Raw genomic sequence first — 72,089 nt, 5'->3', positions numbered from 1 at the left:
GGAAATTAATTTCTAAAAATATTTAATTAAGTTCAATCGTATTCACAAATAAGGACCTTGAGATCAAATCGGCGAATGATCTCTTAAGGAGACAAAATTGCTATTTGCATGTTAAACACTTCAATGCTACTTTGTAGGCAGTTTTCATGAGCGAATTTCAGTGGATTCTTTGCATAAATAGGTAATACAAATACTTCAAAGTCTTTGTGTACATTTGTCCGTCATTTGTAGAATTTTTATATTATATACTCCTTTACTCTCATATCTCAAATGTGAACTTTGTTTTGGTTTAATTTCTTTACTAGTAATAAATTAACGAAGTTTTTAAAATTGGAATTGAATTCAGCATGGAAAAGTAATGAATTTTTGAAATATTATTACAACTCACTTTTTTATTGAAAATATAACGCGTGGAATTGACGCTGATGGAATGTCTATTTTATAGAAAATTTATTATGACAACATATGCTTTCATTCCATCCTAAAAATAGAAGAATCAAGTAGCCAGCAGAGGATTAGAATTTTTATTAGACAATTAAACTGAGCATATCTTCCAAAGGTATTTTTACCAATATCTCCATGGATGAAACTCAAAGAGAACTGTTCCATAACTTCGACCTATGCGGATGATTAACCTTTAGAAGAAGATTACCTAAAATTACCTAAACTACTCCCACGACACTCGTTTGGTTTTACAAGGTAAAGTCATATGACCGAGACAAAGAGTTGCATATTAAACTTCACAAGGATACTGTTTTGCAGTAAAAGTAACCTCGCGACACACACCTTCTTCAGGGACAGATAACGAGAGTTAAGAGGAGACGGTTGAATCCACTCGGAATCTACAGAGTCGAAGGTGGAGGGAAAATGGATATTTCAAGGCAATTAAAGATAGGACACCCAGAAGAATTCATAATACTTTTGTGTCATTTAGAATGCACACATAAAACAAGGGATTAAGAGCGGATCATTAAGATATAACACGAAAACGGTTCCCCGTAGAGTGGAAGAAAAATATGCAAAAGCAACAGTTAAGCAACAGTTAGTGTGGACATTTTAATTAAAATTCGCCGAATTGAGTCTTCCCTTGATATTTACTTAATAACTAAATGATAATTCTACAAATTCCTCATCCTCCCAAGCATATAAATTAAGGAGAAAAACATTTCTCCTTCTTCAATGAAGTTAACCAAGACCTGAATCACAGGACGGAGGGCAAAAAGAATTGGATTTCAAAAACTTTAATTAATGTTGTGAGAAACATACTTACGAGTGGTGATAACACTTGCAGCTTTTACAAGAACTTGAAGTAATATATTTTTTTATGCATTAAAGATTTTTTATAAATGTATTGATAGGCTATGGTCAATACTCGTTTTAAAAAAATGAAATGAAAGCATAGAGTGGAAATGAAGGGAAAAACTTTTTGCTTTCATTGCTCATTAGCGCAAATGAATTTCAATGCCTGAATTCTAAAAATGACCTGAAATGTAGGTGACCGGCGAGAAATTCATCATTTTATCCACAGCTGAAGTTAACTTCATTTTATGTCTAGGTATCCTTTCAAATACTTCTCACTGCAATCATTAATCTCAATCATCAATCAATATCACTCCGCCGCGCAATGACTTCACCTTCCTGTCTACTGTTCAAGGCTTGATTTTTTCCCGCTTGACCTCTTTCGTCTTCCTCCCATTCGCATTGCGCCATCTCATTCCTAAATATATTTTAATCCACTGTATGTCATCTAACCACTGCCCTCCTGTCTCTCACTTCGAATGATACTGTTAAGAGTAAAGGTTTTTTGATAAAAGTTTCATAAAGAAATGGATCACCTCAGAAATTTTTATAGAAAATTATCACCACAACTAGTATTTCTTCTAAAGATTATCGTTAAATGCATATGCTTATTACTATTCAAATTATATCTCAGAATTTTTAGACTTTTGAAAAAACGTTTCTACAATAATATAGGCTCTGTACTGAAGACATAGATTTTGAAAGTCTTACTCTGATGACAATATGGATGGTCAGATAGTCATTACTTTAATATCTCCCAACTTGTATTTATTTATACTCTTGATTTTGTTATCTCTTTGTTAGGTTGGAGATACATGAGAGATAAACGTAGGCATCTTCCAAATTAAAGACAAGAGACTTCTTTTTGAGACTTCTTTTATAATGAAAACCTAACCTTGTTTCATAAATTAGGTCGTTTCATTATTTCATGAATGAGACCAGCCTAACTCTCTTCCCCCTCTTCGGATGGGATCTCAAAATGGCTCCCAACTCCGTATCGCTTTCTCAATTCCGTTACGCCAAATATAAAATCAACCCCACACCCATCACGCTCTCTGCATGATGAAAATTTGAACTCGTAATTAACTTCCCATCCGGTTATCGAAAATCAACACGGTTTCTTGGGTCATCCAGGGATCTTTCGACCCCTAAGCCCACGGCATGAAATAATAAAATCGCGCGCACGTCTATCCCTATCTCCTATTTCATTTTCAGACCACTTTCATCAACACTCCGACCCATCCATCTCGGGGGGAAACTTAGGAGCGCCATCATCAACCCCCGCTCTTGGCCCCCACTTCACAACCTTCGACAAGCCACTCCCTCCCGCCAACGCTTGCCTTCCCTCCCTCATCATTCGAAAAATGAATCCAACACCCCTCAGCTCCTGCTTGTTTCTCCACTACCTCTTCCCGTTAATACACCGTTATCCTTTAAATCACTGCATTATTATCATTAGCATTTTACCGCTCAAGGTAGACTTTGGATGGAGAGAGACTATACAACGGTGCAAAAATTCATTTACTAGCCTCTCCTTACAAAACAAAAACTGACATCTAATACTGCATCAAGCTCCTCTTCAGTTCCGTTTACTTCCTCCCCCCTTCCATTCCGTCCAACATGTCTATCCTATACCTACCCCATCCTCCCTTGCCCAACTTTCTCCACTCTAGCACAGTCTTCAACATCTTATCGCCAATATAATACTCTGGATCCATCATTCCAGCCCCCTTTAGATTTCTTCCAACAGTCCCCTCTCCTCCCCTACAATGCCTATCACTTCCTTCTTTATGGTTCTTTCTATCCATTTCACATTAAAATTATTTTCTACGCCATAATTTCAAAAAACTCCAACCTACTCCTATCTTACTCCGACGACTATGATTCTGCGCCGAACAAAACCACGCTCCATGCTAAGTTTTAACGAGCCTTTTTTTTAACATCCTTATGTAATTTTCCGCAATTTAATGTATGTAATATAAAGGTTAGGTGGAAGAAGGGACTATTAGTCTCAACCTCGCCCAATTAAATTGATAAATAAATGAATAAGTATGCAACCCCGGGTGTTATCCCTATTATCAATTTCCCCTTTTGGAACGCTTCTCTACCTAATGCATTTATTTACCTTACGAACTAACTACTCTGACCGTCTTGGTCCGAACTAATTCTGAGTTTCTTTTACACATGCTCTAGTTTATGAATCAAAACTCAAATACTATTTAATGTATTCAAAAATGTAGTACGATTTCTCGTATTTAGCTTAGCTATCCTCTTTCTCTAAAACTTCATAACCTTCGTTTTCTACACATTTATCCTCGTCGATATCCTTATTCCATCGCAATGACCTTCAAATATACTCAGTAATGTTGGCAAAATATTGGATGACTGGTAAGCATACGAAATCATTTTGGACCCATTAAACTGCTGTTTCAGATAGTTAAAATAAACAACAGAAATATCGCAGTGTTTTTCATTACGGAATTTTACTTTATTTTGCAAAATTAGAGGGCTTGGTACTTTTCGATATATGGGTGGTAAAATATTGAACGCTAACCGAAATGGTGAGGAGTCTTAATTCTTAATGTGTAAGAATTATCTGAAATTGTCCACCTTTATCTTCCATGCTGTCCTAACGAAAGAAACGGAAAGAGACGAAACCTAATCTCTACATACTTGTCTTGCTATCGAAGAGCTATTCACTCTTCCTTCTCTTTCCAACTCCTGACACCCGTTTAGTAAAAGTAAAAATATCGTAATATTTTTAAGGATTGCATTTCTCACTTCAGCGAAATGCTAATACGTAAAAATATGCAGAGGAAATAAAATGACCTTGGCGCATCACATTTCCATTTTTGTCGCAAAAAACGCTTATATTTTCATAATTCTCTCTAGCTGTATTGTCATGTATTTTCACCACCACCTTCCCGCATCTTAATTGCAACCTACCGTTTAATATTGTCTTTTACACTCTACCGAAGCTATTGTGTTGCCGTTTATATAATGTTGGCTAATTATCAACATTTAATTGAAGCGCAAAATTTTTATGAAAAACCGCTCTATTTTAAATGTGAAACCATTCTCATATAGCTTTCTATTAGGCATAGTGTTACTCATACTTTCATTTCTTTATTTTTCCATCGTCACAATATCGTTGTTATCATATTTCCCAGAATAGATTTAACGATATAATTAATATCACCTTTTGCAAGGAGAAAATAAACATGTGATCACTAAAATCAATAAAATATATTTTCTGTGACATTTGAACCGAAGAATTAAAAATCTATTATCCCAATTTCCTAAACGGGTTTTGACACTGTCATTCATAAAATAATTTTGTATAAGCAGCCTTAATACATCGTTGAAGAAGTCTTAGAACCAACAGTCTTTTGTTTTACTAGCCAAGGTCTATGTTTTGCTGTCATGGCATAGTGGCTTTCAGTTAGACAAAATAAACACGTCCTTCAATACCTTCATTGGAATACCTCTCATCTAAAATATTTACATTGCTAATAAGCCTTCAAAGATCAAAGTAACCTGATTTCTGCGTGAAAGTTCAGTCAATATCATTGTTACTGCACTTAGTTAACTATTCGTGTTGACTTGGGTAGTCTAAGTATTACATGGTGATGCTCGACCCATTTTCGGTAGGGAAGAATATTTCCAGTCTTTTTAGTTTTTGATTTAACGACTTACTTTAGAATAGAACAAACATTTTACCAATCAAAAATAGCTTAAAGCGTCCACGTAGCAATTTCTTCAATGATGTCAACTTTCTTTATAAAAGCGATCATACGAGGGTCATCCGGAAAGTAGTACCCGTTCGTGCCGCATGAAGTGCTGACGACGCGAGTAGCCGCTGGACGAGGTCAGATAGCTTCAGTGGCTTGTCTGCCTTCTCTGAGCCTAGTTGCGTGACGCTAGCATTGCCTGTGTTGTTTCTGTGATTGTTTACAATGTTTAAAAAAATTGAGAACGCCGCCAGTTGTGAAGTGAGGGCAGTGATTAAATTCCTCAATGCAAGAAACGTTCGCCCATGTGATATTCATCGCCAATTAAAGGAGGTGTATGGAGACAATGTAATGGACGAGTCGTCTGTTCGGCGGTGGTGTCGCAACTTCAACATGGGGAGGGGGAACACACACGACGATGAGCGTTCGGGTCTGTCATTACAGACCAACTGGTGAGCTCAGTTGACGAATTCGTGAGGAACGATCGGCGCGTCACAATTGATGACATCTGTGAGCATTTTCCCAATGTTTCTCGAACAATTGTTCATGAAATTGTTAAACACCATCTGCATTATGCAAAAATTTGTGCAAGATGGGTCCCTCGCGTATCTCAATGAGCTGGCGGCGAAGGACTATGCAGCAGGAATACAGAAACTTGTCACACGTTATGACAAATGCCTTAATTTGCTTGGAGATTATGTTGAGAAGTAGTTTAAAGTATCCTCTTTCAAATAAAATTTTTTATGTTTGTTAATATTTACTTTTGTGTCTTTATTTCACGAACGGGTACTACTTTCCGGATGACCCTCGTAGAAATGCATTATGGAATTTTTTTTGGAGGCTATGAAGAAAATGGATGATAAAAATGGCCTGGCGAGATACTAAAAAGTAATTCTAGAATTTTTTGACCCCAATGCTATAGATCACATAATCCTACAAAAAGTAACATAATCTTTCCCATCAACTATGCTCAACCAGCCGCTTGTTTAACCATTATAATTCAATATATATAAAAAACAATACTGCTCCAGGAAATGAATTTATTGACAGAAAAATTGAGTTTATTGAAATTGCAATGAATGAGCTGAATGCGGCAACAATTTTTTTTCCAAACGCACCATTGCTTCCAAAATGCTGGCGACGAAACTCTTTCATAAAAAAAATTAGCAGTAAACATTGCTTTCAGGGGAATATTCCATAAGATGACTGAGCCATGGATGGCCAGTGGATAAGTACCCCTCCGTTCTTTCACGTTCCCTTACTCCCCATGTCCCAAAGCAATCCTACTGCACGCTGACGATTGATTTCTTCCCTGGGGAAGCCGCAATTCCGCTCTTCCTTTTCCTTGTTGCTGAGCGAGTTGCTGTTTAAAAGAGACATCAGCGAATACGATCACCGTTTTCCTCACTCCGCCACTACCGATTCTAGTTCCCAACTTCAATATCTTTGGTTGGATAAACATATTTTTTTATTTGCCTATCGGATAACCTAGGACCCCTCTTTAACCTCTCTTGCTCCACGAGCTCGCAAGTACTTCAGAATCTCAAAATAAAATAAAAATATATTGTAGTCCAAATTTCTGCAGCACAACGTAAAAATATTTTTTTCGAATTTTCACTGTGAAATATTAGTTGGAAATGTCAATACCACTTACAGTCGTTATGCGGGTACGTTCATTGGCCGTAGCTACAACATTCATTATGCTCCGTTGAAATGAAAATATCTCAGAAAAAATAGATTTAGTAAAATCAATTCGTTTATTTAGTCCGTGGTGCAAAGAGAAAATTATCATATAATTTTTAGAATTAAACTTCCAAATATATTTGGGTTCATAATTACATTAAATTAATTTTGAATAATGGCACTAGGCCTTTGTATGGTTAATGTCAGTCTATAAATAATTTAGTCAGAGGAAGTTCATTGTAAAAACAACCACACCCTTTCTTCATGCGTACATAAAAACGGGCCTGTAGAAGTGTGAGCGAAATGGTTCAAACATCGGCAGACGTTTACACCATATGACTTCAGGTGATCCGTTCTTAAATCAAGGATATATTCTGTGTACCCCTACAGAGCACTCTTTATTACATTAGGTACTGATAACAGATATTAATTTTTGATTACTGACACTCCATCTGGTTTCGATCCCTAAACATCCACACTAGCTCATATTTTCAAAATATATCATTCTTTTATTTCCTACCATTATATTTTAACCTTAAGTGTTCCAAACTTTCAATCTATCCTAAGTCTTCCATTGTATTTAATGTCATGCCATCTATTCTGTTATCCATACAAGTAGTAGTAGCTTTTTTACAAGTAACTAATACTTAGTAGTAGTTAATTGCAGCTCCTTTTATTTTCTGCATCATTTAGCATTTATTCACTTCTATGTACTGCATTAAGTCTGAGGCATTTTCAGCTTTTACCATGATAATTTTTAATGGCATTGTTAACACACATGCAATTTTTACAATTAACTTACGAATTTTTTTAAATCCAAAAATGTCATTTGATAAAAGCGGTCGAAATAAGCAAATGAAATATTAACTTCCACAAATTGATAAACAGTACTATTATCATCAATAGATTCGTATTTTTAAGTGGAGGTATACGTAACATGGACGAAAATAGAAATAATTCATGGAAAACACTGATTTCTCTTTTCGTCCATGTAAATGTAATTTAGCTCTTAATGATGTCACTATCGTGTTTATAGTAATAATAAAATTTCACGATGTCGCTTCTTCGCGTAATTGCAAGACCTCTGCAAACTTCAACATCAGCGTGATTGCATTATAGGACAGAGTAGCGAAAAATAAATTTAAATTCATTAAGATATTCTCAAATATGGTGCTACTTCTATAATGACTCAGAAAAATAACAGAAACCGAAAATCATCAGTCATTGGACAATTTCACGCGGAATGGTCCTCATAGACTTCATAGACTTTTATTTTACCCGCACGCACTTTGCATGCTATTCCTTTGTTTTTCCCCTCCATTCAGTCTCTCCGCACTTTCCCTCATCCTACTAATTTGGTCCATTGCTATTGATTGCGTTCCGTCATTTTTCTTGCTATCCCGTTTCATTCTGTACTGGGTCATTCCCTTCTATCCTCCCGACACAACCGACCCTCTTCTGCCCTTTCACCATTCACTCGACCACCCTGGCGCACGGTAAAATCCGACCGGCGCCCACGCATTAGAGAGTATTGAAAGAGTCCTCTTCCCGCCGTTCTATCCTTCCTACCTGCCTTCCCGATCGTCGTCCCCCCTCCCACAAAATCTCCTCTAGTGCCTCACTCAATCTCTGCCGAAGATGAGCGTGGGCGTGGGAAAGAAGGGGTTCACTCTTTCTCCTCATCTTCGTCTCCTTCCTACACTAGCGTTCGCCGCCTCCCTCGTTCGCTCTTACAGTAGGGGCTGAATGGAATAAAATAACTCGATTGGGAAGAGGGAGGGGAGATAAGAGCTTCTTCTGCCACCCTTAACGCCCACGTCCCGTTCTTTTAACGCTTGCGGTCTCGGTAATAACGTCATGGTAGAATCACTCCTTCCGAAGTTTTTTTTATATTCAATAAAAGCAAGCACCTACAGGGTTAGGGGATAAGCCCTGTACGCGTATTATCATCCTTGTTCATTAAAGCCTCCCCATCCTCTTTCTCCCTCCACCCCCTTGGGTCTAATTTCTTCTTGTTGCCTTCCTCTTTCCCATGATGTCAACAAATTTGAAATACCTAACTAATTATGAGACATTACTATGCCTCGGACGACGGCATATTTGCATAGGCTGCCTGAGCTAAACAGAATCGTTATGTAAACTTAAAGCATGGCTGCGGAATTTTCAACTGTTTTTCTTTAAACGCATCCGCCCACACGAATTCGCTATTCGATTTATGGGTGGCATTAAGTCCGTCCTCTCTTGAAGAGCCTTTGCACACCACACCCGTAATGGTCGTTGTACTTCCTTTAGCTGCCCTCCCTATTCCGCGTAAATGGCGCAAGACGCTTGCTCGAATTTTCTTTAATACCTCCTTTTCCTCCGAGAATTACCACTTATAAAAACCGCGGTAAATAATTCCTTGGTCATCGCCTGAAGAGGCAACAGCTTTTGTACGTGTCGGGTGTTGACCTGAGAAGTGGTGGGTGCAAGTGACTGTGACCCCAGTGATGCCAATGACCTAAGCGTGCTGGACGCCGTTGATAAGTTTGAATTCCTTAATAGTACATCATGGATTCCATTACTAGTTCAAATCCGTTAGGCAACAGAGCCATCGAAAACATTTTAAGTTTTGTTGATCCGAAAATCAGTAATTTATAGGGTTTGTTCATTGCCGTTTGAGGTATTTCATAAATGCGCACGGAAGGAAATGGGCGCTTGGTTTACGAATGCTGCATCAAGAAATTGCAAACAGTTATACGAACACGTAAAGCGAGCAGAACAGCTTTATATGCACCGAAAATTTGGAAGAAAATCCACATATTCACGGTTTCATTTCCTTGTATTTCACCGAATTCAATTAATTATCATATTATTTCCTCACTTTTCACTCTATGGTTGGAGTTTTGCATCGTTCCTTTCATCCCCATCTTTAGAACTTCTCTCCTTTTCCCCGAAATTCGCTTCATCACCCTTCATTCCCAGTGGACCCTCTTCTCAAAGTCACTTAAACTTTCTTTCATCATTCCTTTCGCCTCCACATCAAGGTCTCGTCATCTTCACTTTCTTTACCCTTCCATTTCCCGAAGTTGGTAGGCTGAGGTGTTAAAATTTATTACAAGGCAGAGTACAGAATGAAAGAATTGATGCGTCTAAGACATCCATTTTATTGTTCTCCCATTTCAGGTGTTCCATAAGGAAGCCTATTTATATTAGCACCTTCAAGGTTTACGAACTGAGAGAAAAAGGAATTATTAAATGCCTTTTGTAAAAACTCTATATTTTAAATGATATTATTCGTGGTCAAAGGATATTTTAAATTACTGAGGTACTACTCAGCGTTTCTTACCCACTTGGGGGCTGAGGCATTAAGGGTATGATGCTTTTAGCAAGTTTACCTGTAATGGTAAATGTTGGATGGGCCAGGGGACGACGCACTGCTACACCTCTAAGCTCTAACTAGCAGGACCAGCTGATCCTTCATTAATATAATTGACAACCATAACACGTATACCCTGTTGGATATGACCATATAGAGACGTTTTATATAGACAATTTTATAAGAAATATCAGGAGAAATTACCCAAACCAATAAAATTAAATAATTTATTTCAATGCGAGATGATATGAGAGATGATAATATTTCGCATCAATCCTAATCTGCTCTGTGTATTGTAATATATTATGGTTTTAGCGGAGGTGATTTCACATGAAACCCTCATCACGAATGAAATATAAATAATATTTTTTTCAAATAACATAGAAAAAGACCGACAGAACAGAATCCTCTAATTAGTACATTCAAATGAAGAGAGAATCGAGAAAATATTAACTGAAATTTTCCTTCGATAGATATATCGTATCGGATGCAGCGTAAATTCGTAGGAGATTATGGCGGAAATGAAAGTAATGAGAAGGCGTTTCTTTCCCGTAGAACGGAACTCTGCGCTGGAGCGACCTTCCACGCGTGCATATTGGATATTCGCAAGGGACTTTCAAACAATACTTTAATGCGGAGGAGCGACATGAATGAGGCATTACGTTCATCCAATACATTCACAATGAAAGAAAGCTTCACGAAGAAATGGACGGGAGCATTTGCTTCAATGGAAAAATAAAAAGACCAGGACCCAGGACGAACCCTGGGGAATCTCTCGACCCTCGCAGAGGAAGTAGGCACGTGAGGAATATGGTGCCCCCATGTGATGTGCCCTCTCCGAATGTCAATGAAGACCACTTTCACCTCGCTGCCACTCTTAAATTTCCCACCTGGCCTACATCTTTCCTTCTATTCTTCCTTCGAACTCTCTCATGATCCTTCTCTTTCTCTCTCTCCGTCATGCGGAATAACCTTTGCCCTCCCCTTCCAACCCATCACGTTTCGTACTTAATGATGGCGGTAAAATATATTTATACCCCCTAACCAAATCTACAAAATCTCTTCAAATGTTTCTCACCTGCGAAAAAAGTAAACAATTCCGCTTAGATTATTAAAAAGTCAACCCGGATATCAAAAAAACTTTGAATTCTACAGGTCTTCAAAACATGCACATGCAGAGATCGCACCCTTCCTTCAATGTAACTCCATTATCTCACGCCGAAAAATTTTGGGAAATATTTTAAGGAGAGAAAACTATACTCATCAAAAAGATCTCACGCAATCGAAAATAAAATTGTATTCATTTCCATTCGTAGAGGAGCGCTTCACAGCGAGAACATTGCAACCCCTCCTCCATTAATCCTTTCTTATTAATTTCTCTCCCACATCGTACTTCAATGACTGATGACGCAATTTGTGATCGAGTTCTATGGCTCATTCTGAAGCAGTCAATTTTTTCCTCTTCTCACAATCCTCATCTCCCTTTTCGGGATTATGGAAGTTTGATCTTGGGTAGGAGGATATTCCTCGCCTTTTAAAGAATCCATCGGCATTGGTTTCGTCGCACTAAAGAAGATTATTTCAATACCCCTTCCAGAATTGCCTGTGAGGACATCAACACAGATCAATGCAAGCCTCCATAAGCTTGATTGAAATTGAATGTTTCCCGCAGGAGTGATTGAGTGGTCTGTTCTCTTTAAGCTCCGCATTTTCCTTCTTCATTGCTGCTACATCCTTAATAAATTCTTTCCAACACTTTGTGACACGAACATAAACCTAAATTATAAGGCGCATTAGCAGTGAAATCTATGGAATTAATTTTTTCAAAATAAGGATTCCAAAATATCAGTCTTTACAGCTTCGATCACAAACCTAAAATGGGCTATCCAAAATATGGAGTAGATTCATAGATAAATAATTATTTTTAGATATTATTTCTATTTCCCAAAAACAAAAAATAATAATGACTAAATACGCAAATGAATCGTGAATTCTACCAAAGAAATCAATGGAAGTGTGCTGGTTCCCTATTATATATTTTTTTCAAGATTCCACAACGACCCTACCAAAATATTTTTTGAAACTTAACCAGTCAAAGATTTTTTTCATAAATATACCGCACTCAATTAATTGAGGTGAATCACATTAAAGTTACAAATTTGGTTCACCAAAGTGCATCAATTTTTTAATTCACATTTTTTACATTTTTTATTCGAACTCTCGCCATGCGGAAGATTTTCAAAATGGAATACGGCAACTTGGGAACGTCGAGTCACCGTGAATTAATATCGCACGGAACACCTGAAATTTAATAAATCAATCCACCCGATACAATTTTCGTCATTTTTTGGTTAAATATCTTTCCTAATTTTGTGCGGAGTAAAGAAAATCCGGGAGGTTGGGAAAAAACATTTGTTTTTCAGAGCGGCTTAGCTCTCTTTTAATACAAGACAACACGGTAAATGAGATAAATCCCTGATTTGAACAAAATAAATTTTATTCACTACATTCTTTTTTCACCACGAATATAGAAAAATGAATTCAGTGGAACATCTGTAACTTTTAATTATTGTGTTGTTTGCCGGGTAATACTAAATTATTTACGCATGACTAATATAAGTCACTATGGTTAATATACTCATATTTATTTGTTGTATTGGAAGTCAATGTCGAGTTTCTTAAGTTGTCAGCGGATCAATTTTCATCTCGATAATTAATTTCTATGTATACTTTCCTTAATACATATGCATATAATCTCCCACATTTTATGTTGTACTAAAGTGCTCCTCGTCTCGTTTTTGCATCCCCTCTAGACTTAGTTGACGGAATGATGATACTTTCAAAATGTTTTCTGATGCGAAACGTTGTGATTCCGAAACGTCTTTAACTAAATATTTTAGTTCCCCATGTATTCATTACGACATTTGTTGCAGGTAATATTCAGATGAAGACTAAAAACTCTCGCTGTGCTAGTGAACTCCGGAAAAAAATCACCATACTCTTTATACACAAATGGCAAAATAGTGTACTTTTCATTCGGAGACGCGTTGAGCTCTTATCTTGTGATATATAGTACATACCAAGGGATGATTTCGAATCTTGACAACTTTTCCGTCAATGGGCGGTGTCCAACTCTTTGCGAAATCTTACAAGTCACGGATGACACAGATAATATGGCATATATGATAGGTGACTTGATTTAATTTTAGGTGAAGAACAGAACGAAAACTTGGAACGGAACCACCATGAATATAGGAAGGAAAATTAAGATGAAATAAAAAGAGTACAGAACTTACATCAAAGGGGAGTTATATAAGTAGTAGTATAGAAGAGATATTAGTAACTTATACTACAGGATTACTAGTTCTGTAAGAATGAATAGTGATGTTGCAAGCAGAATAGTGCATACAAATTAATGTTCTTATTATTTCGTATAACCCCACGTAAGTGGAGAATATTCATGAAGGTACACTTCCCATACTTTCCGTTGGTTGAACACAGGACGAAACGGTTTCATCCTCATAAGGTATTTCCTGGAAACTTTTTAAACCCTACATAAAAGTATATAATGCGGCAAATATTGAGTTAGAAAGGTTTTATGAGGATTATCTTTATCCTGAGTATATGCATCGCAAAAACCTGTGATTTGAAAGCTTATTTCGATAAAATCGGTAGAAGTATCTGCTTAAAAAACCAGGGAAAAGCAATAACCCTCTATTTCAATGGACATGAATAATAAACTCTTTGAGAAGAAAAACAACCCCAGGACCGGAAAACGCTGGACATGAGGCACCGTTTCAGAAAAACTAATAAACGGAGTTTGCTCTTCTGCACCTTATAGAGCCGGACAGAGTTAAGAGAAGAAGATTAGGAGCGATGGAAAACTTGTTATTACGGAAGAATGATGAAAATAAAATACATTTATCAAATGTCTAGTGAAATGTTTCCAAAAATGGGTTATGATTCATTTCAATTAAAACAATGAAAAATCAAAATACAACTAATTGTACGCATTTAAGACAAGAGACGACCATCATTAAAGAAAAATATTGAAAAAAAATCCTGGAAAAAGTAAAAGTAGAACACTCTTTATAGAAATTTACTAAACTTAAAACGATTAAATGAACATACTTTTCGATGAATATTCATTGGATTTTTTCGCATTACATTGATCACTATCTTTATGAAGGTAACGAATGACAAATCAATCTATTGAATATGACATATCCAGATAGTGTGGCACGATTTTAATAGTTCATTACATGAATCCGATTCACTGCCTGCCAGACATCGTCTTCAACGCTGGTAACAAGTCTCTCTTGCGATGCGCCCCCGTGGGTGTTGTTAGGTGATTAGTCTAGGATGTGCCTCTGCAATGGATTAATATAAACGACCTTATTTAATATTTCTAATGATTTTTTGCTATAAATTCTTTCATAGTTTGATCTCATACTGCACTTATTATTAGGTAAATTTAACTGCCTATCAGTACTTTTATCCGCATCTACGATATTTTAACGAGCCGCATCTACGTGAGAACGAGTTTATACGATTTATCCTGTTGGAATGGCCCCTTTCAAATACTTCTTTCTGTCGACTAAGTGGGTTAAAAGTATGTCTGTCGTGTAAGAGCCATTCATGACACGTCTTATTAATTTTTCGGCGGGAAGCGGGAAAATGGGTGTGGTTGTGAAGAAGACTACGAGTGGAGGGAGGAGATGTGCTTGATGGCTTGGGCGACCGGTAGAAGGTCACAAGGTGTCAAGATAATGAGGCGGGGAGTGGACGTTTTGGGGTGGCGCTTAGGCCGGAGGTGGAAAGTCGTCATCCGTCCTAACACGGACGTTTCCGGGGGACATGGGGTCGGGAAGAGGAAAAAGAGAGATTGAGAGTAGGAAGGAGTAGTTGGGTACGGAGTGAGATGAACATTCCAGGGAAAAGAAGATTAGGAATGAAAGCCAAAAAGAAAGGATTAGGAGGGAAGCATTTCTGAGAATGGAGAGAGACTTTAAAAGGGAGGTTGAAGATTTATTTTATTCTCCAAGGGAGCAGCTTAAAGGAGGAAGGAATTAGATTGAATGGAGCCTCTATCTTTAGGATAGGCGCTGAGATTAATATATGACGGTTCAAAAAGAACAGATAACTACCTACCCTTATTTCTTTTTGCGGACGCGCAGGTCCCTTAGTCAACGGAGTTTGCGAGGGAAAGCGAAAGTTTGGAACTGCAGCAGGAAAAATAAGTAAATGGAAATAAAGGTGCAGGTAAAAAGGGAGATATAGAGAAAACACGAGAAATGGTTGTAAATGAGTATACGGAAGAAAAATGAGAGATTCGAAGAACCGAATGAAACTGGAGTAGTAGTTTCTATGGGAGGTGACCGACAGCTAAGGTCAATTGCGCCATTAGGGATTAGTGGGAAAGAATGAAGGGTTGAGGGAAACCCGGCGTCGGCATTAGCCTACTCTTACAACAGAAGCAAGGGGTTCACAGTTTAACATCCCATTCGACGTACTTCAAAATCACTCAAAGGGCTCTCCACGAAGCACCTAAAGTAAGGATCGGGATACCACCGAAAAATAAATGGCGTATCCAGGATTCGAACCCGCGTCCTCTCGGTTGGTTTAAACTGAACCGCAGTAGACAATAGGCAGTGAAACTCTCACCTGGAGTGAAGGAGGAGAGAAACGATGCTCAACTGGAAGTTTTAGGAGTATAAAGGGCAAAAGAAATCAGAACTTCGAACAGACTATCGAGAAATTCAGCTTCTAAACTCGCTCGAGGCTAATAATTTATTCTTCTTTAATTCTGAAATTCTGATAGTCTGAGTGAGAAGAGCGCTTGACTACTGATCGGCGGGTGCGGGTTTGATTCATGGTGATGCATATCATCACCCTCAGCTTCACCCAAGCTGAGTTTTCGGGTATAGTATTTCTTGGGTAACCATAGGTGGCATAGATAAAAGTACTTGCTCAGTTAACTTGATGTGTGAATTTCACATGCCGTTGCGCTTAGAATTAGATAAGCTCTATTCCGATCAATTAAACCAACCTTCGGGTTGATTGCTGTATTTTTTATCGTTATAATTTATTAGGCATCGATTAGAAGACACCTTCAAGACCATTGGCATATAAATTCACCACGAGAAAACCTAACGAGATTGCAAACAATTTTGGTTGTATTGTGAGGCAAAATCATCGTATACCCGTATTAGAACAATTCAAACAGCCAAAGGGTAGGGAATTAGGCCTTGGGGTTCACTAAGAAGAACTAATCAAACTCAAATAATGAGATTGGAAGCCTATCAATTTTTAGTTTTGTGTGTTTATTGCTAGCAACGCAAAGCTTAAAAAAGTTTCGAAGGTTTTTATGAGTACTATTTCAAACATCAAGGATGCATTCGAACATCTACTACATCTTTAATCTGTGACTTTCTGGTTATATAAAAATAAAATCCTTACGCATTTTTAATGACTCACTTATTTATCTTTTGGCTACTTCACTGTTTCTTATTACTTCTTGTAACAGTGTCTATTTTCTTAGCCATTTTCTTGATTCATTAAAAGTTTATTATGATTTAGGAGTGTCGTAAAATTGCTTGGAACGTTGTTTCAAATGGGCATTTTTTCCCTAGAAAATGAGAGATAGTGCTTATACTAACCGATCATAATCACTGTGTCGTTCACTTTCCATAGTTGATATAATAAGCAATCAGTTCACTTGGTAACTCTATGTCCAGCTAACATGTTGGAATTATTGTCAAAAGAGATATGTCTGTGGTAAAGATCTTCCAAATTATAGACGAAAAACTCCTTGAAACATTCATTAAAAACACCATAAACACATTCATCAACCTAAAGGTCGGTTTGGTAGGTGATGGTAGAGATCACCCAGTGCTAAGCCCGGCGGTGTGTGAAATTTACACATAGGGTAGGGGGGGAATTCTTTTCCCTGTACCGATTATGGTTTCCCAGAAGATCTGGTACCCATCCATTCATTCCAACGAAAATAATCAAAAGCATCACAAATAATTTTTTTTGATTTTATTAAAGCTGATGAAAAATAACGCGATTAAATTGAAAAATAATCGAATTTTCAATTTTCTTGGACGGGACATCCGTTTCCTCAATTCCCTCACATTAGAGAAAAAATCAACCCCACACCCACCACATCCCCTTAATGCTGAAAGTGTGAACTATTAATCACCTTCATATCCATTCATCGAAAATTATGACGTTCCTGAGGCCAATCTCAATAGATCTTTGCAAATATCCACCCAGTTATGAAATAAAAAGGCCTCTCTTGAATGATCTCGTATCCACCTTGTGTTCAATTTATTCTTATGAAACCTTCTTGTAGGTCACTGACGATGCAAGAGCCCATTTCTTATTAATAACCCTTGATCATGATGAGTTTCACAAATTATTTATTGTTTTCAAAAATTTTAGCGTATTACATAATTTTCAATGATACATTTCCCATAAAGGGGTCGCGGTAGTCCAGGGATAGAGCGTTGACCGGAGGGCCCGGGTTCGATTCCCGGGTAAGCATTTCTGGGCGCCTGCAGCTTCACCCAAGCTATGTGATTTTTCGGGTACCAGATCTTCCTGAGAAATCATAGCCGGCACAGGGAAAGGCACTGCCCCCCTACCCTAATGTGTGAATTTCACGCGGGTTTAATACTGGGTGAACTCTACCATCATTTCCCAAACCGACCTTCGGGTTGATTACTTTGTTTACGGTTTTATGTCCTATAAAAGGGTAGCAAACATAATGATGTAAATACCTTTTCCACAATATATTAACCATTTCTTTGAACTTAAAAACCATTGCGTCAAAAACTTGGGTCAATTTTAATCCTAGGCACTCGAAATAATTCCTACGATACAGTTAGGCAAGTGAGGAAAGGGCGAGAGTAGACTAGGCATGTTGATTAGAATGAAGGGAGGAAGGAAGTAAGAAGAGTTGAAGAGGGGCCTATTTTAAGGGTGGATGTGGGATTGTGTTGATTGTCGTACCGTTCGGTAGCTTGTGCTCATCAAAAACCTGCCTTAAGCGGTAGATTACCGATAGTAATAACGTGTTTTATATACAAAGATATTTCAATTCCCTTAGTGCCTATCCTCTTTTAGCATCAAGTAAGTCTGGACCTAAGCCATCCTACTCTACTTCATATTCTCTGATTATATCTAAGCATGCTGGCTTAATGCCTTTACTATATAGTTCCTGTATATATTTTTTCCGCCTCCCTTGATTTTTCCTGGCTTAACTAAATTTTTTCTGACTTATTTTTGATTTTTTGCAACGATTTTCCCTATTTACTTCTTGAGAGTGCTTTCACCTTCCTGTGCAGCTCATGAATTTCACCCTTTCTCAATAAACTTTCCGTATTTTATTACTGTTCCTTCTACTCTATTCCTTCCGCAGCTTAGTTTATAATTTAAACTTTCGTACTATATTCTAACAAATTCTGTGTCTATATTCTTCCATTTCCTTTTCCCGACTACCTTATTCATCATCTCATCCGTAACCCAAGGTTTCCTCTTTCTTCCTCCATATAATATTTCTATAATATTTTGCAGATTTCGCCTTTGTTTACGTATTTTTCCTCTTTAGTACTCTGGTCCATTTCCGCACTCATGGGTTTCTCAATGGTCTGCTGATACTCCTCCCTTTTCAATCCATTTAGTACTCCTAAAATCCATTTCCCTACACCGTCTGTTAAACCGGGAGATAAAACCTGTTTTATCAATTTTCCAATCCAAATCTTTCCTACACTTCATAATTACTAGATTGCAATCCCAGTCCGCATCCTCTCCAAGAAAGCTGTGCAAATTGATTTTGATGTTCCTAAATTTGTGCCTAACCATTACATGTATATACACTTGTATATAGTCTAACGGATTCCCCGACATATACCTACGCCTCTTGTGGTGTCTAAACCAAATTTAAGTGATGAGTAACCCCTGTCTCCTGTAGAACTCTATTCCTTCCTCCCCACGATCATCACTTATTCATAAATCGTGGTCCCCAAACTCACTACCATCTCTTCCTTCGCCTTGCGTTGCGATCCCCCATCGCTATCAAATGTTTCCCTGCCGGAACACCAGCGATTATGATCTATTACTGATCGCATACCATATCTAACTCATCCTCCCTCTGGTTACTTGGAGACATGAATATACCTGAACGATGGCCGGGTTCGTTGGTTCAGCCTTAACTTTTACGAATAATATTCTATCAGTCGCTAACTCTATGCATACCACGCTTCTTCTTACCTTTTTGTTTTTATTATTGCCACATCTCGATGAATTTCTTCCCCTACGCTGTATATTGCTCTATAACTATCATTCCAGTAATCCACGCTATCCTTCCAGCTCACCTCGCACAACCCTGAAACATTAAAATATCCTCTTTCCATTTTACGCTATATATTCTCTAACTTCCCTGCCCTCATCATTATTCTATCATTCTAAGTCCATATTCAAACTAATTCGGTCCTCTTCTGCGTATAATGCATATTGTGGCTGTCGCTTTCTCTTTGAAAGGATTTCATGAGATGACGACCGCGGAAACCTTGCCCCTCCCTCTGCCGGGGCACGACACATGGTCGATTGGGCCAAGTCCCGTAGTTCCTAGAAATTATTTTCATCAAAGTATCAAACTAAAACCTTTAGATAAACAACTAAGGTTGTTTCCCATTGTATTCTTCAATAACGTTTTTAATGTGAAAATATTCTTTAATAGCCGCCCCAATGGAATCAAACGCCCTTGAATCTGTCTCACCTAGAAACATCCACTGCGCGGACTACCTTTGGTCTGACTCCTAACCTTCGAGACCTATCTGCCATGGGTGGCCGAACAAGGAGAAAATATCGTTGCTCCTGTCAGCATAGCTCGAAGGGCCATCAGAACGCACAAGACTTTCCACTACATCAAGGATGTAGTCCACAGGTAAGGATATACAGGTATATACATATGTATATGTATATATGTACTATATACGTGTATGTATATATATATATATATATATATATATATATATATAAATATATATATATATATATATATATATATATATATATATATGTACATAATTATTTGAAAACTAGCTATAATAATATATAAAACTTTTCTCTAGCAAACCTCGTCCTCTAGATAGCCCTACAATCCATTCGTCTAATATTCGCATTAGGTTCGTTGTCTCACGAGAAAGTTTATTATCGGTGAGATCATAATGGACTGGCTAGTCCGTAGGATTCTGTCAGCTTGTCCTGATCAATTCCGACCTCGCAGTTCTATGGTTCGATATTGGACACGAGGTCACCAGAACTCGACAGAAAGAAAGAAAAAGCGATTGAAAGGTAAAGGTCCCGAAAGACAGAGAATTTGGGATGAAAAATTGAGGACCTTTGAGACTTTTCCCGGTAGTTGGGGAAAACCCAAGCAGTGGAAAGAATTCCTCTGCCACACTCCTGCACTCCACCCAAATCACTCACCCTGTCCCCCCGGGGGATGAAAAGAAGGGCGGAGCTTATGTGTTACTGAGGGGTGAAAAGTTACTTATTTAATCAAAAGTGCACGCTCGTGGTACAACCTTCGCCAATGTCGAGTGAATAGGTAAGCAAGGTCTGAGGGAAGTGGTTGTCTCTATGGGCGGTATAGAAATATCCGGAACTGTGCCATTGAAACCATGACGGTCACTACTTGCGCGAAACACGTATCTATGTGCCCATTAAACGAGAAAAGGATCAAGGTAGGGATTGATTACATTTCGAAGAGTAGACGGTGGCTAAAGAAGGGAGTTTCAAGCTGTTCATACGAAGTAGTAACCGATATAGGCATTTGTTTTAATCCAATAGCATTAACAGCGGGTGACTTTCCTTTATTTTTGCAATAATTTGGAAATAACTTTAATTAATTCTTGATTAAATTTCCTTTTAGTTTAGCTGATTTTTTCTCTCGCATTGAGGCATTTTCCAATAAAACTACACGGAAGCTAAGTAGAGTCATAATTTAATTAATGCTTGAGTATTTCAAACATATTATGTCAACGAATTTGTAAATGTTATTCCTCTCTTATCAATTTTATAGTGGTTTTTGTTATATTTACTTAGCAGAAATTAAAATCTATGTCAAATTTGAAATATCAAAGAGATTTCTGGAATTATTGCAAATATATGCAAAAAGTCGATTGACTTTTTATTATAATCACATAGCTATTGTATTTTACATTAAAACTTTTGGTATCATACCGTGAATATCACATGAAAACTGGTTTGTGATTGATTAAACCTGGACAAAGAGGATAATAATTGAATATTAGTTCGATAGTTAAGAATTTTCAATCCAAATATTAACCTAGGGATATTAGGTTGAAGAAAAATGGAGGGGTAGATTATTTCTACAGGTATTTCTTCAGTGGTAGAATGACTACAGGAATTAATTCTCCCCAAGAGCATGTGAGGTTTTGTACCCTTCAAAATTCTATGTATTTCGCTCAAGATTCCTTAATATCCAATCACTGATAACTCTAAAAGCGACCGAGATTCTGTCAAGGTCTTTCAACCTTTGCCGCTCTTTCTCTAACTGCTCCCAAGTATGATAGCCTTACCCTTACGAACGATGTTCACGAACCACGGTGGTGCGGAATATTATCTTCTGCCTTTGACGTCCTTTAATCCATGGCATTAAGGCCTTATCACAAAGAAACAAGACGCCCAAAAATAGAATACATGATATTAATTTATTTACTTATATTTATGATTTAAGTAATGGTTTTATTGTGACGCGACTATCCATGCCAGTAAGGTAAAACCGGTCGGGAAATGTGACGGGGGGTCGGCCCTTTCAACGCAGTTTGTTACTAGTTTACTCCAAGCAATCTTAGCGGAAAGACGTGCCTCCACGTGGAGTGTGTTTTTTGACTAAGTATCACGGCACTATGGAGCACCCAGCCCCACGTCCTTCATCGTTACCAACTTGCTGGGCCGATGGTCCCCAAGCCCCCTTGCAGTCCCGACTTGTCTCCGTACGACCTTTTTTCCCTGACTAACGAGAGAGCTGGAAGGCAACCATTGTGAGACCGCGGGAAACATCCAAAAGCATGCCACAACGTCCCTGAAAAATATTCCCGTCGAGGAGTTTCAGGGCGCCTTTCAGGTGTGGCAGACACGTCTCCGCAAGTGTATTGATACAGGGGGAGAGTAGTTTGAAGAATTTTAAGCATTTGTACAAGTACGATCAATAAATCTATATTTCTCAGAAAATGCGCATTACTTTAATAGTGATCCCCGTACGTAAGTTTATTCTTGGGTCTTATCCTCAAATACTTTCCTATTTTCCCCAAACTTTTTAATGCGAACTTATGTGAGTGAGTTTATGAGAATACAGCCAACATTAAAAAATTAAATGTTTTCTGGAGTAACTCACCCAAATGCACATCATTAAGAGGGACTTCACAGGGGAAAAATCATTCGCATGGAGCGGGACTGGAAACGGATTATAGTCTGCAAAATTTCTCGAACTCGACCTTGAGGTAATAGTGAAATTTATTACTCGCCAACTCCCACCCATTGATTTAGGCTTCGCCCGGAGAATGAACGACGTTAATTTGCTGTAGTTGAAATTCGAAACCGGAGAAAGGGTACCATCGTGACGCACACAACACCCCTATGTCACTTGCCTTTGAGGATACATCCAATAGAGACAAGCGAGAAACAAAAGTGGGAGAAAAAATCGTCGTGATCTCGCTTTGGCAAGCGTGGCTAAGAGCTCTGACAAGAGTGGAGGGAGAGAATTGAATCGTGCGGAAGAATGGAACAAGTGTATAGACTACCCCTTTTCTTTTCTTGTTCCTTGCTCTCGGATCTCACGATTCGAGCAGAGAGTCATCCCATGTCGCCGCCGCCTCCGAGCAAGTGGACGTTTACCCCATCCCCGCGCCGGGAAAACTTGCCGCCGCTTAATAAGATTTCTACCTCCCCAACCGTCCTCGTCCAACCACCCGATTCCCTCCGGGCTGAGCTGGGGGGACCACATTCTTATCCTCCAACCTCCCCACCCTTTCTCTACCTCCTTATTCCTCGACTCGTGAGGGAATATTGGAACCTCTCCAGAGATTCGGGAGATTCGCAAGATTTTGCACGTCCAAAGCCTAAAAGCGTCAAGTAAGGCGTATAATAAGAGGACATGAAGAGGTTGATTACGTCTGGAGAAATTTCGTCAAAAAGCCATTCCCATGCCCTCCTAAAGGACTTATTTTTTCCTCTGTATTCATCAATGGTGTGGAGGAGGGTTTGGTTTGGAGCATTGGAACGAAAGCTCCAACCGCAATGTAAGAGCAGGAAAACGAACATGCGAGACTGATATTATCAGGTCTGACTTTTGGGAAAGGAGATGCTGTGGGAGTAGGAGAGGAGTTATACGATAAAAACCAAGATTTTCACTTAAAGCGAGCTCCTTTGAAATGAATTTCAATTATCAAGATTTTTTAAATTCTCCCCTAACTTTTGTCGTAAGTTTGCTCTTTTTTCCGAAAATTTTATTTCTTAAATATTTTATGCTGTCCTTGAAAATTATTTATGGTTGATTTTTAACAGTCTTATATGGCAAATGACAACTATCCGTATTTTGATTGACCGGCGGCGAAAATAAATAAAACCTCCATTAAGAACTTTTCAAGTCAAAGAAAGTAAAACTCTTTGTATCTTTTTGATTAATAGTTAAACATTGTTTTCACAGATAAATAGAGCATATTAAAAACCAAAACCACAGAATAGGCAGGATGGCGTCAATAAATGCATTAGGTTAAGCATAAGTTTTTGTATGAATTTAGTCCTCGCGTCCGAATTTATTATACCATATACTTAAACAAATATCACATACTTCTTACGTACATTTGATCTTATTAACACATGTGGATATTAATGTTGTATCAATTAATTCATTACATAATTATTTATAATCATTTTATAATTATGTAATGAATTGATAATACCCTTAATGTTCCAATGCTCTATTGAGTCAGAAGCAAATAACTGAAAAGCCTTAAACAAGGAAAGTGCCAAGTCACTCTCCCAAACCTCATTTAAGAATAATTTTTTTAAATACTCAAATTCGCAAACCTCGAATTTTATTTAATTGCAATTTTTCATTTTATTTATTGGTAGTCCCAAGTGAAAGGATTATGCCGATGTATGTTTTCGGTTGCTTGCGTGATTTTGTCCATCACAGTTTTTAATGGTAGAATCGACATTGGATTCCCTTTGAGGGATCGCGTTTACCCGAAAGTACGTTTATTTTAGAAAGCTGAGGCCGAAAAGTGTGGCCTTCAACTGAATTTTGAGTCTGTCCCACCTCGACCGGGGTAGAACAAATCGTCTCAAAGACCTAAGACAGCCAGGGCAAAAGCACCATTTCATGACTTTCTGAAAGATCCACTTTTCTTCTACTAGATAAAGAAACGTTAAATTACGAAGCTTCTCGCTGAGATCTTTCGATTGCACTGCGTTAAGATGATGTCCCTCTAAGAGCCAAGGACCTTTTAAAGCCCGAAGAGCTCTTTCTTATAGACGGTGAAAGATTTTTTGGGAAAGGTAAAAATATTTTTGGTCCCTAGGAGCCCGTATGTTTATTAAATCTACGCACATCAATTGGTTTACTGCCAGCAAAAGAATATATTTCAGGATTTGATTATAATTTATTTTATCATTGATGAGTTAAATAAAATAATAATGTATTTCATATGGTAAAAGTTCTCGGAGCGCTTGCGATCACTCACGGTTACGCATGGCAATGATTCATGCCTGCGCAATAGCAATTTATCTATTCTTTAAGGTAATTTATCGATCTTAGCAAAGGAAGCAAAAGTACTGCGATATTGTTGAGCATTCATTTCTTTAATGTTCTCCCTTACCTCTTTCTCTTATTGAGCACAAAATGTCCGTAACGCATTTGTGATCAATCATTTTCTCTCTTCTCCAAACCTGTTTTTATGGGCCTTTTTATACGTCACTACTTTTTATCGCGTCGAAAATCAAATATGAATCCATTCTATAATTCTCTCATACCAATATTTTGATCTACTTGCTTGAACTCATAAATTTGATCATGTGGATAAACAATTTTTTCTTCATTTCTCCCTAAACACTTTCCGTTGACAATTCGGGTATATTATTCATTTCAGCTGCCTCATTTACCTTTATTTTCTATATGTAACACTTCCTCTCTCCCTCTACCGTGTATTCATAAACCTATTTTGCTATGTTTATCCTTGCCAACTATTCTAATAGCCATCATGGTTCTTCTGCGTTTTTGTACAACTTTCATGAATCTCTTCCGGATAGGTTGATATATTTACTGTCTAACAGTTTTTATCGTTTTTCCTTTTCCTTTTATCTCCTTGTTCTTTTTCGTTCCGGGTCTACCTCCGAAATACCCCCACATGATGGCAATGTCATTACATCACCTACCTTAGCTGTTATTACCCACCATTGGTTTCTCTCTGAAGTGAAGAGCACAATTCTTTCCACATTCTTCCCAAATCCGTGCAGTCATCCTTGAATTTTCCTCGCTGTTCCATATTACGGCCCATGCCCAATGTATCCCTTGACTACATTTTTCTTCGTAGCACCTATTATCCTTTGGTCGAACTCTTTCGAAATTTTCGATATCTTCCCTTGGCTTTCCTTATCGCCACAGGAAATTTCTTCATCTAATTCGAGGGGTTTCTTCCTTTTAATGATAATTAAAGATTCAGCATTCCTCTCTCTCTCAATGGTAACACCTCATTCCATTGGTTTTTAAGTTACGTGTGTTAACCGTGAAATTATGACCCGAATACGGATTCACCACTGGGAGTGATGTGAATTATAATTTGGATGTATTTTTGCTGGCGCTTTAAAATCTATCGAAAATCAATAAAATTACATTATAGAATCATCTCCGCATTGTCGAAAAAAAATTATGTACCTTTTTTCCCAAGTACATGTTTTGTCATCAGGCCCAGATAAAAAGCAGCGTGCGCATCCAATTAGTAATGAAACGCAGATGTTCGAGATCACTCAATCGGAATCCACTCTCATCGTTTTAATGTTCCCCGCTGTTGATCACAATTAACTAATCATGCGACTATTATACCCCCCGCTTCAAAATATCGAACAGGCAAGAAATCTCGTCGCTGCCTAGGAAACTCAACATTAAAACGTAATATCCGATATAATTTTTGTACAGGTGGCCTTTATGTCATTTGAAACCTTAATGCCCTTCGGATGTCACGAATAAATGTTTGATGCCACCCGTTGTAATGTTCCGTTCAATGGGGATTAACTGAAATGTACGGTCTCTTGGAAATTGAATTCGCCCAAAAATCGATAGCACCCTGCTCAGGGAAACTGTTTTTTAAAAGGACGACATCAATGAAATTTTGCAATTCGGAATACCATTCACCATGAATTTTGGCAACGTATTTTCCAGCAAAAACTATTCCTATCGACAGAACTGAAAGCACTAGGGTGTAGTGACTGGTTTCGTGCTCCGTCGTTGGGCACCAAAGGCGCATCTGCCAACCAAACCGCGCACGGCGTCGTCGGTGGCGTCCTCTGAGTTGATTATGCGTCTCGCGTGATCAAAGGGATAGGTCGATTGGTCCTCTTTGATTTAGGGTCCCGGGAAACCTTTCGGCGTCCCGTTCATTTCATCGAACCCTCAAGCCTGTTGGCCTTTCCTCATTCTCCCCTTCCAATCCATCTCTCCCCCAAGACCTTCTCTTTCAAGTTCGCCTACACTTTCCCGACACATTCCTAAAAAAATCTCTCCTCTTCCTTGGCACTCAGATAAACCCTCTCCTCATTTACCACCATCTCCACCCATCATTCTGCGCTCCGTGACGCCACGTACATCCATCTCTTTCCCGCACACTTTCTCCCCCTCCGTTTCACCCCATCCTGCCTATCTTTATTCCTATACCTCACTTTATACCCTTATCTCTTTCCCCTGATTTCTTTCCCCTTATTTCTCCTTTCATCTCTTCCTTTATCTCACTTTCTTCCCTCTCTTGCACTATTTCCTCACCTCAAAATACCTTGGCTTCTCCTGTTACTCTCCCTCCTTATCACTTTTTATAATTCCTACTACTAGTATATCTTCCTAATATGGGTTTATTGGCCAAAGCACTCGGCTTGACCGGAATAAGAACCCGGACCTAGGGGTCCGGGTTCTTATTCCGGTCAAGGCAATTTATTTTTGAGATTAAATTGTTGTATTTCATTTTAAGACAACAACAGAAACGACACGTGTTTCTCTCATTACCTTTTGATGGTAAACTACAGGTTTAGCAAATTTTAATCAAATTATGCAATTTGTAAATTATACTGTCGGAAAACTTTAAGTTATCAATAAAAATTATTATCTAAACCCCATGAACGACTTATGGCAGCAAATCCAATCATAAGATGCTTAAAAACTGCAAACATGAATTTATTAGAACTTCGTAATTTACTCTGTTGATAGGACTATCGCAGAAAAATCGTCAACCAAAATTAGGCTTATTGTACCATTTCCATGTGAAGTTTATTGGCTAGAAAACATATTAAGAGTTGACTTGTGTACACTAGAAGTTGACTGGTCATAATGATTTCAATTAAAGCAATTTCGTCCTATATAATCTTCATTTTTAGATAGCATTTCTCTGTATTCCCAAGATATACAAATGAATATTGAAATCAATGAGACTATGCTAATGGTTGAAGTATTTTTGAATCCAAATGCATTGAGTAGAGACCTGATCCCTATTCTCAATTATTATCTATCATTAAATTAATCCTTTGCAACTAAGTGGACGCAGAGTGTTTTTACATTTTTACACATTATATGAAATTATTTTTACATATCATACAGGTACATAATACCTGAATGATCGTCTCATGATCATTGAAATCATACAGATATACAATACCTGTATGATTTAGTTTCAGTAAACAGAAATAGAGCACGGTGAACTGAAAAATCGCGTTGTCAAACCCTTGTAAATCGTGTCCTTTCCATTCACTGTAGACATTATGAGAACTAACTTTGAAGTTTCTATTCGAATATTGTTCGCGGGTGACAAGTGTGATGACGAAATATGTCCACTTACATTTGAATTACGTTTCCAGCGAACAAAATCATATTGTTATTATTATCCTTATTACAAATATGAGAATATATAAACCGGCTACATGTACATCTCCATAGCGCCGGCTTTTTATGGACCACGGATCGGGAATAAATGCTTTCTCCCATTTCAGTAAAAATGTTCCCATTTACTTCAAACAAAATGAGAGCGGCAATGATTACGGTTCACTCTCGCTATTGCCACGGCCAGGAGAAAAAGGTGCGAGGACCACCAGTGCGAGGACCCGGGAGAGACAGCTGCACCACGCGTTTACGCTGTTGCGTGCCCGCGACCCCTCGCTCATTCGGCATGCATTACTGCCTTCATTTGGGTTGTTTCTTTTTTATCTATAGTACCTCTTTTTCCGCGTTTGCATGCTCCTGGAACACCCCGGACGCGAAATTAATAAAAAAACAGCGCGGGAATGGCGCATTTCCCCTCGTGCACTCAAAACAGGAAGGGACTCCTTCCCACCCCCTTTCCAGGGGCTCACATCACTCACCCGCCGCGTACCATGACGTTACCCTCCACCCTCTTGTCTCCCAATTTCACCTCCATCATTCGCCACCCTTCACCCCCATTCCGTCTCCCTCACCCCAGCCACACCACGCCCCCCCCCCGGTCAAACTCAAAAGTCCGCGAACACGTTCATTTTGTCACCCCTTGCGCTCACATCCCTCTCTTCACCGATTCTATTCCAGTTAACCCGATTGCACTGAAAACCTAATATCCGCTCTAGTTTTTTATACATGCCGTCCACGACCAAAGCATGACTACAGTACGAGCACGATTTTTGAGCTCTCCGGATATCTGAATTAAACCCATCTTTGCGACAATTTATGCAAGCACGCATCACATTGATGGGTCTCTTTTTGTATGTATTCGTGTATTTTGTTTGGGAACAAGACAACTTGTAGAAAAACCAACCGGTTCTTTCAAAAATAGTGGCGACATGAAGCGAAGAGTTAACGTAATCGAATGCTTACCAGAACCTCTGGAGAGTCGGTCTCAAGGATAAAAAAATGCTAACACATCTATGCCCACACCCTAACCTGCAAGCCGCGCCAAGAACGTTTAGAAAGGAGTGTTATACCGTCTGCCATTAGAGTAATTGATAATATATTGCAATTGGTGGATTTTTTGGATAGTGCGGCGGTAATGTACAGGCTTCCCACCGAGATAGTCCGAGTTCAAATTCTGGAGACAACAAATATTTGTCAGCTGTATCTTGATGCCTACTTGAGGTGCTCTGTGGAGAACACTTTGAGTGAGTACGACGTCCGTCTGATGGGACATTAAACTGTGCATCCTTTGGCATCTCCCGACAAAAGTAGGCTAATGCCGACGCCGGCTTTCTCTCTACCTTTCCTTTCCCATCCATCCCTAATGGCGCACGTGCTGTCGGTCGCCTCCCATGAAAAAGCCAAAACTAAACTTAAACTCTCATGAAGAAGGTGTTATAAAAGGGATTCATTTTTGCAAAATATACATAATGTGAAATTCTTCGCCTAATGAAAAATAAATATTTCCATTATGTATGTTATCAAACATTTGGTATTATCTTTTCTCAAAAAACAACGTTTAAGTACCATAAAAATTTAGGATCAAATTTCTTAATGAAATAATAACATTAAAAGTTTAGGAAGTTTTTTATGCTGACGTAAAATGTGGGCTTGTTAACATTTTAAATCGCATTGGTTGTTATAATCCTAATATGCTAATTCAATAAGCAAAATACTTTGTTCAGATATCACTTTATAGTTATTGAAACCCAAAAGAGAATTGAAAATTAGCTGAAATATGAATCCCATTTCTTCGAAGTTTTTTTTCTCTACATGCTCACAGTAATTCGCATGATCACACAATAAGTAAAAGTAATCACGATGAGTTCCAGAAACCAAAATTGTATTTCTCTTGATAAATTAAAATTATGTTTTCCACGATAAGAGTTTCGCCCTAGCTCAATGCATTTATTTCTCCTTAGGCTTCAATGTCTTATATAGTTGATAATAAAAGTATTATTATTATTAGGTAATCTACCGGTTAAGGTAGGTTTTTTTTGGATGGACATAATTACTAATTAAATAATTTGTGACCCCTAGCAAAACACAACATCCTACTCTACATCAGGTCCCTCTTCAGCTCTGAGTACTTTCTTCCTCCCTTCATCCCGTCCAACATCCCAATCCTGTTCCTTCCCTTTCCTCTTTTGCCTAACATTCTCCCCTCAATTACAGTCTTCAACATCCCGCTGCTGGTCAATACCCCCTTAAGCCACTTTTCCTGCCTCCATACGATTGCTCCCAACAAACCCCTCTCTTCGCCCACCATACCAAGAACTTCCTCATTTGCTTTCTTCTCTGTCCATTTCACCTTCTCCATTTTTCTCTACGCCCACATTTCAAATAAAAGTATAGCCAAATAAAATTTATAAATTCAAAACTCTCAACGAATATTAGATGGAAAATTCATCCAAAAATGATTTCTCTACCAATTAAACTTAATGCACTGAAACCCATCCGAAAAAGGTAATAAGATTACAGATTGGTTTTAGTCGTCCAAATACTGTCAAGAGTTAATCTGAATTCACACCAGGAATTCTCCTGGGTTCGGTAACGCCACTTAAAGGCAATGCGGGACATTTCAACCTACCCACACAGCGTCAACTGACGAAACCCTTAGCCTCCTCTGCCATTATACCTTATATTCCCCATACGAGCTTTAAGCTGCGTTCAAACTGAATAGACATTAGGGTGCATGTATTAAGGTACCTAATGTAAGGCGTCTAATGGAAACGTACACCATACGCGTTGGATTTTTAATTGTAGCTAATAATAAGGAATTGACAAATGATATAAAAATAAAAATATTTTGACAATTGAGAAAGCCAGTGCAAAAATTTTGTGTTGTTGCATAAATCACGTCATCGTTTTTTGCGAAATTCGGAGTCCACTTTAAAGTTCATTCGGTAATTTTTCTTGACATTTTTCATTTCTTTCTTTTAATTTTGTAGCTAAGGCAATTTTTGTGACTACTTTCGTATTATGCGTATTCATTCATCGGGCTGAATTTATTCTTTTTAGGTTATCCGTTTCTTTTAGATTTTGCTTTAATTTGTTAGTTTAGAGAGTATGTCACATCAGTAATTACTGAATTTTTATCTTATAATACATATAGTTCAAGCCCTACAGGGCCACCCACGCTTCACTTCACCCCCCTTGCCCACTCCTCCCTCAGAAATACTACAATTTTACCTCCTATTGGTCATTGGTTCCAACGAAATAACTAATTCCGTTTGAGCTCAAATTTACTCCCACCCATCACATTACAAATTTATATCTGTTGATACCGTATCACGGTGAAAAGCGTCGTACTAAACCAAATAAATTCCGCAGAAAATTATTTTCCCTCTTTTATTTGATAGTTATTATTTAGTATTTAACTTCATGATAGTTTTTCGGTTATTAATTGTTTTAAGATATTTTTGTGACGTGTATACTTCAGTTAAATTTCGGTGTACTTTTATTGCTAGACACTTTATATTTTTTTATTTGAGTTTTTTATCACACAGCTTTTAATCATACAATTAGTCGGTGTCGGCATTTTTTAATTTTTGCAGACTTTCTTGCTTTTAAGTTTTATTAAATGTAGAGAAATATAGACTCCCTTGACCAAGATTTGTCAAACGATCTATGGCTACCCAGTTGCATGAATGTAGATATTTATTATTTTTACTAAGGGCATAACTAAATGCTTATACTTTCCAAGTAAATTTACGCTTGAAGTTTATTTTCCGTAATGTTTAGCTATCAAAATAAGTTTCCACAATCACACGAAGGAGGCATGGATACAAACACAGTGGGATCTTGGGAAAATATGTGAATAGTAGTAAACAGAAAAACTTCAAAAGGCGATGTTCTTCGTCATGAAATGAACTACCAAAACAAGAAATATGTTGTAACTTCTACAGTTCAAATATCTGTATTCAATAACTCGATAAATTTAAGTTACCACAAGAATTGAAACCACATTCATACAGAAGACGCCAAATTTCTCTTGCCTTAGAAAAGCTCGCATTAATGAAGCCCTCCGTTTTATAAACGCTCCCCTAGTAAGTACATGTACACATAAGTAAGTGTACATACTCTTTTAAAGACAAAAACAATGTTATTGTGACCTACATACATAGTACATTCTCGTCATGGCGATTATTCTTCTTCTGGTTGCCACGCTCCCTGCACTTGGAATTATGGGGTCACAATAGGCCGTATTTAGGATACCCTTCTTGTATCTAAAAATCAAAGGGCAAAAATAATTGCCTAAATTTGTGCCCTTTTGTTGCCTAATGAGTTTAGATATTCTTCATAAATGGCGTCATCCCTAAATTTGATGTATTTAGGCTTCTAGATGATGAATTTAGGCATAGCTTTAGCCTTCCTGGACAGAGCAAATAATTACGTGGTATCCTCTATCGGAAAATGGTAGTCACAAAATTTAATGTCATCTTCGTGAACCTAATTCAGCCTCCGAATTGACCTACGAACAAAAAGCCACATACCACGTTTGTTTACACATACACTGGCGTACACGTACACGTGTGTGTACTAATAATGTACAATAAGACATTTGAATTCTCTACAGTCGGTCTCGACAGAAAACGACAAATCATTTGTTTAAAAAATATAACAGGGAGCAAATGGAGTCAGAAATATAAACTACAGCCACAGTTCACAGTGTGACTAGTTAGATTAAACAATACTCACCCCACAGAACTAGTCAAGCTTCAAATTTGAATCAAATCCCATTCAATAAGCTATTTCACGAATGAAACGAAATAGCGCTGGGAAAACCTCATTTGCCTAACGCGCCCTTGAATTAACCTTGGAATTAATATCCTTCCGTTTCAGTATGTCTATTTGCAAAATACCGTATTTGATCGAAAAGCAAAGTAAACCCTTAAACGCCAAAATAAAAGGAGTGAATGTTAATTTTATAAATAATTTAATGATTCATTATACCGCTTTAGAGAAATAATTTAATTACAAATAACAAGCGTCATGACTCAACAACATACTTTGCACTTAAATTACAAACAGCATTGCGTGAAAACTTATGTTTACAGAGGTGTAAAGGGCTAGCAATCACAAATTTGCATTTGTTCAAATAATTACACGAAATTAAGCACGTTAATTACTGTAAAGCAATGTGAACGCGGCTCGTTCATTCATATTCGTGTATTTTTCAATTACTTTTTTTTCTTAAAAAAAAAAAATATATATATATATATATACATATATATGTATATATATACATATATACATACATACACATACATATATATATATATACATACATACATACACATATACACATGTATATAATTATAGGTCATCTAACGGTAGAGGTAGGTTTTTCATGGGCAGCTACCAAATGGTACAGCAAAAAGTCCCTTGCCTCTCAATGAACCAACCCAGCACCATGTTCTACAAAGAGCCCTCTTAATCTCCGTACACTTCCTTCCTTCCTTCTTTCCGACCAATATTCCTCTCTTATTCCTGCCCCTCCCTCGTTTTTCTAACATTCTCCTTTCTATCTGATGGCCGGATGTTGCCTAGATGAATGGAGAGTATTAGATTGGCGATGGAATTTTGACGACTTTATAGAGAGAAAGTGAGGCAAGCGAGGAAGAGGCAGGATAGGTTTGTTGGACGAAATGAAGGAAGAGAGGAAGTATACAGAACTAAAGAAGGATTAATTCAAATCTCGGATACGAGGTTGTGTTTTGTTTGGAAAGTAGTAATAGTATTAAGGAAGTGCACTTGTGGTATACTTCCACACAAGTTTAGAAAATATATGCAAAAACGTTGGATCAAACAATTTCAACGTTTATGCGGTCATGGGCAGCCCATGCCTCCCCATTACTCACGGCGGCACGTCACTGTTTTCCACTATTTTTCTTTACGGTCTCCTGCATATTTACACATGAACACGTAGTAAATTTCATACCCCTCCTTGCGCCTTCTGAATCGTTTGAGACGTGTGCTCCGTAGATACTTCACGCGGAGCAGATACAAGAGAGAACCAACCGGGCTTTCAGCGTTCTAGTGTAAGCGAGTGATAGCCCAGAGATATTCTACTGCCCTCCCTCAATCCTCACTCAATATCAGGCAAAGTCCTTCTCCGCTGCGGAGGCTGCACGTATTGCTTCCGCGTATTTCGGTGCCTTTTGCCTTCAATCCAGTCCGCTGATTCGCTTCCGAGCATTACGCACCTATGGATTCTCAGTCATCTTTTTTATTATTTCCCCGATATCCCTCCATCCAAAACTTAATCTGTCCCGGGAACGGCAAAGCTCAATCCGTTCGCTCAACGATGAGATGGAATTCGGAATATTTCTTCCAGATTCATTTTCAATAGTTTCATCGCGTAAAATGCTTGAAGGACCACGCATGTGAAGGCCTTGCTTGGGAATAAAATTGTGGGAGCATAAACATCTGCCACGTTTTCCACCATTCGCAGTGAGATGGAACTCAGCGACCTGAATGCACCAATATCATACGTGGACGTGGAGATATTGAATATTTGTGCATTCTTCCTGATGAAGAATAATTATGTAAAGGTCTTAAGTAGATTCCTTAGTAAGATTTTGAAAATAAATAAATAGTTTCTTCAATGAGATATTCAGGGAATTACTGCAAAAATACGGGTTTTGTGTTCATTTTCATCATGCTTATGCTGACTTTTTTTTAGATTTTAAGTACTGCAATCTGAAATAAAACATTTTTTATTTGCTTAAGATGCTAATTTACCGAAATATATTCTAACATCATAAACAATACTGAATTATGGAAAAATAACAATAATTTAACGTTTTTATGGTAATTTTATTTTCAATTATAAGTGATATATTTAGCAAGCTTTTATGACACACGTCATACTTCCTCGTTAAATGAGATACAGATACCTGCACTATGTGTTATTTCTATTTTATGCAAAGTCAGTATTAGCCAGTGGAGACTAATGTAGGACCCAAATGCAATTTATACACATTACATTTAGGTGCTAACAAAAGAAAAACATGACCCGATAAATAGCAAAAATAAAATTTTGTTCTTCAAAATAATTTCAAAACTTTTCAAGACCTTTGAAATCATCTAAACGTTCAAAATAGATATCGTAAAAAATCTGAGAAAAATATTTAACATTATTAAAATGGTCGAACAATCCAATTCTCTAACCTTTCATTTTCATTCCGATCTTCTATTTCTAAAATAATTTGGCTCACGCATATCCTAATATTCGGGCTTTGATATTTTGTCACCATTGGAATAAGATACTTTTCGCTAATTAATCATCACAAAACAAGCTCAAGCTTCAAGCAGCTCTGTGACACCATGACATCCATACAAGCAGCGCATCCGATTCTATAAATTTCATTACCAATTCGCTCGATATTACACCTGTCACTCTGACACACGACGCATCCGTCTCCTCCCCATTCGTAACTTAAATTATTTTTCTCTCTTTTGTTACCGTAGACAATCACCTCACCCCTTCTCTCTTTCCTTTATCTCTGACTCTATGTCTCTCACTATCTCGACAACTTTTTTAATTATTTCCGCCCGCCCGTCCCGCGTTTCACCTCCCTTCTCACATCCGGCCCTGTACGGAGCCTGCGCGGACTGCCATTTCGACGCTTGAATATTATTTATTCACGGTTTGATCCCAATTTATGTGCTCGCTTCCAATTAAATGAAGCTATTCCCTCCCCCTCCTCCTTATTTCTCGTCTCTCCCCAAACCTTCGAGCTACCGTTATGGAATTTTTTACTTTAATTTAAAAAAAAACTATTAAAAGTAATTACTGCCGACTGGTTACTCAATTCTATTAATTTATATGCCTCAATTTCAAACATGTTCGCCGAGGCTAGTTTGGCGAAGATATTTTGTTACTCCGCTATAGAGTAAGGGAAAAGTTAACGAGATTAAATGATGGAATGGCAATCCGTTTTTTAACTGTTCTATACATCTGGCTGTAACGATTTAATTCACATGACGTACGAGGATTTAAATACCTCTAACGAAGCGCGAGTGAATTGGCGTCCATGCCGTTACAAAAGTGGGAATATTATTGATGATGCATTTAGAGATATTTTCTTTAGAACGAAAAGTGAAGAGTCAGGCGTGATATTGTGGAATCGAGACATAATGAAAACTTCGTTGCAATTTTCCACAGTTAAAACTTTATTGCCGACCATGGTTTCGATACACTGTATCATCTTCAGGTGAGGAAAATTACAAGGAGAAGGGATATATATACAAGTTACAAGAAGGGGTGGCAGGGGAGGAGGGAGCGGGGGGGTAGGGGGGGGGGGGTTTGTCATAAAAAGAGAAAGGCAGGAAAAACCAATGGAACGCTTTCCATTGGTTTTTCCTGCCTTTCTCTTTTTATGACAAACCCCCCCCCCTACCCCCCCGCTCCCTCCTCCCCTGCCACCCCTTCTTGTAACTTGTATATATATCCCTTCTCCTTGTAATTTTCCTCACCTGAAGATGATACAGTGTATCGAAACCATGGTCGGCAATAAAGTTTTAACTGTGGAAAATTGCAACGAAGTTTTCATTATATCATTTTTCTTTAGAACTTCGACATGGATGACGATTTAATGAGTATATTAAATCAAGGCGTAAGATTTGTTCTAATAATTTTTTTAACAATATCATTTAATTGTAAATGAAATTCTACTGGTATACATCAAACGTTGGAGAATTTATATAACAATTTGCTTACAATCTAATTAATTAAATATTACAAACTCTTCTTCCGTGTTCCGGATGAGAATGAAATTCGGTTAATTATTTCCCATGAATTGATGGGATTTCACTTGTGTAAAGTCATAACGTTAGACATAAAAGGAACACGTGTTGAAAAGTAACCGCCTCTTTTCTTGGTGTGCTTTTACTCTTCAAACGAAAAATTCAGCAGTCACCCAACTCAGCCTACCCTGTATTTTACGCTATCTCTCTTTGAAATTTGGTCCAAAGCGAAGTTTTTTTTCTCTTTGAAATTTTAAGGGTGGTGTTGATATAGTCAGGCCGTTAATGCGCCATTCGAACAGCCCAAGAGTAACCATTACGAATATCGTCTCGCAAGCGAGTGCTGTTTAGGTCTTAGGATTATTTTACAAGGCTAGTGCTGGGTGCTACCGACTGATGATAGCTTGATAGAGGCATACCCGTTGGAACACGGGCAAACGAAATCAACTACAGCAACGTTATAAAAAATATTGGATAGAGAAATGTCGCCATTCAATTTCATCCCAACTCGTGTTTTCTTTAAACTTATATTTTAAAAATTCCGAGCATAGCACTGAGTCGAAGATAAGCTCTTTCATATCAACCTGTCCTCGCAGAGAACGAAATAAACGACCCCTGCGTTCGAGACCAAGGTCAAGCATACGAATTGGCGAAAGTGTAAACCGCAAAGCTGACCATAGGAAAAGAACCGAACACGATCGAACCAAATAAACTTCGGTTTCACGGAATATCATGGCGATAGCATTTATCCACAACCCGAGTCCCTTCATAACCACCGAACCAGCTGGTACACTCGCAAAGAGCAGCAATTATTGATTTTATCAATTTCTCCCCAGGGCTCCACCATTGATTCCGTCGAAATATCCGTTACTTCAAACTGGTATCAAGGGGAGAAGATAAACACGACGCAGATGCAGAGCAGAAAATTGAGGAATCCTGTTATAGCAGAAGAGATGTATTCCATAATTAAAAGAAGGTATCTCGGGTGTGCAGCCTTACTTATTTAGTAGGTCTGACATTGAAAGAAACATTTAGGAAGGTAAATTTGTAAACAAAGAGTTTGGGAATGGGACGGAGTGTCACTTACTTATCACTGCGTATGAAAGAGAAAACGTTTTGACTTATAGTTTATTTGACATTAGGTAAGGAAGTAATTTTAATTAATTATCCCTGCTAATGATGCAGAGGAGCACAAAAACTCCAGCAATATATTTTCGGCCAAGTACTTAGGAAATTCGTGATTTCCTTATGAACTGGTTCTCAATCTTAAACGATATCTTTTTCATCAAATGAACAATTTTTACGATGGCATTTTAAATTTAAGGGGCTAGCATAATTTCTTGAAATGAGGGAAATTGTTTTGAAATAGTAAGGACAACAACCATTGAAATCAAGAGCACGAGAAATGATAGTGCCACATATACTTGAACTAGAGAACCCATTATACATAGTAGAAATTATTACGGGGTGAGACTGATAACTAAGGTAATGTGCGGCATTAAGAATAGGTGGGAAATTTGGTAGCGTTAGGATGTTAAGGAAATGGAGGATGTGGTGAGAGAGAAACTCGGCGTCGGCATTAATCTACTCCAAACGAAAGACGCAAAGCACTCGGCTAGAAATGCCCTCAATAGAGGAACGCTAAATTTTATCAGTGAAAATTTTGCCAAGGTAATTTCTAAAATACAAGTAAAATTGCGATACTTGACCTGTTTTGCAATATATTTTCTTCCAACTATATCTACTTTTCTCAAATTATAACTCCAGTAAGGCCGAACCGCATAATATTCACTTATTAGTAACGATCACATTGGACTCATACCGATATAATCCATACCGATTATCCATAGCAACAGAGCGTATGCGCGCAAACCTGTTAATACAAGAACAACAGTCAAAACGATCTCCACAGGTAACCACACATGTATCTTCCTGATTTAAATGCCACCAATAAGTCTATGGATTGTAGGCTATAATGTTTACAGAAAAATTGTGTTTTTTAATGTTTGTAGAGCTTAAAGTGGATGCTCTGGAAAGATTACCAATATTTACTTCAATAAGTAGGTGGTATATTATTGAAAAACACGAAGCCACGAACACCTTATTCTGCCAGAGAAATTTCGTCAATGTTTAAGCAAGTTTAATTATAAAAATACCCAAGAAAAATAAAATAATATGAACAAAAGAAGAAAGGATTAGTATAAAAAAGGAATGTAATTATTACCGACTAAAAGCCTGTACTTAGCGCAACAATTATCGTTTACATTTCAGTTAAATACGTTCCATGCGTTCAAAGATAATTACAGGGCAACAACATCTCCGATCGTAAAAAGAAATGGCGCCAGCAACTACGGGCCGCGTACAAAAGTTTTCATCAATTGGAATCAATAGAATATACAACCCTCTTCGCTAGCCTCTCCCTTCCCGTTTTCCGTATACCCGCGTAGAAAGAAAGCATATCGTGTAAGTATCGGCCAATTAAGAAGCACGTGCCGGAGTTCCACGACCCCCAAGTAGTTGCGAAACACGAACACAGTCAAGAATGTGGGAAACGTGTGTAGATGAGCAAATTTAAGGAAAAGAAAGGTAAAATCATCGGATATGAGAGTGAAATCATGAATGGGTGACCTAAAGTGTAGTTTTTTTTCCTTAAGCTGAAGTTTCCACGAAACGGAAGCAATTTTCCCAATCAAGCAACACGCGTCCCCACGTGCGGATGGCTTTGCCCGAGAACAAGTGAATTAAATAAAAACCTAATTTATTTACGAAACATATTCATTCTCAAGGCATTTAGAGATACCCTGCAAAAAGTTTGGATGAGGGAGCCGATTCTATTAAAAATCATTACATAGGAGCTTATATCCTTAATAATCAGGTTTTTCATTGCTTTTCGTATTTTATCCCAACAGATTGAGAGCTACTCTCTAGAGATGTAGACACCATATTGGATTGGTCCAATGAATAGGAATTAGCGCTAAAATTATCTATTGCGATTTACATTCTAATAATATAAAATACGAGTACATAAATGAGAATAAACTCATCTATGGTGCGTCTACCTCTTAGTTATGCATAAACTACTGCAGTGCAAAGCTGAAATTGCAAATGGCGGAAACCCAGATACTAAAAGACAATAGTCTACTATTGAGCTACTCTGATTATAATATTTTACCTATCTTCGTATTTACACGCCCTTTCGAATTGCCGTTTATTTTGCATCTTGTAAAGTTGTCCAAGGTATTAGTATTCGTTTTTATTCCTTGTCCCTTTTATTTGAAGAAAAGTTTTCGTCCGTCCTCTCTACAGACTCAATCTTGCGCTTTTATTTGCAAGCATATGCTTACAAATCTCTTTCCCATGCATTAACCCTTGAGCTCCATATGACGTCACCAACGCATTACACCATTTTTAACCTCTTCTATACTTTATGTCGACCTTTCTTCCTAAAAACTTAGTTATCTAGTTATTTTGTCGATTATTTTTTTAAGTGCTAATCATTTTGGAACAGCATGATCGTTTATGTAACAGTTCGTTAACACATTGAAATATGGCTGTAAGGAATACCGGAGAACGATTACAGGTAGGTGTTGGTTTATAAATTACTCTATGCATTTTCATTAATTTCTGGTGTTATACATGTATACATTTATTTCATATTCTGAGGGTTTTCATTATGTGAGATAACTTGGAAGTAAAACAAAAAAGGCCATTCCCGGAAAGAGCAACTAGGGTGCAACAAAACATTTTTGACATTAACACTTCAAAGATCACCTTAAAACTTAATATGAGAAAATTACCCTCTATAAGTTGAGAAAATAGAATAAAGCATATTTTCGTGCATTTCAATTTTGAACTTCGGAAAATAACAAACAATAAGCAAAGGAATTTAGTAATGAAACCTAAATTGAGAAAATAAGTAAGCATATATACTGATTAGAGTACTTAGCAAGAAGTATGAAACTTCGCAATGTTTTTAATTTACATTTCTTCAAATTATAACATCTGATGACATTTTTAATAGTGGTATACCCTTTCTTTATTTCTGTAGTAAGGTATAGGAAATCGTATAGGTTTCATTAGCGCTCTCAGGGGTAGCGTTTCAATATTTTGAGTACAAAATCCCAGAGGGGAGATTAAGAGACAATTAAAGATATGTAACGGCTACGAATTAAATGCGTCCAATATTAGACTCCGAACCATTCTCAATGTCCTGGTGTTACATGGCAACAACATGAGATGAGACTTCTCATTCGCCTCAATAATTCGGCGATATTATGCCACTGCCATCCTTATAACTGAAACAGGAGAGTAATTACTACTACTAGACTTTCTTCTTAGTTCTTCTCCTAGTTCTTTATACATTATTGTTTTCCTTTATAATTTTCTGTATTTTATTCTCCCCAAAGTTTTACTTTCTACTTCCTCAAAAATATATAATGGAATCCCTCAAACCACATTGTTATCACCATCTTTAAGCTCCACCTAAGATACATAAATGTAAATGTGGGACGAAGCAGTATTGACAGTGTATATATATTTCCAATATCCGGCATGTTTTTTATATTGACCAATCTTTTTCACGCCCATCTCGCAAGATTTTTTATATTCTGTTGTTAAATATTGTTGCAAGTAATTACCTTCGTTCATGTGATTAACCTTTTTCTAGTGAATGATCAAACTGATATTTGCGTAGAGATGTCACGATTATGATTTTACATGCATGGCTGGTGATAAAACACCCCCCGCCAAACGCCCTCAAGGCGGCTTGCGGTTTATTATGTTGATGTAGATAAATTATATGAAAAGTTAAATTTCGTAGCAATCATAATATAATAAAATTCAGCGAAAAATAACTTATACGAAGAATATCGATAAGTTATTATCCAATGTCTTTAGCATGTTTTACCATCTGATCCTAACCCCAACAATTTTTCAATGAGAAAAAGAGCTATTTCGTTACTATAATGACGTAGTAACCGAAAATCTGCCTGCTCAAGTAATAATATGCAAAGGTTAATTTAATGTGGTTACATTAGAGTTTTTGTAAATTTCTCTCAACTTCGAACTCTGGTCTTTGTGTGTTAAATCCCTTTGATAATGGAATTCGTGTTATCCGCATGCATTTTGCACATTGGATTCTATACCTAAACGCATATTGTAAAAGCCATTGTTCCCTATGCCTGATCCTCAAGGAACTTTGATATTGCGATATACCGCCCCAAGCCAAGGAATAACTCTAGCCCTAAACCCATAGAGTACATCCAACAAAAGAAACCAACCCCTCCTACATCTTTAAAAGAGAAGATGGCAAAGGAAGGGTATGCTGTGGTATGGGATTTTAAAGTGAAGAAACATCTTCCACCCGCGTCGCAAGGCTTGAGGACACGCACCTCAACCACTACCTCCATAATCTCGACAGATTAATGACCACCTCCAAATCTCTCAGCACCACATCTCATCTCCTTTTCCTCTCCATCCCTCAAACACTTCAACCCCGGTGGCCGACCTCTCATCCCCCTCCGTCCTCCCCAAAGCTGTGGATCAGAAACGCCGCCTCTGGAAAAGTACTGCGAAGCAAAGAAAAAAAATAAAGACGGATCCCGAGCTTTTCACTCCAGAAAGCGAGCGCGCGACGTGAAGGACATTTGAAGAGGTCCGGGATGCTTTTATCCTTTTATTATATATATTTTTTACCTTCCTGCTAGGCGATTTCCATGAGTAAGCATTGCTAAGGCCTGGAAAGAAGAGACGCATGAAATATCCGCGGGGAAATAAAGAAAGTAGCTCCGGTGAAAATGGAAACTTTCATCTGACTCTTTTATCCGAGCATCTCAAATCGAATGCTCGAAAAAAGGATATTAAAAGAAAATCGTTTCAGTCCCGCATCCAAAATTTTTTTCCTTGCCAAAAAGGCACCTTGACGGTGAAAAAAAGCGTCCATGGATAGTTGACGACTGTGAGAGCTTGAATCTTCGACAGTTCAGAGATTTTTACAGGCGAAGAAACATTGAGTGGATGAGACAAGAGTGTTTTCTGTGACAGGGAGGACACATTTGTTTCTTCCGCCTAACCAAATATTTTACTCCCAAACTGAGGCAGACTGAGAATGGTGAGGAAAACATTTAAGCCAGAGTAACGTTACATTACAGTTATTCTGATGACTCGTCGCTCGTAGGAAAAATGATATCTTAAATCTGTCTGGTCTAGACTTGATCTTTCAAATCTTATTACCATGATGTGTCCAACCGTAGTACGATGCGACTAATGATAAAATGGATGGTGACCTACCAGCTCCTGCCACACGTCCTTGGGACGACTTGCCGCTTATTGTGTACATGTATATATGTAAATGAAGCAGGAAACTGATTTGGTCCATACATAAATAACATGCAATATTAAGTATGCATGGGTGACGGTGGACGATATTTCACATCTCATCTACGAAGGAAAAACGTATCGCAACTTATCAGAAAGCCAAAAAAAATATTAAAAATCAATAAAATGAGGTTATGATCTGAAGTCTCAATATATCAGTAGGCGATAAAGGCTAGAAAGCATACTGTGATGTTATCAGTTTCATCGTACTCCAATATCTTCAGCTCATTTTATTTTTCACGAATCAATTTCTTTACGATTTTATTTTTTGGAAGGTACTAGTTAAGGTGAAAGACCCAGAGAAAGGCATATGCAAGTCGTTCACCCAAGAGCACTTAATAAACACTAGCAATATTCCTGTGAACGTGCATGCTATTCGAATTTTAGCTCGATACGTACTTCCTGAGTAGCAGTTATAGCTCTGGCAAATGTAATGAAAAAGCGTCACTTCCCCAGAATTATCCCCTAAGGTAAAGGATCATAGGATAATGAATCAGAAAATTTGCGAGTTTTTTCATCTTTAAAGATGAGATTTTACGTGGGACGGATTTTGAGGGAAGAAAACACGTAGGTGGGCCAAAAAGTGTTATTTTAAATCACTTAGATCAGATGCTCCTTTCTGTCGAAGCCACAGTACATCAAAAAAATCGAAGGACTGAAGCCTAACAGTGTAAAGTATGCTGCTGTCAAGTTTTAGCGTGTTACGATATAATATAATTGCCAGTCCATTTTTTTTAAACTTATGGGTATTCGGATCCATTTTGAAAAACATGTGGACATTTGCTCTTAAAAATCGTTATATTTTAGCGAAACGTTATTTCACACCAGATTATGGGAAAGAGTCCCCTATATCTCCCCTAAGTCAGACATAAATTATCAAGATGTTATATGTATTTTCGCGGTGAAAATTCCAGAAGTCTTTTAGCACTTTTAAGTAAAAATTATCTCAAAAATGTTCAGCGTGCCTATGAAAATTAAAATAAAATACTTTTATAATATCTAAATCATTCTATTTAAGGTGTTTATAGTAAGTTTATTACAGTCTATTTAAGGTGTAGATAGTAAGATTCAAGAGCCAGTCTAAGTTGAGATTTTAAGGGGGTCCATATTAGCAAGAAATAATCACGTACGAATCGAATTCTCCCAGCGATAGCAAAGGAATTAAAGTTTGGCATGAATCCACTTCTTTGGCAGTTTTTAGAAAGTCAGTAATTAAGGCAATTTCGTAGCAACTGCGATGATATTTCAATATCACTTGAGGAAAAAACAATGAAAATGGCATTGTAGATTTTCCATTGAGATAAGAATTTAACAGCGTGATCCAATCAAGGGCTAGAGTTAGGAAATACTTCAAAAAAAGAATCATCATTCGATAAAATTCGAGAGCCAATTTCCCCGTAATTTGATCAGTTCTAAATTCGTATCAAGATGGCGACCTCATTTCACTACCTTATTGGAATGTTTCCAGTTTTCTCCCGGGAGAAAACTGGAAACCTCTCTGGCTGGACTTATTGGATTCGATGTGTGATTGACCCGAGAATTTCATCACCCCCTATAAAGAAATTTCGATTGCATCGAACCATTATAGCGCTTTCATTTGCTGGAATATGTTGCGATCAAAAGACATCGAGTGATTAAATCTACCGCCAACGCTGTGCTGTCTACATTCTTGCTTCCTAAGTAAACGAAAATTCACCCACAATCCGTCCACATATCCACAAAATTGACACATCTGATGTTCAGTTTAATTTCAGATAAAAATCAAAGCATCAAAAGGCCGCCAAGACATGAACTGAACACAAATATTACGAGTATTGAGTACAAATATTACTCGTATAATGCGCAGCGGTCTCGAAATCATTTATTTATATTGATTCCAAGTGTTTATAAATTTCCTCAGACAATCAGAATGTTTAGAGTGAAAGATCTCAAATTGTACTTTCGCTGGAAAGAATATCGTAAAGGTCGAATGTAATCGTTCATTATGATCTTTTTCGAGGAAGTCTGCAAAATGGAAGGAATTTTTTCAAATTGATCGTCATAAGTATCTGGAATGTGGGCGTCGGTAATCCTCAGTTATTTACATAATAAAATACATTTTTAAGATTAAATGTTCTAGTCAACATTTAATAGTACTCATCCAGGCATTTTTAATTTTTGAAAAATGGTAAAATATTATAAGAATAAAAATCGGAATTGCATCATCTTTTCCTATAAAACTTCGTTTTTCAAATTTTTCTTCGTGAATCTTCAGGATTTGTGAACTTATGGTCGATCCGCCTAAAACGTTTATTTTTGAACGACCCAAGAATCTAACTACTTATTTTTTCGTTTATTTTTACGTCATTATTTACTTTCCTACCCCTCATACACCTTATCACAGTACAGTTTAAATCTTTTATGATCGCAGTCTGCGTATTTGAGTCCGGCTTAAGTCATTACATGCAACCTGGTGACTAAACCAACTGGAAAATCGCATCAGGAAAGGAACCCCTCCCATAAAAGGACCAAGAATTTCACACACCATAAATGACCTCTATCCAACCGACTGAAAACCTCTAGCCTGAAAACTGTTATTTATTTCCATTACATTTATCGGGCACCGAGCCCTTCCACAAATATAATTATTCCTTTGATAAAATTAAATTTGGTGGTATTATTATTATTTGTAATAGCATACGATTTACTCCGTTGTAATTGTATTAATACCTCCAAAAAACGGTTCATCGTAAACATGAATGGTATTCTTTCGATGAAAGGAAAGTCATATCTGACTGATCCTACACGTATCCCCCTTTCAGAGCTTTGAATTTTCATTACTTTGCAGCCGTTTCACTCGTTTCCTCCCTATTCAAACGCATTAGCCGCGGAGCCACAAGCATTGAAATGAGAGAGAGAAAGAGTATAAAAGAGGATTCACTTCACTCATCGTTCCCCATACTCATCATTGACTCATATCTCTCCTGGTCCAGTTTGTTCCTTTCGCTTTCGGTTATGGGAAGGTAGAGGAGTCCAGAACAGACCCTTAATGGCCGGTATCCTCTCCATGCCATCCGCTGACCGAATCCCAGAAACGACTCCCCGCTAGGAGGGCCAGGGCTTTCGAAGACTGTTTACTCAGTCGCCATCCCAAAATATTACTACCATTTCATCGGAAGAGAGAGAGAGAAGAGCAGGAGGAAAGGGGAAAGTAAAGGAACGGGAATCAAAAACTCAATTTCCTTCGAGCACTCACGAAAAAGGATGATCCCCAACTCTTGTGTTTTCATGTCCATTCTCACCCCCGCTTTCATCTATCTCTTTCGATCCTTTGATTTTCCCTTTGATGTTACTCGCTTGCAGGCAATCTGAGTCGACCCTACCTCCAGCTATAGAGGAAATAATAAAATCCGCGTCCAACGCTCAACGAATTCTTTCGATGATCTTCACGATTTTAGAGCCTCGAGAGCCGATTAGACTCTGGTGAGATACCCCGAAATTTTACTAGCATGGGACGATTCTCTATACCTATGGTGTTCACGCACGAATAAATCCATTTCAGATAGATCTGTATTCTGAAGATTCATCAGCGTCAAATATTAAAGCATTTATTTTGCTAGTGGTAACTTAATTACTGTTTGTATATGTTCTGATTTCCAGGAACTAGGGTCTTCTACGTATACTATTAACATCACAGAAGAAAATTCGTTAAATCAACGTTCGAGTTTATAAAGAGTCTTTTTCTAAAAATTTATCTCACGTTTTCTCCCGATTAGATGCTTCTTCCATAGAACCTCAGGAGTCATTTAACTTTTCAAATCAACTTTTGTCTCACTAAAGTTCGGTCTGCGTGAATTGGAATAGGCTCTGCATCATTTTTTCTTTAGAAAAATAGGATTTCGCTTCCATTTCGAATCAGTGACATTATTTGAAGCATATTTTGAGTTTTCTTAAAATTAACCTGAACTTATATTCCATAACTTATGAATTTTCAGTTATTAGAAGCCATGTAATGGTAATATCATTAGTTCTTATGAGGATTAGGTATAACTGCTTCTTTCCTTGAATACAAATGCTATATTCTGTGCATTGAGAAAAAAGCAATAGCATATGAATTACGCGGGAATTAAAAGGAAGAGCGGATGGACACAAATAGAGCTATGGCGTTATGTGATTGAACATGAAAAACAAAAATTCGGGAGAACGATCAGATAAAAGATAATTATTAAAGATCATTTCAGCAAACGATTATTTTACACCGCAATGAGATCGAGAGAAAACTCGTTATTGTTAATTTTTTAAGCTATAAAATCAAACACTGTCTCAGCAGAAATGGTTTCCTAGCTGTTTCTTTGCGGTTAGTAAACAGGGATTACTATATTTCAAGTAAAAAGAAGATTAATTTAGAATTATAAGGGTCAAAAAACCACCGGAAATCTATATTTTCTTGGAGATCTATACGGCAGGAAACATTATGAAGGCTATCATTTCGATAATTCATTTTAAGAATTGGCAGGATGATTTACCGCGGAAGGCCTTTCCTCGACGCCTAGGTTGTAGTCCAAAGAAGGAGAAAACAAAGTCCAAATAATACCGAGAGAAGGTTTAAAAAAATATTGAAATGCAGTCGCATGTAGCTTAGATAGGAGGAGGGTTTATTGGGTTATCGGGGTAGAGGAAGGAATGGAGGACGCCTTCCAGTCAGCACGAAGGCAGGCAAAATTACGCTTAAGTAGCCAAAGATTTACCACGGAAGGGTACCACAAGGTGTGATCAAAAAAAGACAAGACTGATTTTATAACTTGTTTATTTCGACCGATACAGCTTAATCAAACTTGTCGCCCTTAAAGTACATGCCTTGGCTCACGACAAACCTTTGCCAGCGTTTCTTCCAGCTCTCGAACCCCGCCTGATAAGCCGCCTTAGGGATCCTCTTCAGGTCCACCGTACAATTAGTTTTAATGTCCGCAATAGAGTCGAATCGGCGCCCTTTCAAGATTGATGTTAACATTGGAAACTAAAAGAAGATTTTATGAAACTCTGGGTGACCATTGGTTGGACCCTGGATTTCCTGGCAAATGTCCACACGTTTTTGTCTCTGTTCATCGGTCAGCACTCGCGGGACGAATTTTGATACGATGCGCGTCATGCCCAAAATGTTTGTCAAAATTGTCTGATAGGATCCAAAAATAATGTTCACTTACTCGGCTATCTCCCTAACAGTTGAACGGCGATTTACCTGAACCAAATCGTTCACCAAATTAACATGGTTGGGGTTTGTCGAAGTGGAAGGCCGTCCCGTCGGCGAATCTTCATCTGTCGAGGTTCTGCCCGATTCAAAACAACCGTACCACTCAAAACATTGGCTTCGACTAATAATTTCATTAACAAAGGCTTGCTGAATCATTCCAAATGTCTCCGTAGCATTTTTACCAAGTTTGAAACAAAATTTCACGCAAACACGCTGTTCCTCGAGCTCCTTCATTGCAGCCGTTGCACGCGTAGACGAACAGGTTAAGACATGTACCGCTGCTGCTGCATAACGACTCGATGTAAACAAACGCAACACCTCTCGTTTTATCTGTCAGATGTGTCGCTAGGTGGCGCACTGTAAGTTGTTTCCATCCGATGAACGGTTTGAGCAGAATAAAATCAGTCCGGTCTTTTTTTATCACACCTTGTACTAGTGAATAAAGATCTATTACGTATTAGTGAATAAAGATCTAATATAGCAAACAAGAGTATACTCGAGCGATATTAAGAAGTAAATAATCAATGTGGACAGTTCAAAACCTACCTTTGGTTGGTAGAATACCTTTAATGAGTGACTGAATGAGAGACTCTAAAAAAATCATGCATCGATGTTAAGAAAACCAGTATTAAGCCACATGCGAGCAATACTTAGATATATCGTCCTAACCCAACTAGTTTGGTTTAATGCGGGTAATTTCCTATTGGTGAGACTCGTGACAGAAAATATCTATTTTTAATGCGTAAATAACTTTGTAAGGTTTCAAATTTAAAAGTCATGCCATCACACAGAGTAATTATGAGCTGATAAAACTAAATTTCTCTCAGAGTAACGATTTATTCTCACGTTGGCTTTCTCCCTATACTGATCGCATTTTGGAATTTAGCTTACAATTCTCATAAGTCGGCTTTGAGCTGTTCTTCCTTTTTTGCATGATAAACTTTTAAGGCTCAAAATAAGGCAGCTTATCATACGGCATTGCAAAATTTCCTTCAAAGTCAACGAAAAATTCTAATATAAGGCCAAATAGCTTTTCGTTGCTTGATATTGTGTTATAACTTCAAAGCTTGATATAATGCGGAATTCCATTTGGCACGAATTTTTCTTTTTCTATCACATTTCATTCCGGCATGCTTACATAGAAGCAATAAATATAATTTCACTGTCCTTTATCTGATTGAGTTGTGGCAACATAAAGGCTAAAATTTGAAGATTCCTATGCATACTATAAGAAAGTAAATTTCTTTCTATGATGCCTGCAGTCAGAGGTGACCCTTGAAGTCGATTTCATACCAACTCCTCAAATGCACGTGGTCTTCTAAGTTAAACTTTTATGGCAATCTCTTATTTCTTCAAACCCTCGGTGTCAATCTCACAGCAATGGAAACAAAAAAATTAGGCTGGGAAATTTATTCCAATGGCATTCTCCATTAATAAAAAGTGTTTTGAGAAGTTTCAAACTAAAAGTTAATCCATATTCACTAAAATTCTTCATTTAATTTTTGCATCGCTAAAGCTACAAAAATAGCCTTTATTTTGCGAGTGAAAATTCCCGTTCTTTAGAACGCCACTGGTAAGTAATTTGTTGTTTCGACACAACATAAAACTCGTCACGTAAAATTCATTGAGGAGAGAATTTAATAGCGTACCATTTTTTATTGAAATAGCATTTATTCTTAAATAAATGGCTGACAAGGTTTAGGGTCAATTGAGATATTTTTCTAACATCATAATGCTATTACGACAGCTGCTACAATATGCCGTATTACGAAATCTCGTTTTCATTCCGACATCCGGCCGACGAAGAACCCTTTCCCTCGATGACGGGAGGGGGAGGGTGAGTAATGGGATCGAACCAGGGAGTTTATGGACTATTCAGCCAGCGGTCTCCCCGTGGCGCCGAGACGGAACTCTGGAGAAGTCTCGCCTTCAGAGTGCTTTATGATTCCCAGGCCCATACCTGTTTCTCCCCCCCACTAGGAATCCTGTACTGTTTAGAACTTTTTGCTGTGCTGGTAAACTGAGCTTTTGATCTGATTCTCTTTGTGCGCGAGGACACTAAAGCTGTCTCTCTCGCCTTTTAGCAGGCGGGTCCCTTTCGAAAGCATCGTCTTTACCACTCTACCACCCCATCCGCCCTCACACCCCCTCTTGGCTACTCACTCCAATCACGGCAAACACCACCACCGGCCATCTCGGGACCGCCTCCCGTATCCATTTCTCCTCCTTCACCCCCTCATCTCCACTCTCCTCCACCAACCTCACACACACAAATAGCCAAGGACGTCATGTATGCCACCCCTTCTGACCATATTGCACAAGGAGGCACTGTTTCCTTCCCTCCAGCTAAATGTCGATTCCAAACGTGTCCACGTTACCTATTATTCCCCTTCCACCCACCCACCACCCATCCCCGCTAACCCTTACCCGATACGCGAAAGCACCGCCAACAGCATGGGGCAAACACGGAGCACTCGTCCAATAGTTAGGCCGTATAATTTCGAGCAAGGCTGGTCGGGATCGCCTGAGTGAGAATATGTAAAGATGAAATTTAATTGAATGACAAATGAGGAACATGCTCTACAACACAAGCACCATGAACTGTTTTCCTTCTCTATTTATGAAAAAAGACAACATTCCCATGGGAACGATTCGTTGGCAAATATTAATTAAATATTAGTTTTGAAATTATCAGAAATAATCCTGTTATTTTATTAGGGACAATTGGGTCATTATTTGCAGTGTAGACTGAGCACAGCATAACAGAATAATATATTTTTTAAACTTTAACTCTATCCGCCTAATTTATGCTAATCCATTACATAGAACTGACAGTTTATTTTAGCAAAAATTATATATAGGTACATATATCATAATGACAGTTTCTTATACTTTTTTCAATAACAAGTTAGTTTTTACCTATAACGGACGTTTTCTGAATTTAGAAGTTATTTGCAGGAAGACGAGACCCAAATAACACCTGTGAGAAACGAGAGCGTTGTTTGTGTAAAAATTATCCCGATTAATTTATAATGATCCTCACCAAATTCACAGTTAAATACTGTAACGAGGAACTTATAGATCCTCGTAGGTCGTAGATTTTTGGAAATTTGTCGGATTGCCTGTTAAAAGCCATTTCCATCGTAATCAATGAAATAATTCATATAAGATTAATTGACTATGCCCCATGGAGCATATCAACCAGCTTTTGGGTATCTTCGGTGTTTATCGCTGCTGCATGGACCAATAGAGTGTATAAATCATTCGGGAAACCGGAGGTGGAGAAGCAATTTTACGATTGCACGCATGAATCAGAGTAATTCAGTGTGCCAAATCGTTAGATCGAAAAGGTCTCTTTCCACTGAGAATTTATTTACGGTCCCTTTCCAGTCTCCACCACGCATTTGAGTCCATGAGAAAGCTCAATAAAAATATGACTGCCCTCCGCAAATAGGTAGACTGCGGGCTCATTTGGTGTGATAACCCAAGGCGTGGCGAGAGGGCGAATTTAAAGCTGAGAATGGTGGCTAAATCCAGTGGCTTGACAATCTTTTACGGTAACCTCAGTATTTGAGCTCTTGGTACTTGATAATCCTAATTAATTAGTTCAGTGAATCATTTACTTTTCAACGTAAATAATTTTTCTCGATTAAACGATTTGTACAATAGAGGAGTCTCAGGAAATGCAGAAGGACGGTAGCGGTTGGCTTCGCGCCTTTGCCTAGTGCAGATCGTTCGTTTGCAAAACCTCTTTTATGTGACCTCGTTACGCTCCGTTATGAATTGGTAATTTGAACAGCTCAACGCGATAAAATTTTGCGTAAAACTGGCCAAAACCGGGAAAGAGACTCACGACATGCTTAAGCAGCTTCCGGTGATAATGGTATACAGGGTTCGTCCGGAAAATAAGTGTACTGACTCCTGGGCTGGGCGCGCCGCTCCAGGCGCGCCCAGCACCGCTCTGACGGGCTGCGATTGGAGGGGGGTATGTTGGCAAGCGACGCTGAAAAAGGCAGTCGGCTCTGAGCTGTGGTGTACTGAGGAGCTCTGTTAACGCGAACCTCCACGCTCGACCCACGTCACGGAACGCGATGCCGAAGTTTTTGGAGCAGCGTTATTCCATCAAATTTGCGGTAAAGCTTGGGAAATCGTCTACCGAAACTGTCGGTATGATTAACCAGGCTTACGGGGAGTCAGCCATGTCCAGAAACATGATCTTTCGGTGGCACAAGATGTTCGTGGAGGGCAGAGAAGAGGTCGACGACGAGTCTTCGAGAGGTTCCCGATAATGCCTTCGCGGGAGCGTTCCAGGAATGGGAACGCCGCTGGAACAAGTGTATCGACTCACAAGGGTCCTATTTTGAGGAATATTAGCTTAAGATATGTAAAAGTGTAATAAAATTTTTTTCCTGAGCTCAGTACACTTATTTTCCGGACGAACCCTGTATATCACGAGCGCAACTTAGAGCATTTAGTAGGTAAGGAGAGAAGCATCATGTCATCTTCGGCATTGACCCACTCTTCTGCGCCATTAGGAGCAGTAGGAGTTCAACGTCCCGAGTGACAGGCGATGTAGTATGCACTCCATAATAAGTAATCTCTCTCACGATGGACCTCGGGGGACAGGGCTCTCTCTCTGGAAAAATCTTCCTCCTGTGGCGGGTAAGAATAAACTATGTGCCGTTGAACGAGCATTGATTCACCATGTCTCGGTCGGTAGACTTGATTGGTTGCCTGTAGGTAGATGGGGTGTTTTTAGGGCACAAGTTGTTTCGGGAGGGTAGAGAAGATGTCGAAGACGCCGGACGTTCAGGACGCCCTTTGACTTCAAAAAGTGATGAAAATCTCGCAATAGTGAAGGTTTTGTTGGAGAGGGATCACAGATTAAGTATTCGCATGGTTTCTGATGAACTTGGCATCCCTAAAAGTGATGTGCATCGACTTGTGACCAAAATAATGGGCAGGAGAAAGGTGTGCAAAGTGTGAGTGGTACCGCGAGTGCTTTAGGACGAACAAAAGGAAACTCGCACGCCGATGTGCCAAGAGCCAAGAGGGCCGATGGCGCCGATGATATGCGTTAAATTGAATAATAGCAATGAGTATGTGAGTTCCATACGAGGCAGAAAGCACAATTCTGCACGGAGAGTACTTCACAGTTTAAGAAGAGTTAGGATGATACGTATGCGCCAAGTGTGAACTTAGTACGCCATCAAAATATACCACAATTACTGGCTCTTACAGCGGCACTACTAATTTCAACACTCAATAAAAGGCAATTCATCTCGCTTGAACATTTTAAATAATGGATGTTTTGGTAAAAAAATATACATTAAGTGCTGCAGAGATTAAAGGGGGTGGAAGCCATATTATAAATATTGATAATACATTAAATAGCGAATATGGACAACCTATTACTGTACCGAGATGGTTTGAATTTCCTATCAAAATCATCGTCTTCTGAAGGCCGAGCCTTGTCGTTCCAGCCATATCCATTGCTCTTCTCCTCTAATCCCTACAGTTTTGTGACTCTCATAAAACCTCCCAGGTCATTCGGAAACTTCTTCCTTCAGTACTTTTCCCTCCATTACATTTTTCAGGAAGTTTTTATGCCAGAGAACATGCCCAACATATTGAATTTTCCTTTTCTCCATCCCTTTCATTGAATTCCTTTCCTCTTTAATTTCTCTCAATACTTCTATGTTGCTTTCCACATCCATCCAGCCATTTCGCTCTTGCCATCCTTCCCCAAATCCGCTCCCTCATTGAATCCCTCTTGGCGCCGATGTGCCAAGAGGGATTTGAACCCGAGCCCTCTCTGTAGGAAGCCTATTCGTTAGCCACCGCACAATCCTAATCCCCACAGAAGGCGTACCAAGCATGGAAGCTGTGTGCGGAGGCACAAGGGTGGTACTTCAAAGACTTTTGAGTGTATGCATTAATTCTGGCAATAAATGTTTTTTAATCGACCCGATCCAACTACTTTTGCGACAGACCTTATATAGTATATTTGTATGTATGTATAAGTTGAATATTTGGGGGTAGTTCTAACACTACGCCTGTCATGAGGAGCATGTATCACGACATCATGGGGATTCGCTTTAAAAAAACTCGGCTTCATCAAACGGGTGGTGGGTATATGTTATGAGAAAGATAAGGGAGGAGTTATTTCGCTATAGTTAGACCCCATTTGAAATACGCCGCATGTATTTAGAATCCTTGGGAGAAAGTAATTAGGTAAAAGAATCAGACAAAGTTCAATGAAAATCCGCCAGATTCGTCTAAAATTGTTACGATAAGAAGACGAATGTTACTTTTTTCCTCTCATAGAGGAGTTAGTGACTATTTTATTCTCTTAGAGGAATTAGAGAGTTCTTTCAGAGGAAATTGGCTAGAAGCCGCCTGAAATGCGAAGACAACAGGCGAGACATAAACTGTTGGCAAGGTTCAGAACAAGCGAGTTTAACAATGACACTTGAGGAATTATTATGGCCCCACACTATTTAGGTAGATCACATAACAAAGATAAGATAAGGGAGATATACTCCAATACAGATACGAGTAGATACAAATATTCGTTCTTCCCCAGACACAAAGGAATCAGGAATTTCATGTGGTGACTTGACACCCCCCGCCGCACCCCCTTGTGGAGGCTTGCGGGGTTTGAGATGATGTCAAAGTAGATGTTTGTGCATGAGAACGAGTAATTGTGTGCATAATTAATTTTAAATTAATACGAATGAGTGAACTAACATTTGTACACGAATGGCTGATGCCTTAACACGGAGTATTAGTGCAGATCAATGTGGATGAAAGGAAGAGCCTTCGAATTTATCAGAGAAATTTCCTGAAAACCCATTATTCTTGCATTTATCGTGCAATTTCATTTGTATTTTAGTAATCTCAGCAGAGAGCTTACGAAAGTGGATAATGTTTAGTTGAATTTGCCTGTATTATGCATCAAACCAAAGTTTTTTATTTCTTGCTTGATTGGTTTTTGAGTAAAGTATTTAAACAACGATTTGTGGCATAGACAATTAAAGGGCCCATTATTTGACTGAGTAAACAGAATACAATTGAGGTATTTGGAACTAAAATGATTGTTTTATTTTACAAGAAGCTATTATTCATTTTGTGCAATAAACTTTTCATCGACAATAGAGGACCTGCGACCTCTTTCTTATAGTATTCTCAATTGCCTTATGGCAAAATTTTATTTTTGGAATGAGTTATGCAGTCCAAAATCACGGTAATCCTTTAAAATCATTTAATCGCTTTCAAATAACCCTTAATTTCACCTTTTGGAACCCAAAAAGTGTTCTCAAAACACCTCGCCGCGAGATTTTCACCAGTTTTAATTTACTATTTCCCCCTTGGAATATCCTCCACAGCCATATGCTACGGGGTTGTAACGCTAAATTCAGGGATTAGCTAACGAGAAGGGCTAAACGCACGAGACCGACGTTCTTTAAATATGATTAAAAGACATTGTTAAAAGGCATATGATTTCAGTCACATCAAAAAAGCCTGCTTTATACATTTACATAAGTCATAAATTAAAAAAATATTTTGAGATCGAACTCTGTACCGAAATACGCACCTTATCCGTGTTTTCACTTAACAAATTAACTTGGCCTCCTTCACCTCCAAAAATGGAATCTACAGAGGGCAGAGCAGAAAATGCAAATATTTATCAAAACGACTAGACGAAAATTTAATTATCTTGATACGTCAAATTACGTCCGTCCAGAACGATGCCCTTACCTCCCTTTGACAACGCTTTCACACCTCAACATTCCCTCCCTTCCTGTCTCCCTCTTGGGAAATGACGTAATTCGTGAAATATCACGCGCCGCGACACCTTCCCACTTTGAACCGAGCACACACTACCGAGAGTGGGTGGGGCAGGGAGGTGTAAACTGTTCCGCACCAATTGATTTTGTTTCTCACGCAGAAACCAACGTTGCCTACCCAGACGATTGAGACAACAACACGAAGGAGAGTTTTGGAACGTGCTCCGGAAGCCCGTGTTTTATCCCGACCCACCCTCCCCAACCCCCTTATTCGAGATTGCCACTCCGTCCAGGAAACGCTAATGAGATCATCCGTCGCTCGGGGAGACCTGTTGGACTCTCTCTCTCTCTCTGCTCCCTCCCCCCAACCGGTGGCGGCAACCCTTCGTTACGTCCGAAGCCCCGAGCTCCTCCCTCCCGGTTACTCTCCCTTCCTCCGCCTTCCCGAGGGGGTCATCCTTTATAACGACGTTAATCCCCACGGATTTCGAGGAATCCCCCAAAGTCGAGGGGAGATGTCGACGACCCTCTCTCTCTCTCGCTTTCCCACCCATGCCATCGCCTCCCTCACGAGTGAAGACCATTACAGTTCCGTACCCCCCTTCCGTCTTAACCTCCATTCCATCTCCTCCATCCCGAACCGAGGGTTTCACATTTGCTACTCCTCTGCCCCCCCCTTTCAGCCCCTCAGGCGGGAGGCCCCTCCGAGACACCGACGCCCGGATGTAGAGTGTGTCCCCTTGGCCGACGCACCCCCGCGGAGGTCCTTAGCTGTCCGATTGGCAAGGGATCGCCCACACCCATTTCCATATTTTTCCTCCGAACCCTCGGTTTGTAAGTTCGGCTGGGCTCAAAGAAGGCCCTCCTGCTCTGCATAACTGGCGGGATAAGAAAAATCACCCGAGGCATTCGCGGTAGTTTCCACGAATTGGGCTGTTTTCCCCGCGTCAAACCCTCCTCTGTTCACTAAATGTATGATAAACGCCCATGTCTGGCCCGATGTGGTAAAACCCATTAATCATTCAGGAAATTAGTTTTTATATAATGCCGTACGTTTCTCGTTACCAATAAGAATGATGTGGTTTTTCTTGCTTTCACCGAAACCACTTCTAAAAAATATTGCAAGCACTGTAAGCTGAATAAAAAAATCACCAAATTCTTGTGTTTTAAATGTTTAAAAATTGAAAATGACTTAGACAATGAAATAAATCGGAATTAAAAAATTAGAAATCCATTAGACATCTCAATTTTAACAAGATTCTGGGATGAACTGATATTTTTACATCGTACACAAAATCTTTCGTATACTTTATTTAATATAAGTTACGTTAACAATTACCGTTTAAACAAGGAGAACCAGGCTTGCGTGACAAATGGTATAAAAAGACAGTAGTAACTAGAAATATCCCATGGTTGAGTGCCTATATTTCAGAGGAACTTAATTTATTTCTATCTATTTTTATTTCCAAATATCTCACGTTACCTCAGGTCTAATACTGTAACATTATCAATGCAATTAACAATGGAAATGAGAACGTAGAGGTAGGAAGAAAAAACTTTCTCCGTCTTTCTTGTCAAACGGATCCACCTCCCACAGGGAGTATGTTGACGTTCAAATTCGGACCCTGATAGGGATACAACTGACGTTTATAACAAAGCGGCAGGAGTGGCACACACGAATTTTATTGCATCTTGCCCCTATCCCGGCACACGAAATCACATAAATAAATTTTTGAAGCAATCGAACCTCAGGGCTTGGATTTCCGTCATAAAACTAACCCCGCCACGCCCTGGAGAGTTATGAGCGAATGACCAAAACATCTGAGGCCCTATGGCTTGATGAACCGAGCGAAGCACGAGTCTCCTTATCCCTGTCCTTCTGAGGAAATTTGACTCAACGATTTTTTCCATTACATGTACGACGTAACAAGAGAAAACTTTCGAAAAAAACAATGCACACAGAAGAAACAAAGAAGACACAGTAATTACTTGCTTGGATACTTAAGTGATCATTTTTTTAAATCCTAGTACAAGAAGCATGTGAGTACCTCCTTTAACGCACACACGTTAGCACATATTTAAATTAAATTGAGCCAAATTCCAAGACACTGTGGGAGTTCCGCGACATTAACTTTTAACGGTGTCATCCGCTAAATGTTCATTACAATACATTAATTAGAGAGTGTAATAACCATTCGCCTTGACCGGAAATGATCTTTGGACTCTGAAATTGTTGCATTGAAAATTGAGGCAGTCGTATTCTCTACCGCTTGAAGGCAAAGAAACATTTCTCAATACTACTATTTGGAAGGATTTATGACGCACAAGGCTGGAAGAGTACTCCATGTTATGAAGAAAAAAATGGTAGCGGTATGTTAAACCGCTCTTATACCTGAAATATCGTGAAATTAGATTTAATAATTACACTTTCATATTTTAAAGTTAACATTTTATAAATTATATCTCAAAAATGCATTACTCTCCAAAATATTTTCTGACTGCCTCAAATTTAGAAGCATACATTCTCGTAAATGGCTGTTAGAAGCGCGACTTTATGGAATCCATTCATTTTTATCGAAATCCTTCCACCTTTTCCCTTCGATCTCCGAAGAATGTATGTTCCTGTTATTATTGCCAATGTACAGCTAATATCCCCGCTCCCAAGTTCCTTTAGCATTTGAGTACAGTAAAAGAGTGTACTCCTCAGGCTTCCTACCCTTCCCTCCATCACGAAATCCCTCACTGACCATCTCTAAACAATACCCTTCACTCCCCTGCCCTTCCTCTAACCGCCATGATCTCCCAGCATGAGGGTAACATATAAGGATGGATGTCAAAAGAGTCAGAACCCGATGAACACGTTGAACATCGAAACCCAGGTCGTGTCTGAATAAAATTCTGTGGAAGTATGCATAATAAAGATTTTAAGCGAGGTAGGTAAAGAAACGCAAATATAACCAGAGAAATGATTGATGAAAGTGGCGATTTTTGGACATAGTTAATCAAATATAGCCACACTTATTGAATTATGGTAACAGACATCAATGACGCCAATTTACATATCTACGACGATTAAGTTAAAATTAGTATTTTAATCCTAAGGTCTCTTATCTAATAGCCTCCAAATTGGATACAAATTTATAGCATAAAATATTTTTTAATTCCAATTTCTTGAGGAGCTTCAAATGCCTCTTCATATATCATTAGCTGTTAATTAAAATGTACGAACGCCTGGCATCTGAACACCACCAATGTTATGAGTTGCTTCTTTAGTTCAGTGTGCTGAAATGGTGTAACGAGCGGATGAAAATAAAATGTTCTAGGAAAATTCGATTACAAAATATCGATCCCAATATTCTTTCATCCTATTTAATTTGATATTAAAAGCCTATTCCAATTAAATATCCTTTTCGGATGAGTGCTAAAACTAAGCCTTATTCATTTACTTAACACAAATAGTTTCACCCTCAGTTCAGCAATAACTTTCTGAATTGAATGTTGAAAAACTTTGTCAAATAAAAAATTGCTCACCATTAAATTCGGTTCCATTCATTTTTCATTGGATAGATTACTAACCCCGAGTCACTCGTAGTGATGAAACATCGAAGCATTTTTGGAAAAAACTTAAAATTAGGAGTTGGCGGATCAACCAGAAAACATTCAAAACAAAGCCCTGGGGAGCCAGCCAACGGCAATATTGTGAAAGATCACAGAGAATACAAGGACAGAAGCTCAACAAACTTCAATGGAATTATTTTGAAGTACTTTTAAATCGTTGCTTGCTGATAAACTCCCCGAAGGAAATGAATTCCAGGGCGCAAGGCTAGCGAGTTTGGCGTTTTATTCCATATCATAACAGAGTCCAATGGATCAAAAGATATGATCAAAGGGCAATACATGTAATGCCACACAGAACAAAGCGATTCCTTTAGGAAATCGCTCGAGCAGAACGCAAATCAATTCATAATATTTCTAATTTATGAGTACAAGTCATGGAATCAGTAGACCAGCAAGGAAGCCCCTAGGGCGGGGAACTATAAACAAAAATAATTGTATTAACTTGTTATCTACACCAAAATTTGAAAATTTGAATACATTTGAAAGTATTCGCACTATAGAATCCGACATAATGCAATATACAATAGAGTTTTATACCCGGGAGACAAAAGGTATTCAAAAGTAGTTTCTGGTGTCGAAGTAATGATTACTTTATTTTATTCGAGTCCCATGGGAATTCCCCTCCTCCAGGATCCTCAATTGCCTTGAATATGTGTTCAAATAGTAAAATGCAGTAAGAGACCGATCAATATTACTTCATATTTTAAGTTATGAAGGAGACTAGCAACTAGCAACCAATATTTCCCGATTAATGAATAAAATATTGAGTCAAATAAACTCATTTTTACAAGAATAACTATTGCAATTTCAGTAATATTGTTAAGATTAGATTTTGAATAAAACAGATGCGTTTCATACTGATAGCCCGATTATTGAAAGGGAGCTAAAAAAGAATTTCTAAAGTTGTTTTTTTATTGTTTCACGATTTATTAAGTCTTGACCAGAAGATAGTCTTTACAACAAAGAGTGATGTGTTAAACTGAAGAGTGATTACGGCATAATTCCACTCTCTGAGATCAATATTTTACGTACACTAAAAAAATTAATTGCGGTATTGCGGTTGAAAGGTATGCTTAACTATTTGAAGTCATAAGTTTGCAGGGTGCCATTTTATTTGCACGCCACTGGTGAACCTCAACGCAACGAATATTCTTTATGGAATGCTCATTGCCCTCGTAATCCTGTAGTTCGCTGCAAATTGGAAGTTCATCCTCCTAGGCCCTTCGCTAAGGAGGCACGCTTGTCTGATGAGTAACTTGTGAACAGAACGAATCTTTACGCTTCGCTTGAAATGAGTTCAGACTACACAAGATGCTCGTGTAAAGACTTTTCAAAATAATATCGTACTCCGTTTTTACAAAAGATATTCCTGCAAACTCTTGAAGTCTATCTGAGGCCAGAGGACAATTGTTTTCCTCTCACTCGCCTTAAAGGGAAATCGTAAGCATTTTTGTAAACGTGACGCTGATTCCGATCCGCGGGGGATCAGATCTTTTGAGTTCGTCGGGGGTTTTCTCGAATCGAAAACTAAAATCATATGATACCGAATCGGAGCAGAATTTTTAAGAGCCAAGGACAGACGTAAGCTTGGCAGGAAAAAAAGTCGGTAGTTCCGAACTACCTGAGAGCAATCGTGCACGTGGAATATTATTTGGAGGGGAACTCAATTCCCTCGACTTAACGCGAAAATTAGACGGCCTTAGAGGTGCATTAATCAGGATAGATCGAATTCACCCTCCCTCATCCCCTTCCTTTTAAAACAACCTCGAAAATGAGCAAATTTCAGGGAACCTCGAAGTCAAATACGTACAGCGGCTCTCACAAATCTCCACCCTCCTCCCCTCAAAGATTACATACATATTTACACGACCCCAAAAAATCTCCTCGGTTCCGCTTGTTGATTTTGAGATTAGTGATATCCGAGTTGTTTGGGAAACTGTCATGCCTTTACTGCAAAAGACTCCCAGGAGGCATTGCCCTACCTATCCCGGGAGAGATTGTGATTTATCTCTTTTGCGAAGCGATTTGGGACGTGTGCTTTTGGCTTGCGAAGAAAAATTTGTCAATAAAGATGAATAATATCGGGTAGGTTGAAGTATATAAGCACAATTAGCGTAACATGGGAGGCGCAAAGGGGCAAATATCAATCTTGGGATAATGAAAATGAATAAGGAATTTTTAATCAAGGATAACCTCTCCCCAATCAGATATATATATCATTCGATAACGTAACCGCAAATGAAATTATAAGGAATGATTAATTGACAGAAATGCAAATTTTAATTAAAAACATCATTATCTGACTAACACACCAGCTATTCGGTTGGGCAAATGAGGCTTTAAAGTTTAAATGTAAATAATATGGAGAGTTCTTTATGATATTTTCATATTACCTGCTTTCGTGAAGATTCAAACAGAAATATGCATTGAAAAAATTAATGTGCATCCGTGAAAGAAAACGTATTAAAAATATAATTTTTCAGAACCTTTTAAGATAATTTTAATAATTGCGGATTTATTCCAAAATTCCCCCCCCCCAAAGGAAATATCTCAGACTATGTTGTTAAAATGTCACGAAAAGTTACTAAAACTCGCAGATTACCATCATTTTTTTACCAATTTACTACTAAAACAGTGATGAAACCGATCGTGATATTTTCTTCGAGCCAGAAATTATTTATTAAAATTCTCTACCAATTCCATATACTTAGCAGATAAATAAATACGGCTTGCCCACAAAATTGAAATATTATTTAAAACTTGGCATTCAACGATTAATACTTGCCAACCGGAATAGGAAATAATTTTGGAGTACTATTTGTGTATCAGATGAAACAACACAACATATAGGAGTACACATATTATTATAGCGGAATGGATGACGAAGAGATAATAAACCCAACAATTGGGTTACGCAGACTAGACGACAACAATATTCGATTGGTCATTCCGCGTAATGGAGGGCAAAGTCGAGAGACAAAAAAATACAGCTCGCGTGAGTGTCTCTATTTTCGTGTCCTCTTTGCTTTTTTGTGTGTTACATCTGTACCATACATCGGTTTATTTTTTATAATTTTTAAATATCGGTTCGCGAGCTATTCCATGTGCGCGTATCAGGGTTTTGATAATTCCTTTCTTTTTCTGTGGGAAATTTAACTATTCTAGAGCTTAAGATAATCATATTATATATGTACTGTCAACTAGATGGAATTTTAAGTGAACTGTAGTTCTTGTAGCCATCCTTTTTCTTAATATAATCCTTATACTGGCGCCGCAACAATTTTTAAATATATAAATACATTATATACTTCTACTTTTTATGTGAAATGTACGAACATATTTTCTAAGTGCGTATTTAAACTTACGGTTTGTACTCATGTACTTTGTCCCTTCCCTGGAGAGTTACGCAGTATTCAACGTTTTTTTTGTAAATCTGGATTTTCAAAACTCCGGCATGTACTTAGGCCTGATGATTTTGGATTCATGATATTCTGCTTTATTTTGAAATGTGATTACGGAAATGTTGCGAAAAATGAGAAATGGCCTTCCTCTCGATAGTAAAGGAATAAGTGCAGATTTAACATGCTTGCGAACACTCTCGACGATAAACTTCCGCTGTATGTATTGGCTTCATTAATAACTGTTCAATAATGAAGCCGCTCTCTCCCTTTATCGTCCACAGGATGAACGTTTTTTGCCGACCAAAATAAGAACTTATTTAGGAAGCAAAAACATGGGAGTCATGGAGCAGGGGACTACTAGAGTGCTCAGCATATTGCTTATTTATTTACATGATTATTTCTATGCACGAATACTTCTTGGCCTCTGTTGGTTCAGGCCCCTACGATACATGTGTGTGTATATATATATATATATATATATATATATATATATATATATATATATATATATATATATATATATATATATACATATATAAATATATAAGTGTGTGTGTATCCAATTTATATAATTTTATTTGTTAATTTTAGCCGATAAAATATGTACGTTCAATAACTGTTGACCTCTTGATGCAATTTTCATAGCGTCTACTGAGCTGAGAATAACTGCATTAGTTATTCAAGATTATCCACCGGTTTGACTCACTTACAACAGCTGTTATTGAATACTCTTTCTGCATCTGTCCTGTAATATCCATAGAATAATAACCTAAACACCATATGCACAAAATGTATACCCGGCAAAAAATTAACTTTTCATTTATCGAAATCTACAGAAAGAAAGAATCTGAGAGAGAAAAAATGTGTTTAACCTGACTCACAATTGAGTTACACCTATGAATTAATAAAATGCATACACGCAATGCTCAAATGCATACGTATTCAATATTAGTAGCATAAAGCTACGTTAGTCAAACTTTTCATAATACGACTTCGGAGACGACGTTGAAGATTCAACGTAGGCCCGCTCAATTTTCCGTGCACGCAGCGAATAGGACTCAGGCCCGGGGGAAAATGTAAATTCCCCATACACGAGAAACATTTGATTCTACCAACGTCATCTGCTGAGGTGCTTGTTTCAAGCAACAAAAGGCGAGAGGAAGGAGTGTGGAGGACCCTAGGATACAAGGTCCCTACCCCCCTCGTTTTAAATTGTCATTCTGCCATCGTCTGCCACCAGCCCTCTGCTATATTCCCGCTCCGTAATCCAGAATCAGTATGCCGCGATGGCCTTGGTTTCGAATGAAGGGGGATATATGCGAGAAAATTGGCTCTCATCTCCGCCCCTTCACGTCCTGACGATGAACCCTTCGGTACCTCGTCCCAACTCCCACTCTTTTCTCATACCCCATACTCAAAACCCCTCTTCAACCCCTTCTCACCCATCCCCACCACTATTTTTCCCCGCAAGATCCTCCCTCTGCTACCAATTCCGCCCCAAAATTCCTCTCATCCAATATCCAAATTTAAAAATAGGGTATAAATAAATAATGCGTGAAATCCCAAACGAAATTGTGGGAAATATCTCCTTTTCATTTTAGTTTAAAGCACTTATTATTTGGTCAATCTTCCTCTGCACCACTATTATTCCATTACTGAATTTATATTTTGTGAAATTCTGCAACACTACTTCAAAACTTCTGTGTGTGTAAATCTAAGCTTTGACTAAGCCTTATTGTTGCTTAATTCAACGGAAAATTATTTATTTCGGAATTAATGCAAGCTTGGAATTTTTTCGGACCCTCCATTGAAACTCCTTGGACGTGCTTGACCCATAAGTATACAACTTCGAAATTTATGGCTCCTTCCGAAATAGATACCAATTAAAACAAAAATTTCATCATGGTTCTATCATATAACTTCATGATCGCAAGTGACCATAAGTATTGCATGTCCCACTCGCAAAGAAGCTTTGTACTAGACTCAACTCGCTGCCGCTCGTATGCAATTTTTAATCGCTAGCCAAATTAGCCGAAAAGACGATTATTCTTTAGCAAGAGTTGCCCGAATTTACTACGATAATGATTATAACTCAAGAAAAAGGATCCTCGCTGAATATACTTAGGTGTTCACCGGTTTACGCCCAAAGGCTGATACAACATTTACTTAAGGGAAACTTTCTAAAAAGTGTCGCAGCATCATTTCATTTCTCGCTTTTTTGTGGCACTATGTCAGAAGGAGAAGAAGAGGATAGCTACTACCTCCCCCTTTTCTTATGCTCATTATGTCTTCCACATGCATCATCTCCAAAGAGCCTAGCATACTGATTTATATTTAAACTGGAACGAACTTTTATCTCCAGCCTGAAACTAAAATGCTTTGCCATATTTCATACCTAAACAGCAGACATGGTTTTAAATTTCTCATTTAAAATAGTTTTTAGGCTAAAGACGAGCCATTTCTCACATTAAAAATAACTTACTTCCTTGAAAATTGTATTTTCATGTAAGAACTAGTTTAATCCCGAACTATACAGAGTTGGATGAAGCTAAGGTGAAGGGATCCCACCAAGAGGAAAGGAAGAGGAGAGAACTTATTCTCTGCGTGGCCATTAAAATATAAACGCGAGTTGAAATACTGAAAGAACTCCATGTAACTGGCGGCTCTTTTGAAACCAATGAAAGAGAGCGAGAGGAAATTGAAGCTAACGAAGGGTAACCGAAGAATGAACTGATGAATCCACCCACTGATCTACCGTCCCTTCACTTCATTTGTTCTTCAGTTCAATTAGGGTGGGACGATGACGGCCGAATGATTTGAGTGATGAAATATTTATATTTACATATATATATACACACACACACACACACATATGTATATACAGCCATGGCAGACGTTAGCCCATCGTTAGTTAGATGCGAAGTAAGTATTCAACGTATGACAAGCAATTTTGATTTTTTGCAAACTTTACGCCAATAAGGAAAAGAAAAGGCAACAAAAGGAAAGAATTTTTGAGGCAAAGCGTTAAAATTAAAGAGGGGCAAGAGAAGTAATTCCAAAGGAATAAAAGAAATACACGCCTAAGGTTACCCGAAGAAATAAAAAAAGGAGAGGGAAAAGATGGATAAATAGCGCATGAAAAGGAAAAAAAACAAAGGAGAAGGATTCCAAAAAACTGCGGGTGATACCGCAACTGTTATTTTTAACGGAATCATCCGCTAAAGGCATTTCAACGCAGCAATTTCAGAGTTTAAAAATCATTCGCCTCGACCGGGATTTCAAAATTTCAGAGTTTGAGAGCTTAACTGGCTAAAGCACTCGACCGAATATCGAGGGATTCGGGTTCTCAAGGCGAATGATTTTTACACTCTGAAATCGTTGCATTGAAAGAAGAAGGAATTGGAATTGGTCCCTTGAAGTTCCTATAATATAGAAGAAGAAAATGTTAAAATATGAAATAAATGTGCCTGTTTTCAACAACAGCGATGAAGGCACGCTATACGATTATTTCTGAACCAATTGCTTAGTTTCAGGTGTAATATGGTGGAATTCAAGCATAATAATGAACAAATAATTACATTTCTCTATACATTGATTTAATCCACGACCGGTTTTGATGGTTTATAGAATGATTTAGTATATCAAACTGAGAACCACTTACATCAAATTCCAGTGGAAATTCGGCTAACAGTAGTGGTCAAATTATGAAGATTAACAGTATTACAAAATGTAATCATTTAAGACCAACAATACGCGCATTCGTGCAATACTCCCTGAAAATGAATTAGCATGATGATAGCAATAATTAATTAATGATTAAAAGGTTTGCCTATCATGGGAATGAGAAACACCGAAGCATTTGTTAGAACTGGGGCATCGTCTATCAACCACGATGGACTTCAATTTCCAAGGTACCTGTAATATATTCCACCCGCAAAAGTAGGTATTTGGGCTCACTGCATATATCATTATATATAAATTAATATAATACATTGTTAGGCCCCTTAAGTCCGGCAACTAGCCCTCCGACTAACGTACAACCGGAAACATTTCCGTCTCAAGCATGGATGCCTATATAGGATTATATTGCCTTATTATAAACTAAGTTATCAGAGACCCAGACATTCGAAATCAGCTATCATTACAGACTGCCATTCACAATTACCACGAACCCAAATTTATGTCTGCCTGTAGCAACACCAATAATTCATGTATTCCTGGAGCTCTAACACCCCCCACCAACCGCGCTACCGGGAACTTGCGGAGCATTGCGCTAATGTAGATGAATTGGAAACGCAGAGTGTGCTGCGACTATTTCCTTTTTAAAAATATTTAACCCACTGAAGCGAGGTAAGAAGTCTCGCCAGCGACGAAGGAGCCGCATAAATTACAACATGATTACTAAGCAAGCATAAAGTCGTTCATAACTATGGAATGTGGGTTTGGGTAATGTCAAACTTTTTTTGGCATTCTGTCAGTAAAGGTAGTTTTTGGACGAACACAGCCAACATCATTTCTCTTGACCGCAAAGACAACCTGAAATCGTGCACTACAGTAAGCCCCTCTTCAATTTCGCATGCTTCCCTCCCTCCATCATTCCGCCCAACATATCTATCCAATTCCTTTCCCTTGTACGTTTGCCCAACGTTCTCCACCTTATCACAGTCTTCAGCATCAATTCCCAATCAAAACCCTCTGATCTTCCCTGCCTTCTTCACGCCCACATTTCAAAAGCCTCCAATTTATGTCTATCCTCCTGCTTCAATGACCACGTTTCCGCGCCGTTCATACCTACGCTCCATATCAAAGTTTTTACAAGTCTTTGCTTAACATCCTTACTCAACGTCCCTGTCATCAACTCCCTCCTCCTTGTGAAAGCCTCTTTGCCTAGCGCAATTCTTCTCTTTACGTCCCTACTACTTTGACCGTGTTGGTCCAAAACACTACCGAGTTACGTAAACTGTTCTACCTGCTCTAGTTTTTTGCCCTCCTATTTTAACGTTTAGCTTAGCATTTTTCTTTCTAGAAAATCGCATAACCTTTGTTTCATTAATATTGATTCTCATCCCATACCTGTCACACTGAATTTCCAATTCATTCACCAATGCTTGCAGCCCCTTGGCTGACTGACAAACTAAAGCTTGGTCATCAGCAAACTCATTATGTCTATCATCCTGCTTCAATGACCATATTTCCATGCCTTACACAAATCCACGCTCCACATCAAAGTTTTAACAAGTTTGTGTCATAACATCCTTAATCAACGTCCCTGTCATCAATTCCTTGAATAGGGCTCTTTCCGTAAATAGATTTTTTAACATGAAAATAACGGCAAAGGAAAATCAAACACCCAAACCCTAGATGAAGGAACACCGAACTAGGCAGGAATCTGAGTTGGCAGGCGGAGACGATAACGCTGTCGCCACCGGTGTCGTCAATTCTGCGCCTATTTGCAACTCATCAAACCGCCAAAAGCGTGTACGAATCGGACCACCATAGGTGCACAGTTAATGTGCAAGGGAGAAAAATAGCCATAACTGAGGGAAGAAGAATTTGTAACACCTATCTAATTGCATTTCTTACTGCATTTGCGTCATCAATTCTATCTTAGCAAGATGACTTTGCTCGTGGACCTCTTAATTATATATATATATATATATATATATATATATATATATATATATATATATATATATATATATATATATATATATATATACACACACACACACACGAGGGTCATCCGGAAAGTAGTACCCGTTCGTGAAATAAAGACACAAAAGTAAATATTAACAAACATAAAAAATTTTATTTGAAAGAGGATACTTTAAACTACTTCTCAACATAATCTCCAAGCAAATTAAGGCATTTGTCATAACGTGTGACAAGTTTCTGTATTCCTGCTGCATAGTCCTTCGCCGCCAGCTCATTGAGATACGCGAGGGACCCATCTTGCACAAATTTTTGCATAATGCAGATGGTGTTTAACAATTTCATGAACAATTGTTCGAGAAACATTGGGAAAATGCTCACAGATGTCATCAATTGTGACGCGCCGATCGTTCCTCACGAATTCGTCAACTGAGCTCACCAGTTGGTCTGTAATGACAGACGGTCTCCCCGAACGCTCATCGTCGTGTGTGTTCCCCCTCCCCATGTTGAAGTTGCGACACCACCGCCGAACAGACGACTCGTCCATTACATTGTCTCCATACACCTCCTTTAATTGGCGATGAATATCACATGGGCGAACGTTTCTTGCATTGAGGAATTTAATCACTGCCCTCACTTCACAACTGGCGGCGTTCTCAATTTTTTTAAACATTGTAAACAATCACAGAAACGACACAGGCAATGCTAGCGTCACGCAACTAGGCTCAGAGAAGGCAGACAAGCCACTGAAGCTATCTGACCTCGTCCAGCGGCTACTCGCGTCGTCAGCACTTCATGCGGCACGAACGGGTACTACTTTCCGGATGACCCTCGTGTGTGTGTATATATATATTTAAATACATGCATATATATATGTATAGATCTATATGTGTATGTATTTATTTATAAGTATTAAAATATGCGTACATTTGTAATTATGTGTACATACGCAAATTTAAATTCGCAGTGTTTAATAATTGAATACGTGGCAATGTATTCCACCTATATTCCAGGCTCATCAAAGAGAGAAGAGGGATTTCATTAGCAACAAAATTCATGGAGTTACGACGCTGTTTTTTTAGAACTCCTAATTAATTTATATTTGATTTCAATATATTTTACAATTTATCATGTAAATTTGCATATAGCTACATTACGCTAGTGACAGACGCTTTATCAGCAGCACAGAGTCATCAAATTACGACCATTCCGTTTTCAGACATATGAATACTTTTATTTAGTAATCGTTAGCAATTTATAGGGTGGATTTATATTCAAGCTGCATTCTATTACAACGAAAAGAGAAGAAACTATTCATCATCAATAAAATTACATTAAAGTGAGGGTTATTTCAGTAGTCTTTGATTTTTACCGAGGGAAAATAGAAAACAAACTTCCCCGTTTCCTTCTATCCTACGGGGAAGAAACGTTACTTTTCCCCATTCCCACCCTTAATTCCCAATCATCGGATCTCATCATCTACAAGCTCACCGAGGGGTCCGTCAGTCGAACACCCGCTGCGATCCCCTTCGGCCACGACGTGGGGACCCTGGCCGGGGGCACAACCCACCACGAGGTAAGGATATCGAAGATGTGGAAGTGGAAAGGCGGGGGACATAGGAAAGGTGGGGGACATAGGAAAGGTCGGCCGTACACCTCCCTAAGGGGTGGCCCGAGTGGTAGATCCTGACTTCATCTCCTCCTACTCCGTTAGGTTCGATGATTAATGGGTGCGTGTCTGTGTATGCCTATGGTAAAACTCGTGCCTACCCTTTTTCCTTTTGCCATGAACTCCTCTGCCCACTGATCGATTAACGATCACTTACTCGTGTAATTTCTTTGAGCATATTGATTTGATATTTTTCTAATGACTTTGACCTTTACTGATAATGGCTCAAAATTTCGTCCTCACTAAATGTTTTTATTCGATATCTTATGCAATCGGAGGCCATTGCTACATATCTGGCCTCATTCACTAGAAAATATCTGAAGGTCATTCATATTCATGCACAGCTTTTTCCTATAGTTTTGTTAATGAGAAACAATTATTTCCAGGAATGATATATCAGACGATACGGCCGTGTAGTTGTCCATGTAATCGAGGGTTATTTAAAATTTTCGTAGCCAGAATGCGGTCAATAAGCGCCGTTACTAAATGAAGAAAAAACAAGCAGGATATTCATTGGTAGACTTGGTCCTTTATATAACTCGTATGGATGATGCTTCATCGTTTCAAAGCTTAATTATTTTTATTGAATTTTTGTTTTTTATTCATGGCAGACATGTTTACGTAATATTGATTTTCCAAGTAAGATTCTGTAAAGGTTTTTATTAAAATTGACATTGCAATTTACATTACCTGATTTCGTTCTGAGCACCCTCGGCTGAAACTTATTCAAATAAAGGGTGCATATTTCAAGGAATAATGAACAAATCCTTTGTTTTGCGAAATCCGTTTACACCATTGATCCGCTCCTACCTTCCTCATCGCGTATTTTTCAACAGATGATAGAACGTCTCCATAATGAAATTTTCCTTTAATTTAATATCTATTCAAAATATACGGCGTAAGACCTTCAGGACCTGTAAATTGCAATGCATCGATTATGTCCCGTGGCTTCAAAATTTAACCCCCCAAAGGCTTGAACTATCGACTCAGAAAATAAAACAACACTGAGTTAAAATAATTTTTGTAATATAAATACCCTATCAGCAAACGAATTTCAGTCGCACCCAAAAGTGGTAGGACTGATTTTTTTACAAGAATTTTACTGACGATATACTTTCATCGACTTAATAATCTTCAAAGTATGCTCCTTGAGCTGCTACACACTTAGTATAACGTTGCTCCCATTCTTCGTACGCCCGCTGGAAATTTTCTTTGGGGATACCGTTGATGACTCTCGTCGAAGCCTCTTCAACGGCATTTATCCAGTCAAAACGTCGTCCCTTGAGCTGTCTTTTCATCAGGGGGAAGAAGAAGA

Source organism: Hetaerina americana, unplaced genomic scaffold (genome assembly GCF_022747635.1).
Source record: "Hetaerina americana unplaced genomic scaffold, ioHetAmer1.1.p SCAF_5, whole genome shotgun sequence".
Taxonomy (NCBI): domain Eukaryota; kingdom Metazoa; phylum Arthropoda; class Insecta; order Odonata; family Calopterygidae; genus Hetaerina; species Hetaerina americana.
The sequence above is the reverse complement of the archived record's forward strand: the minus strand, read 5'-3'. Positions refer to the sequence as shown.